This window comes from Entelurus aequoreus, linkage group LG01 (genome assembly GCF_033978785.1).
Source record: "Entelurus aequoreus isolate RoL-2023_Sb linkage group LG01, RoL_Eaeq_v1.1, whole genome shotgun sequence".
Taxonomy (NCBI): domain Eukaryota; kingdom Metazoa; phylum Chordata; class Actinopteri; order Syngnathiformes; family Syngnathidae; genus Entelurus; species Entelurus aequoreus.
This window is the reverse complement of record NC_084731.1, coordinates 68,930,759-69,002,847: the sequence shown is the minus strand read 5'-3', so window position 1 is coordinate 69,002,847 and position 72,089 is coordinate 68,930,759. Positions and strand designations below refer to the sequence as shown.

At 37.9% G+C, this 72,089-nt stretch overlaps 2 protein-coding genes across 6 annotated transcripts in view; one reads left to right on the top strand and one right to left on the bottom strand.

The window, feature by feature from the left end:
* LOC133656241 (polyamine-transporting ATPase 13A2-like) overlaps positions 1-16,385 on the top strand; it is a 56,398-nt gene extending 40,013 nt beyond the window's left edge. For 3 of the 4 annotated variants that reach the window (XM_062057204.1, XM_062057187.1, XM_062057195.1), the window contains exons 22-28: positions 1,397-1,489; positions 1,565-1,644; positions 3,625-3,777; positions 3,839-4,159; positions 8,881-9,032; positions 11,968-12,140; positions 15,992-16,385. In XM_062057204.1, the coding sequence (XP_061913188.1) occupies positions 1,397-1,489; positions 1,565-1,644; positions 3,625-3,777; positions 3,839-4,159; positions 8,881-9,032; positions 11,968-12,140; positions 15,992-16,165 (1,146 nt within the window). In that variant the 3' untranslated portion in view covers positions 16,166-16,385. The remainder of the gene's footprint in view (positions 1-1,396; positions 1,490-1,564; positions 1,645-3,624; positions 3,778-3,838; positions 4,160-8,880; positions 9,033-11,967; positions 12,141-15,991) is intronic. The other variant, XM_062057214.1, reaches the window with a different exon arrangement.
* Positions 16,386-31,957: 15,572 nt separating this feature from the next.
* Positions 31,958-57,963, bottom strand: LOC133638276 (SUZ domain-containing protein 1-like). Of its 2 annotated transcripts, none has more exons than XM_062030760.1 (4): positions 57,828-57,963; positions 54,568-54,617; positions 48,822-49,094; positions 31,958-32,689 (listed from the first exon to the last, which is right to left on the bottom strand). In XM_062030760.1, the coding sequence occupies exons 1-4, from the start codon at positions 57,873-57,875 to the stop codon at positions 32,530-32,532; spliced, it is 531 nt and encodes a 176-aa protein (XP_061886744.1). In that variant the 5' UTR covers positions 57,876-57,963; the 3' UTR covers positions 31,958-32,529. The 2 variants fall into 2 exon arrangements, with proteins under 2 accessions (XP_061886744.1, XP_061886833.1); XM_062030849.1 differs by having other exon boundaries at positions 57,762-57,868.
* Positions 57,964-72,089: the final 14,126 nt, after the last annotated feature.

Below are 72,089 nucleotides of genomic sequence, written 5' to 3'. Positions count from 1 at the left end.
AGCATTGTAACCACATTTTCAAACAACTTTTCTCTTTATAGAATTTTCTTTCAATAAAGAAATAAAGTGCAAAAATGTCAAAGCATCATAACAAACAGTTATGTCAAATAGCAGCAGAAGTGCACTTTTTGGAGAGCTGTATTATTTTCAGTTTTGTGCCCAAGGGACTGATTTTATTTCATGCTCTCATTCGTAAAAAGTTACTTCCTGCTTTGAACTTGTTGCTCCAAAGTAGCGTGTCACCTTACATCATATTTAAGTTTCATGTTAAAATGAGTACGTGAAGTGTTAATAAGTGGGTGAAAACTGTGTGGAGGACTTAAAAATTATTTAATAACAATATAATAATATTCTTAAAAATCATAAAATAGTGTCCCTACTTTGCATAAATTCACTTACACGCGGATAATCGAGGAAAACTCTATTATTATTATTATTATTATTATTATTATTATTAATAGTAGTAGTATTGTTATGTTATTTACCATATTTTCCGGACTATAGAGCACACCGGTATATAAGCCACACCCACTAAATTTTAGAAGGAAAAAATATTTTCCCTATTTTTGCCGCACTGGACTATAAGCCGCAGATATATATATATACCTTGTGAAATGAGTTATTTACACATAAATGTTTATTTACATACCTCAATTGTTTCCAAGCGGTGTCTGTAACATGGCAGTGAAATGGCTGATCAAACAAAACAGAAGTCATCGTCATGGACCCACTGGCTGCTCTCCAATCAGCTAAACAGACTCAATAACTCCACAGTGAACTGAAACAATACACAAAGATTGCTATTGTAAGTTAATAATACTAACACAGACACTTGTAAAGGTGTTAGCATGTTAGCTAATGCTAACGACGCTAGCTTGATTACATTACGATAGCACAAACAAATGTGCATATAAACACTCCTACAGACATCACACATTGGACGGTTTAGTAAGTAAGAATTGTTTTAGTTGTATTGTAAAACTTACAAACGTCGCTTGGAGTGATGAATGAAGAATCCATACGAGTAGAAACGCTGTGGACGGTTTTACTTTCGGTTTAAGGCAAAACAGGATGGCGCCATAGCACAAACAGTAAAACACCTTTTCAGTCCGAGCTTGGGAGGGTTTAATGAAAACTATTGAACACAAAACATGGCAAGAAGCGAAAATAAATCCACAAATTAGCCGTGACGTTTTATAAGCCGCAGGGTTCAAAATGTTGGAAAAAAGTAGCGGCTTATTGTTGGGAGTTTACAGTAGCTAGTTTGTCCTCCTCGAGACAAGTGTCATGTCGGGAGTTTACAGTAGCTAGTTTGTCCTCCTCGAGACAAGTGTCATTTTATTTTCCTTAAATTCACTACCAACTTGATCTATATGCCATGCCCTTCACCTCTCAGGGCGCCTACCAAGGAGACGTGGTCTACCACTTGGCTCTCGGCGGCACTTCCTTCGACATCCTCAGCGACCACTTCCCCGAACACCTGGCCAAGGTGACAACCACGGTTCACTGCACCAGAACTCTCTCCCCCGATCCTCACACAAGCGCCGCTATCACCTCATTGCAGGTTTTGATGCGAGCCACAGTCTTTGCACGCATGGCACCTGACCAGAAAACACGGCTGGTGAAAGAACTGCAGAAGCTGAAGTGAGTTTAGGTGCACAAATATATAAAAAAAAGAACACTGACGTCAACTTAAAGTTGTATTAACAATGTTTTAAGGCAAGGGTGTCCAAACTACGGCCCACGGGCCTTATGACTTCAATTAGGCCCGCAAAACGTCACGAGTTTAAAAAGGAGATTGCATTCCCTAATATTCTAATATTGATCCTCAAATCAAAATATTGATACTTTATAGTTCAGAGGTGTCCAAACTCTTTCCACCAACTGAAAAATCTTAAGTATGCAGGGGCCATGTACATTGTCAGCTTTATTATTGGTGATTGTTTATTATTAATAGTTCAAACATTTCAGCTTTTTCTCATTACAAACCCTTTTTTTTTTCCTTCTTAAATTTTTACTATTGTTTTTTCCCATATAAGAATAGAATAATAATAATAATATTAATATGATTGTGTAACTGCATAACTTAGTAGTCAAACATTTTGCCTGTATGAAAATATTAATGTTCAGTTGCACATTCAACAGTGTTTTTAATGGTTGTTGTAATTTTTCACATTAATTACTTCATAAGTTAGTACTGTTCAATTTTTATAATTAACTAACTAAACTTTGTTTATATTTTAAGTGTTTTATTTTTATTTTGAGAGCTTTCAATAGTTTAGATCAGTCTTTAAATGTTTTTATTAAATTTTTTTTTGCAAAAAACATATGTTTAGTAAAGACAAAGACAAAACATGAAGTAAAGGGGGCTAAGTTTATAAAAAAAAATATTACATTCAGATTATTTTCTCTTTTTTCTTATATTTTTACTGTTGTTTTTTTAAGATAGATATGCTATTTGAAAACACACAACTTTTTCAATTTCAGCAGGCACATTAGGTATATTTGCACAAAGTATCGGATCAGTATTGCCAAAACGAGCTTGAATATTACAGAGATATCTATAAAACAATCTTGCCTTTTTAATATAAAGTAGCGTGTGGTTCAAACGTATATCTGTCAGTAGACTCGCCATGGAAGCGCTAAAAACTACAGCAGTGGTTGTCAAACTTTTTTCACCAAGTACCACCTCAGAAAACATTTGGCTCTCCAAGTACCACCATAATGACCAAATATTAAAATATTGTAGCGTTATTCATAGAAATAATCTGTACATATGTTTTTACGTACCTTAATTGTTTCCAAACAGTGTCTGTAACACGGCAGTAAAACGGCTGATTAAACAAAACAGAAGTCCTCGTCATGGACCCACTAGCTGCGCAAGCTAGCTCTCCAATCAGCTAAACAGACTCAATAACTCCTCAGTGACGTTTTGGTGAATTTACGGAACTGAAACAATACAGAAGTAATGCCATTGTAAGTTACTAACACAGACACTCATAAACATGTTAGCATATTAGCTACTGCTAACACATTACAAAACAACTTTCTGACGGCCCATCATCCCAAAAGGCTTACGGTTTCAAATTTACAAAACTGAGACAATACAAAAAGAATGCTATTGTAAGCTAATAATACTAACACAGACACTCGTAAACATGTTAGCATATTAGCTAGTGCTAACGACGCTAGCTTGATTACATTAGATAGCACGTACAAATATGCATGAAAACCAGCAGTGGGCGAACTCGTCCTGAAAGATGGCGCCATAGCACAAACAATGACACACCTTTTCAGTGTATTTGCTTTTTTTTTAAAACTATTTGTACTCTGGCGGTCATCGAAGAAAAATCTATGAATTAGCCGCACTGTTTTATAAGCCACATGGTTCAAAGTGTAGGAAAAAAGCAGCGGTTGTCCGTAATTTGCGGTATTTATTGCTCATTTTTTGGGGTTTTCCGGTGCTTTACTTTTGTAGTTGTATGTAGAAATGGTGCCGCTGGTCGCATCAGCCTTGTGCTTTTGTGATGTTTTAAATTTTCTGTGATGTCTTCACCTTAGTTTTTTGTGGACTTTTTGTATCGGCACTGCCACCACATCCCCATTTCTCTGTGTCTGCCACAGCTACCGGGTGGGCATGTGCGGCGACGGCGCCAACGACTGCGGCGCCCTGAGAGCGGCCGACATCGGGGTGTCTCTGTCTGAAGCTGAGGCCTCCATCGCGTCGCCGTTCACCTCCAAGACGGGGAACGTCGGCTGCGTGCCGCTGCTCATCAGGCAAGAGTGTGATGTATAGTGGGAGGAGGGACCGTAAGACAACTTGTCCTGGCCCCTGCAGGGAAGGCCGATGCTCGCTGGTCACCTCCTTCAGCCTCTTCCGATACATGGCCGCCTACAGCATCATCCAGTTCACCTCAGTGCTGGTCCTCTACACCGTGGGCACCAACATGGCCGACCTGCAGTTCCTGTTCACCGACCTGGTCCTGGTGACCCTGCTGGCCGTGGTGATGGGTAGAGGAGGCCCCAGCGAGGAGCTCCACCCCCGCAGGCCGCCTGCCAACCTGCTGACCCTCCCTGTCTTCGGCAGCCTACTGGTCCACTTCTCCCTAGTGATCCTGGGCCAGCTGGCGGCGCTCTTCCTCACCGTCTCTCAGGACTGGTCAGTGCAAAGTCTGTGAAGGACCAGGGCGTCCCGACTCAGGGAGGAGAAATCTGAACAAAAATCCATAAAAATGGTCAAAAATAAGTCAAATATATACTATATCTCAAATATAATAAGAATAAAATAATACAAACTTTTAATCGAGGGATAGCTCTGAAGTTAAACTAGAGACTTAAGCGTTGAAAGTAGAAAAAGAAAACAAAAGACTTATTTTGTATATTTCTAACACTTTTATGAGTGCATCCCAAATAAATTTTGTGGGATTTTGTTTTCTTGAACTGTCATTGTTAAAAACAATAATAATTAATTAAAATCAATGTTGTTATGAAATATTTACATATTTACTTCACATCAAATACTATAAAAAAACAAAACAAAGTGAAATAAAAGAGCAAACAGGTGAAATTTAACAAGAAAAAGTTGCAGTGTGACTAATTACACAAAGCTGCCATGCTTGCTGGTTTTTTTTACTTTAAAACTGACATTGCTCAAAAAATAATCATGAATCAAAATCAATGTTGTTATGAATTATTGACATACACTATATTGTCAAAAGTATTAGGCCACCCATCCAAATGATGAGAATCAGTTGCCCTAATCACTTGGCCCGGCCACAGGTGTATAAAATCAAGCACTTAGGCATGGAGACTGTTTCTACAAACATTTGTGAAAGAATGCGCCGCTCTCAGTGATTTCCAGCGTGGAACTGTCATAGGATGCCACCTGTGCAATAAATCCAGTCATGAAATTTCCTCACATCTAAATATTCCAAAGTCAACTGTCGGCTTTATTAGAAGAAAATGTAAGAGTTTGGGAACAACAGCAACTCAGCCACGAAGTGGTAGGCCATGTAAACTGACAGACGGGTCAGCGGATGCTGAAGCGCATAGTGCAAAGACTTTCTGCACAGTCAGTTGCTACAGAGCTCCAAACTTCATGTGACCTTCCAATTAGCCCACGTACAGTACGCAGAGAGCTTCATGGAATGGGTTTCCATGGCCGAGCAGCTGCATCTAATTCTAAGCCATACATCACCAAGTCCAAGGCAAAGCGGGGGATGCAGTGGTGTAAAGCACGTTGCCACTGGACTCTAGAGCAGTGGAGACGCCTTCTCTGGAGTGATGAATCACGCTTTTCCATCTGGCAATCTGATGGACGAGTCTGGGTTTGGAGGTTGCCAGGAGAACGTTACATTTCGTGTGAAATTTGGTGGAGGAGGAATTATGGTGTGGGGTTGTTTTTCAGGAGTTGGGCTTGGCCCCTTAGTTACAGTGAAAGGAACTTTGAATGCTCCAGAATACCAAAACATTTTGGACAAGTCCATGCTCCCAACTTTGTGGGAACAGTTTGGAGCGGGCCCCTTCCTCTTCCAACATGACTGTGCACCAGTGCACAAAGCAAGGTCCATAAAGACATGGATGACAGAGTCTTATGTGGATGAGCTTGACTGGCCTGCACAGAGTCCTGGCCTGAACCCGATAGAACCCCTTTGGGATGAATTAGAACGGAGACTGAGAGCCAGGCCTTCTCCACCAACATCAGTGTGTGACCTCACCAATGCGCTTTTGGAAGAATGGTGGAAAATTCCTATTAACACACTCTGCAACCTTGTGGACAGCCTTCCCAGAAGAGTTGAAGCTGTAATAGCTGCAAAAGGTGGACCCACATCATATTGAACCCTATGGGTTAGGAATGGGATGGCACTTCAAGTTCATATGTGAGTCAAGGCAGGTGGCCAAATACTTTTGGCAATATAGTGTATTTAAGGCTCCAATTACAATAATAATGAATTAAAATCAATGTTATGAATTATTGACATATTTACTTCACATAAAATATTACACTTTAAAATATTTTTTTAGGGAAATTTTGCATATTTTTTGTTTGCCATATAAGAAAAAGTTTTCTTTAACAAAAAGGGCATGAATCAAACAAGAAAAAATTATATTATATATTATAATCGAGGGATAGATCTGAAGTTAAACTAGAGACTTAAGCATTGAAAGTAAAAAAAGAAAAGAAAAAGTCTTATTTTTTATATTTCTATAAAAAAAAAGAAAATAAAAAGTTGTATTTTTTATATTTCTAACACTTTCATGAGTGCATCTCAAAAAAATGTTGTCTGATTGTTTTTCTTAAACTGTCAGTTAAAACAATAATAATGAATTAAAATCAATGTTATGAATTATTGACATATTTACTTCACATAAAATATTACACTTTGAAATATTTTTTGAGGGAAATTTTGCATATTTTTTGTTTGCCGTATAAGAAAAAAGTTTTCTTTGACAAAAAGGGCATGAATCAAACAAGAAAAAATAATAAAAATGTTTAATCGAGGGATAGATCTGAAGTTAAACTAGAGACTTAAGCGTTGAAAGTAAAAAAAAATTTTTAAAGTCTCATTTTCACTTTTATGAGCGCATCCCAAATAATTTCTTGAACTGTCATGCTTTAAAAAAATAATAATGAATCCATGTTGTTTTGAATTATTGACATTTTTAGTTCTCATTAATTATTTCACTTAAAAATATTTTTTGGGGAAAATTTTGCATATTTAGTGTTTGCCGTATTATAAAAAAGGTGGCTCTGACAAAAAGGTCATAAATCAAATGAAAAAAACAATAAAAAAATAATTTAAAAAAATGTTTTTTATTCAACGCTCCTATCTCTAGATCAACTTCAGATCCATCTGTTGATTTAAAGTTGAACTTTTTTTGATGTTTTATGCCCTTTTTGTCAAAACCCTGTTTTTTATGGCAAAAACACAAAATATGCAATATTTTCCCCCAAATTATTTTTAATGTGGAATATTTAATGTGGACTAACTGGAGCCTTAAGTAAATAAATAATTTGTTACAACATTTATTTAATGCATTATTATTTTTTGAGCAATGGCAGTTTGTTTTTTCTTCTAAAATTTTTGAGGACCCAAGCGTGTGACCAGGGTCACAAACCTGACCTAAAAAAATCGATAGCTGCAGCAAAAATTTAATAAATTCACTTTTGTCCTCAAAATTCTACACACATTACCCCATAATGACATTGTCAAAATGTTTCTTTTTTTTCCAATTCAGCAAAAATGTTTACAAAATTTAAAAAAAATAAAAAATGACACGTATATAAATATTCACAGCCTTTGCTCAATACTTTGTAGATGGACTTATTAAAAAAAACAAACAACTTTCACATTGTCATGATGGGGTATTGTGTGTACAATTTTGAGGAGAAAAATGAATATTGCATTTTGGAATGAGGCTGTAACATAACATGTGGAGAAAGTAAACACTTTGTGGATTCTATCAGGTGCTGTGAATGAATCACATGTAAATGTGGTGGGAGGAAAGCCATTAGAGTAAATTCTTGCAACAAACAACATTGATTACAACAATCTCAGTCATCAAAATGTCAATGAAATGTTCAGAATTGGAATTTATCCTTTTTGGTCTTGGACAGATTAAAACTCCTAATCCATCAAAGATGGACATGATGCTAATTTAACAACTCATTAATAGGATTGATATGTTTATGTCAAGTAAATGTGTATTATCACAATAATAATAATAATAATAGTGTGATGTTTCCCCTCAGGTTTATTTTTATGTCAAGTAATGTGCATTATCATAAAGATAATAATAATAGTGTGATGTTTCCCCTCAGGTTTATTTTTATGTCAAGTAAATGTCCATCCATCCATCCATCTTCTTCCGCTTATCAGAGGTCGGGTCGCGGTTTATTTTTATGTCAAGTAAATGTGCATTATCATAATAATAATAATAGTGTGATGTTTCCCCTCAGGTTTATTTTTATGTCAAGTAAATGTCCATCCATCCATCCATCTTCTTCCGCTTATCAGAGGTCGGGTCGCGGTTTATTTTTATGTCAAGTAAATGTGCATTATCATAATAATAATAATAATAATAGTGTGATGTTTCCCCTCAGGTTTATTTTTATGTCAAGTAAATGTGCATTATCATAATAATAATAATAATAGTGTGATGTTTCCCCTCAGGTTTATTTTTATGTCAAGTAAATGTGCATTATCATAATAATAATAATAATAGTGTGATGTTTCCTCTCAAGTTTATTTTTATGTCAAGTAAATCTGAATAGTTGAGTTGAGTTTGAGTTTATTTCGAACATGCAAGCATACAACATGATACATCACAATTTCCAGTTTCTTTTTTCAACGTGTTCGAAAAGGAGTAGGAAGAAGCAGAGTTTATTTAATCCTACCCCTTTTCTTTTACATAACAGTTGCTAAAACTTTTGTTCACTTCCTGTTCTCAATTTATTCACAATATACTCCATAAGTAATCACAATAAAAATAAATAATAATTGGTGAAGTAAGTTATATTTCATATGATGAGATGAGTAAGATTATTTTGAGAATGAATGAATGTACTTTGTACTTTGTATACACTTTAAGTTTGAAGATTTTCTTAAAGTGGATCATATTAGTACATTGTTTGATTGCTTTGCTTAATCCATTGTATAATTTAACTCCACATACATTATTAGAGGAATAATCATAAAAATAATAATAATAGTGTGATGTTTCCCCTCAGGTTTATTTTTATGTCAAGTAAATGTGCATTATCATAATAATAATAATAATAGTGTGATGTTTCCCTTCAGGTTTATTTGTATGTCAAGTGAATGTGCATTATTAGAGGAATAATCATAAAAATAATAATAGTGTGATGTTTCCCCTCAGGTATATTCCAGTCAATTCTACAGTGTTTGGCTCAGCAAACCTTCCCAACATGGCCGACACCTCAGTCTTCTCAGTGTCAGGCTTCCAGTACATATTCATGGCCGTGGTGCTCACCAAGGGCTTCCCTCACAAGAAACCTCTCTATCACAACGGTAATATTTCATACACTTTAATCATAACTAATCATATTTTATACACTTATCATAACTGTTAACATATTTTCACACACTTATCATATTTCATGCAGTTTTAGCATAACACTAATCATCATCACATTTAACACAGATTCTTCTTCATGCTAATCATATTTCATACAACTTTACCACTACTGTAATAATATTTAATGCATATTTACCAATTTACCATAACTTCAATAATCATATTTCATACATCTTTACCATAACAGTAATATTTCATACAGTTTTACTACAACGCTAATCATAATCATGTTTCATGCAGTTTTACCACAAGGCTAATAATATTTCATATGTCTTCACCATTACTGTAATAATAATATCTAATACATATTTACCATAACTTTAATAATCATATTTCATACATCTTTACCATGATGATAATATTTCATATAGCTTTACAATAACACTAATTATAATCATATTTCATGCAATTTTACCATAAGGCCAATAATATTTCATGTCTTCACCATTACTGTAGTAATAATATATAATACATACAGTCGTGGTCAAAAGTTTACATACACTTGTAAAGAACATAATGTCATGGCTGTCTTGAGTTTCCAATCATTTCTTTAAGTTTTATTTTTTTGTGATAGAGTGATTGGAGCACATACTTGTTGGTCACAAAATACATTCATGAAGTTTGGTTCTTTTATGAATTTATTATGGGTCTACTGAAAATGTGAGCAAATCTGCTGGGTCAAAAGTATACATACAGAAATGTTAATATTTGGTTACATGACCACAGAACTTTCTTCCAGAAGGTCTTATCTTTGTCCATGTGGTGTCAGATGAAACAAAAAATTAGCTGTTTGGCCACAATACCCAGCTATATGTTTGGAAGAGAAAAGGTGAGTCCTTTAATCCCAGGAACACCAGACCTACCGTCAAGCATGGTGGTGGTAGTATTATGCTCTGTGCCTGTTTTGCTTCCAATGGGACTGGTGCATTACAGAGAGTAAATGGGACAATGAAAAAGGAGGATTACCTCCAAATTCTTCAGGACAACCTAAAATCATCAGCCCTGAGGTTGGGTCTTGGGCGCAGTTGGGTGTTTCAACAGGACAATGACCCCAAGCACACATCAAAAGTGGTACAGGAATGGCTAAATCAGGCTAGAATTAATGTTTTAGAATGGCCTTCCCAAAGTCCTGACTTAAACGTGTGGACAATGCTGAAGAAACAAGTCCATGTCAGAAAACCAACACATTTAGCTGAACTGCACCAATTTTGTCAAGAAGAGTGGTCAAAAATTCAAGCAGAAGCTTGCCAGAAGCTTGTGGATGGCTACCAAAAGCACCTTATTGCAGTGAAACTTGCCAAGGGACATGTAAGCAAATATTAACATTGCTGTATGTACACTTTTGACACAGCAGATTTGCTCACATTTTCAGTAGACCCATAATAAATTCATAAAAGAACCAAACTTCATGAATGTTTTTGTGACCAACAAGTATGTGCTCCAATCACTCTATCACAAAAAAATAAGAATTGTAGAAATTTTTGGAAACTCAAGACAGCCATGACATTATGTTCTTTACAAGTGTATGTAAACTTTTGACCACGACTGTATTTACCGTAATACTGTTATTATTTCATACATCTTTACGTTAATGCTAATAATAATATTTCATACATCTTTACCATGACATTAATAATATTATTTATTACAAATGATCTATGACACTAATATTTTTTATCATACATTTACCATAATGGTCAAAATATTTCATACATCTTAACTACAAGCTACTTAACCAACAGGAACCTAACCTACAGCGCTAATTATATCTTGTGGTGTACCCCAGGGATCAACACTGGGACCACCATTGTTTACTTTTTTATTGTTATATTATATTTTTACCATAACGCTAATAATATACCTCTTTACCATAACGCTAATACTAATATTTCATACTTCTTTACCGTAACAGTAAATAATATTTCATACATAAATAGGATTTTCCTCGTGATATCACGTAACTGTAATAATATTTCATACATCTTTACCATAACGCTAATAATATTTCATAACTCTTTACCTTAACGGAAATAATAACGTTTCATACATCTTTACCATAACGCTAATAATATTTCATGTTGGATATAGAGAACATACAAACATTTTATTTATTGAGTCAAAAATATTAAAGTTTGATGATTTGGTAAAATTGCAAACAGCTGAAATGATGTACAAAGCAAACTATAACCTGCTACCAAAGAATGTACAACAATTATTCTCTACTAAAGAGGAGAAATATAACCTTAGAGGAAATTTTAATTTAAAACATTTGTATGCTCGTACAACACTTAGAACCTTTAGCATATCAGTATGTGGAATTAAATTATGGAATGGATTAAGTAACGAAGTTAAACATTGTACTGATATGATCCAGTTTAAGAGGTTGTTCAAATTAATAGTGCTTACAAAGAAGAAGAATTATGAAAAATACTTTCAACCTTATTGAAAATAAGATATTCTTCATCTCAGTATGTTAATAATGACTGACTTAATTATATATTACAAAACTGTTGTATTACTCATTCACTGATGTCATTTTACTATAAAAAAAAGTCAGTAAATGAATGTATATATTTAAACGCTCTGAAGTGGGAAAGTGCTAGCATTAAATAAGCTTTGCTTCTTCCTACTCCTTTTCGGACATGATGTAAAGTGAAATAATATGAAATTGTGTGATGTATTATGCTGTAAGTGTGTTCATGTTCGAAATAAACTAAAGAAAGAAAGAAAGAATTTGTAAAGTTTCTTGCAGAATGACTGGACATTCCTCTATTAAGGCAAGGACTGCCCCCTGGTGGATTATAGGTGTAATGCATGCATCTGGTCTGATATGTGCAGAAAACCGAATGTTTGTGTTCATGTGCGCAGTGATCTTCTTGTGTCTGCTGCTGCTCCTGTTTGCCGCCATGGCCTACTTGGTGTTGGCTCCTTCACGGACGTTGATGGCGGCACTGCGACTTGACCACCTTTCAGATGTCAACTTCAAGATGCTGATCGTGGCCTTGGCCGCGCTCAACTTCCTGCTTTGTTTCGTGGCGGAGGTGAGAGACTCGCGCCGCTTTTGTTAATGTTCCAACATGCTGTTATACAAACCAGGGGTGTCCAAACCGCGGCCCGTCAGCGTTTTCAGTTGAGTTGAAGGAGGAATCTGGCCCGCCGGGGTTTTCAAGTTGATGATAAATATCTAACGATGCTATCACTCGGGCAGCGTGAAAAAATTAGGTCAAGGACGATTAATGTTGCTTCGAAATGTCCAACAGCACAGCATTTACTTATATGACCCGGTCCAAGTCTGTCATGGCTCAAAAAAGAAATGCAAGCAACTCAGTCAACACACATGCTCACTCAACTTTGTGGATGTTAAACAAAATGTCCAAACACAACACATAATTCAAAATTACACCCAGTGCAATGCATGATAGGAAACATTTTAAATACTCCACACTTATCCATGTTTGGAACATTTTATCTGCCTGATATTTCTGATTACAAATCTTTAAAGAGGTTGTCACTGAAGTAAACAAGGTAGGAGTCCAACTTTCACATACTCTTAATATACAATTATATTAATTATTAACTATATATCCTTTATATTAATATATGAACACACACGTATAGGATATATATATATATTTTTTTAAAATATATATTTTATATATATATATGTGTGTATATATATATGTACGGTTAGGTCCATAAATATTTGGACATTGACACAATTTTCAGTATTCCAGCTCTGTACAACACCACAATGGATTTGAAATGAAACAATCAAGATGTGCTTTAATTGCAGACTTTGAGCTTTAATTTGAGGGTATTTACATCCAAGTCAGGTGAACGGTGTAGGAATTACAACACATTTAATATGTGCCTTCCACTTTTCAAGGGACCAAAAGTAATTGGACAATTGGCTACTCAGCTGTTCCATGGCCAGGTGTGTGTTATTCCCTTGTTTTTTTCATTTATTTCATTTACAAAGAGCAGATAAAAGGCCTAGATGTCATTTCAAGTGTGGTATATTCATTTGGAATCTGGGGAGGTCATCTCTCAATATGAAGTCCAAAGAGCTGTCACTATCAGTGAAGCAAGCCATCATTAGGCTGAAAAATCAAAACAAAGCCATCAGAGAGACAGCAAAAACATGAGGTGTGGCCAAATCAACTGTTTGGTACATTCTTAAAAAGAGAGAACGCACTGCTAAGCTCAGCAATACCAAAAGACCTGGAAGACCACGGAAAACAAGTGGTGGATGACGGACAAATACCTTCCCTTGTCAAGAAAAAGCCCTTCACAACAGTTGGCCAGAGGAAGAAAACTCTCCAGGGGGTACAGTTGGTGTATCTGTGTCCAAATCAACATTTAGGAGAAGACTTCACCAGAGGAAATACAAAAGTTTAATCACAAGGTGTAAACCATTGGTGAGCCTCAAAAACAGGAAGGCCAGATTAGAGTTTGCCAAGAAACATGTAAAAGAGCTTGTGCAGTTCTGGAACAACATCTTATGGACAGATGAGACAAAGATCAACTTGTAGCAGAATGATGGAAAGAGAAGAGTATGGAGAAGGCAAGGAACTGCTCAAGAGCCAAAGCATAGCACCTCATCAGTGAAGCATGTTAGTGGTAGTGGCATGCATGGCTGCCAGTGGAACTGGATCTCTTATGTTTATTGATGATGTGACAGCTGACAAAAACAGCAGAATGAATTGTGAAGTGTTTGGGGCAATATTATCTGCTCATATTCAGCCAAATGCTTCAAAACTCATTGGACGGCGCTTCACAATGCAGATAGACAATGACCCCAAGCATACTGCGAAAGCAACCAAAGAGTTTTTTAAGGCAAAGAAGTGGAATGTTGTGCAATGGCCAAGTCAATCACCTGACCTGAATCCCATTGAGCATACATTTCACTTGCTGAAGACAAAACTGAAGGGAAAATGCCCAAAGAACAAGCAGGAAGTGAAGACAAAGACCCGGCAGAGCATCACCAGGGACCAAACCCAGCGTCTGGTGATGTCTATGGGTTCCACACTTCAGGCTGTCATTGACTGCAAAGGATTTACAACAAAGTATTAAAAAGTGACAATTTGATTTATGATTATATTAGTTTGTCCAATTAATTTTGGGCCCTTGAAAAATGGAAGGCACATATACAATGTGTTGTAGTTCCCACACCGTTCACCTGATTTGGATGTAAATACCCTCGAATTAAAGCTCAAAGTCTGCACTTAAAGCACATCTTGTTTGTTTAATTTCAAATCCATTGTGGTGTTGTACAGAGCTGGAATACTGACGATTGTGTCAATGTCCAAATATTTATGGACCTAACTGTATGTATATATACTGTGTATACATGTATTATGTATGTATATACATATGTGTATATATATAATTATATATGTGTATATATATATATATATATATATATATATATATATATATATATATATATATATATATATATATATATATATAATTATATATATATAATTATATATATATAATTATATATATGTATATGTATCCCCTGACGAGCAGGGAAACCTGCGAAACAGGCTTGTAGGGATGATATAGCCTCTGTTTTTCCTGACCTCCTGTATATTCCTGACCTCCTGTATATTCCGCTGTACTTCGGTATTGAGCACTGTATATAGGATAAATCACAGAAACCTTGACTATATATGTATATATATAATGTATGTATATATATGTGTGTATATATACACGTATACATATATGTATATACATATATGTATGTATATATATGTGTACATATATATACATATGTGTGTATATATATATATATATATATATACATACATATATGTATGCATATATATATATGTGTATATATATGTATACATATATATACATATGTGTGTATATATATATATACATGCATATATGTATGCGTGTATATACATATGTATATACATATATGTATATATATATGTATATACATATACATATGTATATACATATATGTATATATATGTATATACATATATGTATATATATATGTATATGCATATATGTATATATATATATACATGTATACATATACACATATATGTGTATATATATATATATATGTATATACATATATGTATATATATATATATACATGTATACATATACATGTGTATATATATATACATGTATATATACATATATGTATTTATACATATATGTATATATATACGTATATGTATATATACATATATATACATATATGTATTTATACATATATGTATATATATACGTATATGTATATATACATATATGTATATGATACATATGTGTATATATACATATACGTATATATATAATCTATGTATATATTTACATATACATATATATACATGTATATATATATACACATATATATATGCATATGTGTATATATATACATATATGTGTATATATATACATATATGTGTATATATATATACATATACGTGTGTGTGTATATATATACATATATGTATATATATACATATATGTGTATATATATATACATATACGTGTGTGTGTGTATATATATATATATATATATATATATATACATACGTGTGTGTATATATATATATATACATACGTGTGTGTATATATATATATATATGTATATATATATATATATATATGCATGCATGTATATATATATATATACATGCATGCATGTATATATGTATATATATATATATATAATATATATATATATATAATATATATATGTATATATATATATATATATATATATATATATATATATATATGCATGCATGCATGTATAAACTGCATTTGTAAAAATGGTGGTACTAATAAACACAGTAGTCTTTGGGGTTGTATTTAGTTCTGAAAGGTGAACATTCACAAAGGTGTGCTTGTCGCTCAGATGTTGATCGACGTTGGCGTCCTCAACTGCCTTCGCTGGATGTGTCCCAGACGCTCCTCCAAGAAAAAGTACAAACGTCTCCACTCGCTCCTGAGCAGCACTCATACGCCAACATGGCCGCCGCTCAACCAAACACTGCAGCCCTCAGAGCACACGGTCGCCAGCCTCAGGTGACGTCTCCCTTGCGCCACACCTTGCAATATGTTGTTCACTTTATGGCCGCTAGGTGTCGCCACTGTGCATTTTTGGATTCATCAATGTTTGCTCCACATGCAAAACATGACTTTGTACACAAAATGTATGTACCTGAAATTTGAACTAATAAAATCTAAACACAAAATATACATTTTAAATTTTACTTCACACATCACAAATATATGCTTCAAGAGGCAAACATATGCATCAACACAATTTCACTAATGAAAAAAGAAACACAATTGCTTAAAACATATTAAATATATTAAATACATTTGAAAAAATAGTATGTGTGTATATGTAACATATATACATATAGATATGAAAGTGTGTGTGTATATATATATATATTGTGTATGTGTTCACATATATATATAGATATACAGTATAATCATACATATACTGTATGTATATAAACATATGTTTATGCATATACTGTATGTATGTACATATATGTAGGTATATCTATAGGTTTAGATGTGTATATATACATAAACAATTCTACATTTACACTGAAATGTCGAATGGCGTCTTGTCCAGGGTGTTCCCCGCCTTTGCCTTCCGCCCGAATGTCGCTGGGATAGGCTCCAGCACCCCCGCACGGGACAATCGGTAGAAAATGGATGGATGGATGTCAGTGAAAATAGTGTGTAAACACCTCATTTGCATGTATGCACATACACACCCATTTAAAAGCAACTTGTGAGAACTTTTAATTACATGAATTTAGTAACTGTTTTTTTGTACCTGAGGTCAAAGCTACAGTCTTCCCTCGTTCACCACGGTAAACAGATTTCCACAAAGTAGGATCATTATCAATGTGTAATATTTACACAGAGCATAGAAAACTATACAGATGTGTTATAGATGAGGCAGGAGTTGAAGATCAAGTGCATCAAAAAGTTGCTCAGTCGCTGTGTTAGCATTGCTCACCTTGCGCCACAACGTCATAAAGAAATAGGACAGATGCTGCTCTGTAATACGGCCAAGACGCGAAGAAGACTGAATTCACACTTGTGGAACATGCTTTCAGCGTTTTTTTTTTTCCAACCGCTGTGCCGTGGGAAAATATGCAATTTTACCTAATTGACCTAAAAAAAATGTTTTTGCAAACCCATAATTAGAATCCGCAATCCAGCACCCCCCACGACCCCAAAACGGACAAGCGGTAGAAAATGGATGGCTGGAAGAAATGTGCCGTTGTTGAATGAATGCTCTGTGGTGATCTGCAGTGACCATGTAATATTCCTCCTTGTCAGTAGGTGGCAGCAGGTAGCTAATTGCTACTTTGAGAATTAGTGGTTATGGTTTCAATTCATATGGAACAATGGTTTAGGCTTTGAGTTTATTTCCAACATGAATACAATTAAAACATGATACATCAGAATGTCCAGTTTCTTTTTTCAACATGTTCGAAAAGGAGTAGGATGAAGCAAAGGTTATTTAATCCTACCCCTTTTCCTTTACATAGCAGTTGCTAACACTTTTGTTCACTTTCTGTTCTCATTTATTCACAATATACTCCATAAATAATACCATTGCATCATATGTTGTCATATTTGGTCACACACACAAAATACAGGTACAGACAGACAATACACACACACACACAAGACAGGTACACACAGACAGACAAGTGCAGACACAGACAGACAGGTACACACACACAAGACAGGAACAGACAGACACACAAGACAGGGAGGGACGGACGCACGCACGCACACTGACTGGTATACACACTATAAATACTGACTGGTATACACACACACACACACAATACCTACTGACTGGCATACACACACAATACATACTGACTGGTATACACACACAATAAAAACTTACTGGTATACACACAATACATACTGACTGACTCTCACAAACACACACACAATACATACTGACTGGTATACACAACACACACAAGACAGGTACACAGACTGGTATACACAACACACACACATAAGACAGGTACAGACAGACACACAAGACAGGGAGGGACGGACGGACGGATGCACGCACACTGACTGGTATACACACACAATACATACTGACTGACATACACACACAATACATACTGACTGACTCACACACACAATAAATACTGACACACAATACATACTGACTGGTATACACACACAATACATACTGACTGGTATACACACCATGAATTACAAAGGAGTGGCTGCGGACCAACTCTGCGGCCATTCTTGACTGGCCCGGCCAGAGCCCTGACCTGAACCCAATTGAGCATCTCTTGAGAGACCTTAAAGTGACTGTTCACCATCCAACCTGACAGAACTAGAGAGGACCTGCAAGGATCCCCAAATCCAGGAAAAAAATTGTTGCATCATTCCCAAGAAGACTCGTGGCTGTACTCGCTCAAAAGGTGCAAATACTCAATACTGAGCAGAGGCTCTGAATACTTAGGACCGTGTCATAGTTCACTTTTTATTAACACTTTCCATACCTTATAATAACGATTACAAACTACAAGCATGCTAAAAAAAATTCCTGCGGAAATGTTGATGGGCCTGCTAACAGATGGCGCCAAGTTTCCAAATCTGTGATTTTTTAGGTGAATATATACAATTAACTAAAAAGCTAGCATAAAACATTAACATGCTAATACAAGAGATGTTAGCACACTTCAAAGAGGGCGCAAAGTATGAAAATATCTATGATTTTTAGGTTTAAACATATACATTTAACTAAAAAGCTGGCATCAAATGTTAGCATGCTAATTTTAGCATGATGACATTCTTCTAAGATGATGCCGAGTATTACAATGCAAACTTCATCAGATATAAACATACCAATTAGTTAAAAAGCTAGCATAAAACATTATCATGTGTATAATTTGAAACGTTAGCATGCTAACAAGTGACCAGATAAGAGGAATAGCAAAAAATCACTATTTGTAGGCGTAAACATACAAAATTAGCTAAAACATTACCATGCTAATAAAAGAGACGTTAGCATACTTCTAAGATTGCGCTGTCACGCCAAATTTCTTCCCCCTACAACACCCCCCCCCCCCCCCCCCCCATTTACTTCCGGGGTCATTTCCTCTTACGTCATTGACAGCGATCGATAGCACTTCGGCTTTGACTGCCCGTCGCTGGAAGGATTCTTGTTTTTTTTGTTTTTTTTATAATATAGCGTTAACAAAACGTCTGTATTAATCAGACAAATTAACTTGAGGATATTCCTGACTGCACATTTGACTCGTGGACATATGCGGAAATGAATAACAGTGTACAATAAGTTATTTCATTATCAATCAACATTATCAAACTTTATTAAAACTACATTAATTCGTTAAATTCAGTTTTATTTAAAGTACAGACATTCAACAGTATTATATGTTAATTAATATTTTTTGCACGTTACCACGAAGACAGAAGTTCCTAGCAGCGGCCCTACACTCCGCCTGAAATTTTCCCTAACACTCCGCCTGGAATTTTTCGAAGCCTGCTGGTGTTTGACATAAGTCCCCTGGGAAAGATAAAGACAAATGTCATTCAGTGACACCACCATTTTCAGGAGAAAAGGAAATGACGTAAGTAAGAGGAAATGACGCAAGAGGAAATGACCCCGGAAGTAAATGGGGGGGGGGTTGTAGGGGGAAGAAATTTGGCGTGACAGCGCCAAGCATTAAAATATTATTCTTAGGTATAAACATACAAAATTAGCTAAAAAGCTAGCATAAAAAATTAGCATGCTAGCACATGACCAGGTGAGAGGAAATATTGTAGTGTAGTATTTGTAGGTGTAAACATACAAAATTAGCTAAAACGCTAACATAAAACATAAGCATGCTAATATAAGAGACATTAGCACACTTCTAAGATGGCGCAAAGTAGGGCTACAATTACTAATCGATTAAATCGATTATAAAAATAGTTGGCGATTAATTTAGTCATCGATTCGTTGGATCTATGCTATGCGCATGCGCAGAGGCTACTTTTATTTATTTATTTTTATAAACCTTTATTTATAAACTGCAACATTTACAAACAGCTGAGAAACAATAATCAAAATAAGTATGGTGCCAGTATGCTGTTTTTTTCAATGAAATACTGGAAAGGATAGAAATGTAGTTAGTCTCTTTTATCCGATTATTAATCGATTAATCGAAGTAATAATCGACAGATTAATCGATTATCAAATTAGTTGTTAGTTGCAGCCCTAGCGCAAAGTATCAAAATCTGATTTTTAATAAATTAATACATTTTTTTGCGTAAAACATTATCATGCTAACATTAACATATAATAGACGTTAGCATACTACCTACAGTAGATGGCGCCAAGTATCAAAAAACATAATTTTAATTTTTTTACAGAAATAATTTTGCTAAAACGCAGACATCAAACGTAATCATGCTAGCACGTGACCAGATAAGAACAAATACCAAAATTCACTTTTTGTAGGTGTGAACATACAAAATGAACTAAATCGTTAGCATACTTCTAAAAGGGCGCAAAGTATCAAAATCTATGATTTTTTTAGGTATAAACATACAAAATGAGCTAAAAAGCAGACTGAAAACGTTAACATGCTAGCACGTGACCAGATAAGAGGAAATACCAAAATTCACTATTTGTAGGTGTAAACATGTAAAATTAGCTCAATAATTAGCATACTAATATACAGGACGTTAATATACTTCTAAGAGGGCGCCAAGTATCAAAGGCTATGATTTGTAGGTGTAAACATAATTAAACGCTAGCATAAAACATTAGCATGCTAATGAATATAAGAGACGTTAGCATACTTCTAAGAGGGCGCCAAGTATCAAAATCTGATTTTTTAGGTATAAACATACCAAATGATCTAAAAAGCTGGCATAGACTCCGGGAGCGCTGCTGAGCAGTGAAGGAGTCAGGCATGTTTATTATGGTCGTCTTTTTTGCTCAACTTGTTTGTCTCTTACCTGAAGGTCTGCCATGTTGAACAGAGGAAAGCCTGACTTCGCTAAACCAGGCCACAGACCATGGGCCTTGCTAGAACTTGACTCTCCCGGTAAGTCGGTTGCTGATTCTTCTCTGCTGCTGGGCATACGAGGTCCGTGGTCTTGGGCAAGGTGAGAGGAGAGATAGCAGCTGCTTTGGAAGCACTCAATGGCAAACTTTCGTCCTACAACGAGGGGCGGTTGCTAGCATGGCGCACGCTGCTAACAATATTTGTGTGGTGGGTCTTCCTGAGGGCTCTGAAGGCCCTCGTCCCACTGAGATTACGTCCCATCTCCTGCAGGATTTGCTTAAACCCGACGACAGGCCCCTTTTGGACTTTGGGAGCGGGGCCGAAAGATGGCAGGCCTCCGTGGCCACTTGTTGTTCGGGTGTATTTATTCCAAACTCGTAACCAGATTCTACGCCGGGCTGGCGAAGCTTCCCCACTCTCCTACATGGGCGCCAGGACCTCAATCTCTTCAGACTTTCACCTCGATCTCTTCCAACTTTACTCCGACCGTAGCTTGGAAACGGGGTCACCCAGACCCACAGGTGCGATGAGCCAACAAAGGCATCTCGGACAAATAATAGTTGCCCCAGATTCCATGGAGGAGGCATGCTAGCATGCTAGCTGGCGACCGCCAAATGGAGGAGAGTAGCTATCTTGCTACATAAATATGTTCCTTTAGTACATTGGAATGGTATTTCTGATTTGTAATTGTCACTGGCCAGATGTGAAACACCCCAGGAGCTCTTGAAATGTTTATGCTCCCAATTTTGACAATGACACCTTTTTCAAACATCTTTTTCTGAACCTCCCTGACTTGTCAATGTACTATTTAATACTAGGAGGAGACTTTAACTGTCGGCTCGATCCCCAGGTTGGTCGCCCAACACCCAAAACTTGCTCACCATCAAAATCCTCTAAATTAATCCAGTAATCCAGAAGAATTTTCTTTTTTAGATGTCTGGTATTTTTTAAATCTCTCCAAATGTCCATACTCCTTCTCCAACATTCATCACACTTCCACCTAAATTGACTACATTCTAGTTGATAACAAGTTACTCTCATCTATACCTTTATGCAAATATGTTGCAATTGTTATCGCCGACCATGCTCAAATTCCAATGGATTTACTCTTTAAAAACCTGATCCAGGCGTCTAAATACACAATTACTACTATTTGTTTCATTCAAGATCCCAGTTCAACGAACATGGCAATAGAGCTGATAATAGTTTATTAGCTCATCAACTAGGCCAGATATCAGCATCCCATTAAATTTTGCAGATTCAATCCGATTAGTTGCGGATGATCTTTAGATTAATCATGTATTTAAGAATTTGTACGCGTCCCTCTACTCATCTGCTCAATGTTCTACTCCTAGAGTAGAGTAACTCCCCTCTTTAAAAAAGGAAGCAAATTGGAACCTGGCAACTACCGACCTGTTTCTATTCTCGGCTCCATTTCGAAAGTAATGGAGAAAATAGTTTATGAACAGGTCGATAGTTACCTTGCCACTAATAAACTCATGTACAAATTCCAATCCGGCTTCAGAACTAACCACTCCACTGACACATGCCTTCTCTATCTGACCGACCACATCAAACATGAGGTGGACGCGGGCAAATACTGCGGCATGGTCATGCTGGATCTTCAGAAGGCCTTTGACACCGTTAACCACGCTATACTGTTGGATAAGCTCAGAGCAATCGGATTTAACAAAACCTCTTGGAGCTGGATGCAGTCTTACTTGGAGGGGAGGGAGCAGGTGGTAGAGGTGAACGGCACCGTGTCCCCCCCCCTCTCGGTGAGCTGTGGAGTCCCCCAAGGCAGTATATTGGGACCTTTACTGTTCCTAATATACATAAACGACATGTCATCGGCATGTGACTGTGAATTGTTTTTGTTTGCGGATGACTCGGCCCTGCTGGTATCAGACAAGGACAAGTCACAGGTGGAGAAAATCCTCAGTGCTGAGCTCTGTAGAACCTGCACCTGGCTCGCTGACAACAAGCTATCCATCCACTTGGGTAAAACAGAATCCATCCTGTTTGGGTCCCACATCAAACTTAAGAGAGTCAATCACTTCACCATAAAAGTAGGTGACAGTGTAATCACCAGGAAAGATGAGGTCACCTACCTAGGTTCCATTCTAGAGGCTAACCTTTCCTGTGATAAAATGGCAACCAAGGTAATCAAAAAGGTTAACCAACGAACGAGATTTCTCTACAGAATTTCCTCTCTGGTCAACAAAAGCACCTTGAGGATTCTGGCGGGAACTCTCGTTCAACCCTTTTTCGATTACGCATGCACCTCCTGGTACCCTAGCACCTCCAAAACCCTCAAATCTAAACTCCAAACATCTCAGAACAAGCTAGTCAGGTTACTTCTAGACCTCCACCCCAGATCCCACCTCACTCCTACCCACTTCTCTAAAGTGGGCTGGCTCAAGGTGGAGGACAGAGTTAAACAACTTGCACTGAGCCTAGTCTATAAAATCCGCTACACCTCCCTGATACCGAAGTACATGTCAAACTACTTCCTTAACGTAAATGACCGCCATAACCACAACACCAGGGGGTGCTCCACTAACCACGTTAAACCCAGATTCCGAACTAACAAAGGTCTTAACTCATTCTCTTTCTATGCCACATCAATGTGGAATGCGCTCCCAACAGGTATAAAAGAAAGGGCATCTCTATCCTCCTTCAAAACCGCTATAAAAGTTCACCTCCAGGCAGCTACAACCCTAAACTAACACCCTCCCCGGATTGCTAATAATCAAATGTAAACAATCAAATGCAGATTCTTTTTCTTATGCCTTCTGATCTCTCTCTCTCTCTCTCTCTCTCTCTCTCTCTCTCTCTCTCTCTCTCTCTCTCTCTCTATGTCCACTACTTGATGTCCATATCCCCCCACCCCACCCCCCCTCCACACTCCTGATTGTAAATAATGTAAATAATTCAATGTGATTATCTTGTGTGATGACTGTATTATGATGATAGTATATATGATAGTATATATCTGTATCATGAATCAATTTAAGTGGACCCCGACTTAAACAAGTTGAAAAACTTATTCGGGTGTTACCATTTAGTGGTCAATTGTACGGAATATGTACTTCACTGTGCAACCTACTAATAAAAGTCTCAATCAATCAATCAATCCTGAGCTTGATAGCTTTTTTGCCAAATTGGACATCTCCACGGTTGATCAGTCCCTGCAGTAATGTTAGAGAGACCAATTACTTTTGTGGAATTGAATGTTGCAGCGTTATCACTACAAAATGGTAAATCCCTGGGAAAAGATGGTTATCCTTTCGAATTTTTCAGAAGATTTTGGCATAATCTCGCCCTCTTTCTATTGGACAGGTACAATGAATTAATTGAATTGGGCCGCCTCCCGCAAACGCTCAACCAAGCTTCAATTTCAAGTCCTAATAGCCTGTTAAATGTGGACTTTATCCAAACTGCTGGCTTTACATCTGGATTCTATTTTCCCTTCTATTATTAATGCGAATCAAACGGGGTTCATTCGGAATAGGCACTCCTTTTCTAATCTTGGACTTCTTTGCAATATATTGTACAAAGTGCCTTCTCTTAACACTGAAGAAGCAGTCATATCTATGGATGCTGAGAAGGCATTTGACAGAGTGTAGTGGAATTATGTATTTATGCCCTGGAGAGATTGGGCTTTTGTAACAGATTTATCTCATGGATTAGGTTCCTATAGTCATCTCCCAAGGCCTCGGTCAGAAGAAATAATATTCAATCCCAATACTTTCACCTCTACCTTTCCACGTGGCAGGGCTGCCACCTGAGCTCATTGCTTTTTGCTCTGGCCACGGAGCCTATGTAGACACAATGTGCAAGTGAAAGTCTCTCTCTATGCAGATGACCTTCTATATATGTCAGACATCTCCATCTCAGTCCCAGCTGTCTTAAGTACTCTCCAAGCTTTTGGACATGTATCCGGTTACAAATTGAAAGGAGCTTACACCAACTTGCTCAGACGCGTCCAAAACATCCATGCTACCATATAGCGTACAAAACGGAGATATTATGCCACTATCTCAGAAGGTCGCCAAGCGGAGGCCACACATACGTCTGCAGGACTTTATGCAGCCAACTTTGCTCCATTGTTGTCCAGAATCCAGGGAGATTTTGATCGCTGGTCCATATTTAATTAATCTACAGTGGCTCTTGTGAACTTTGTTAAAATGAATGTACTTTTGCGATTTTCCCATCTGTTTCAGTGCATAGCACTTTTTCCTCTATCAGTCCTTCTTTTGTAAATTAGATACAGATTTTAGACCTCATTTGGAATAAAAAGGCCCACAGACCCAAGTCGTTGGAAGGATTAGCACTACCAAACTTTAGGTTTCACTACTGGGTCACCAACATTAGAATTCTTAAATATTGGCTGCAATATGAAGCATTTGATCTTCCTCTGTTATGGCTGGTTATGGAGGCAAACGCAACTAAACCAGTATCACCAAGGGCTCTAGTTCACTCTCACATTCACTCTTGTACATCTGCTTTTATGAAAAATCCAATTGATAAGACCTCATTTAGGATTTGGGTTCAGTTCAAGCGCTGTTTTTGTCTACAGACTATTTCTAGTCTTGAACCCATCACTGCTAACCATGCCTTCCCTCCCTCACTTGTCGGCAGTGCCTTTTTAAAGTGGTCAAGTCTAGTGATCAATAACATTAAAGATTTATACATTGACAACACATTCAGCAACTTGGTAATAAATTGACATGCCCTAAACAACACTTCTTTTTTTTAATAGATATGTACAGATCCAGTTTTGTTTTGTAATCCCCTCCCTAGGTTTCCAGATTTATCGACTGATGTGCAGATGTATTTTTGACACCACTTCCAACTTTAAAAGAATCGATTATTCATTACAATTGTTTTCTTTTACGCCCTGAATCTCTGAGTTTAAGTAATTTTGAGGAGGGGGGATTGGGTAGGAGTCTGTCTGAGGATAGCTGGAGAGAGATCTTAAGTAGAGTTCACAAATCATCCATTTTTGCCAGACAGCTTATTCAATGCAAGCCAATACATCATACTTATTACGCCAAGCTCCGATTGGCGAAGATGTATGATGGCATATCTGTGTTGTGATCGGTGTCAACAGGCTCCAGCTTTTTTGGTACATCTGTTTTGGCTCTGCCCATCCCTGAACAGCTATTGGACAGAAATGTGTCTCTGTTCACTGGCAAAAAGACTGAAGCAAATTCTTTAAGTGAAGTATTTGGGGTAGCTACCTAACCTAAACAAATTCAAAAAGTATCAACAATAATGATTTTTAGGTTTAAACATACAAAATTAGTTAAAAAGACAGCCTAAAGCTTTAACATGCTAGCATTGTAGCACGTGACCAGATAAAAGGCATTACCAAAATGCAGTTTGTAGGTGTAACCATAGACATCTTATAAGTAGACGCAGCATTGGCTGCTGTGACGCGAGAAATTGGGCCGCCATCTTGAAGTGGTGATGAGGAGCCGGCGAGCAGCCTAAACTGACAGTTGACAGGTAAAAAACAACGATGCCGGGCTGGTGTTCAACGTTTTCTTGCTCAAATGAGCGGACTGTTGAAAATAGGAATCGGGGGAATACTTTTCACAAGTAAGATTTAACATTAACGTACTATTGGTTGTATTTTGTGAAAATAATATTACCACAGAGTTGAGAAGGAGCAAAGATCTTCAATAGTACTGAAATTGTAGCCGCTAGCAAATAAGAGTATGACCATAATAGAATTGCTTGTCAATTAAATTAAATAAAGGCAAAGTATAAGGCAATACTTTCTTAACAGTATAATTGTAACCAAGAATAAGTCTTCAAGTAATAATATTCAAATACTAACATTGTTGGGTAACACAGAATTTGGTTTTATTCTGAATCCAGTGAAACAGATTGGTGGTTTTAGCTGATATAAAGACTTTCAGGTGTTTATATATGTTTATGTTTAAGTATTTGGCAGACGCTTTTATCCAAAGCGACATACATAAAAAATACATATAAAACATCTCAGTGGCCTAGTGGTTAGAGTGTCCGCCCTGAGATCGGTAGGTTGGAGTTCAAATCCCAGCCGAGTCATACCAAAGACTATAAAAATGGGACCCATTACCTCCCTTTGCACTCAGCATCAAGGGTTGGAGTTGGGGGTTAAATCACCAAAATGATTCCCGGGCGCGGCGCCGCTGCTGCCCACTGCTCCCCAAGGGGATGGGTCAAATGCAGAGGACAAATTTCACCACAGCTAGTGTGTGTGTGACAATCATTGGTACTTTAATCTTTAAACTTTAGTCACTGTAAACATGATCATTTAAGGGAAGAATGTAATACAAAATATCAATACAAAGTGACAGAGTAAACTCTCTGCTGCAGCAGCAGAGATACAGTCTATAAGTCCCTAAGATATATAGATATCTAATGTATTCATACATTGTTTATGTAGGATATACGCATGTATATATAACCTAATCATATTGTTTCTTGAACTTAAAAATAGCTGACCGTTTATTCCCCCTTCTCTGGGATTATATTCCCAGTTTTGATCTCGGACGTCTGGTAATTTATAGCATATAAGAATATTCTATTACTGTTAAGCAAACTATGAATAATAAAACACGCCAAAACATGTGTCCTTTATCATAGCTACACGTATGACAAAAAAACGTGTGAAAATCAGTGGTATTCAGTGAGGTAAAATGAATTAAATGAGCTGACAGTTCAATGCTCCTGCCAAATGAATTGCACTGACTGGAGCGGATCACCACTCCAAGATGGCGGCCCCGCGTCTCGTCAGCGCCAGTAGGCAGTAGCGCTCGATGCTGCGTACCCTTATAAGATGTCTATGGGTGTAACCATACAAATGTAGCTAAAAAGCTAGCATAACATGTTAGCATGCTTCCAAAATGGTGCCAAGTATCAAAAATCATGATTTTTAGGTTTAAACACACAAAATTAGCTTAAAGCTAGCATAAAATGTTAGAAACGTGCTAGGCAAGTGTTGCTAACAATCAGTAGGATGTGACCATTACATTTGATTGAAGTTGCATTAAAAAGCATTCAATTAGATTTGCTGATACCTGCAGAAACCCTTGTAGTACAAGAGGTTAGTTCCAAAATATAACGGAATTGTGCATTTTGTGATAAAAGCATGACATTTGGTACACTTATAGCCAAAGGCATTCTCAAAAGATTTGGATGTGGAGCCATCATGAATTTTCAACATGGCACCCATGGCAGCCATTTTTCAAAATGTCCGCCAGCAACAACTGTTTTCTTATGAATGATGGATTTAATATGATATTTCAGACTTATTTACCATTCATACTTCTTGCTAAATGTCTCTTGGATAGTGGAACATTTTCATTGAAAATTCTAAATGGCCGCTGAACTGGTTAGATATGGATGATCTCTATGTTTAATTATACATTTATCTTGATGCAGAATTTGAATTGGGAACTTTGGAATTTTTAAGAATCGTCTTTCTATCTCAAAATACTCATGTTAAGCAAGGGAAACCTAGGGTCTATCACAGGGAAGACTAGTCACACTCGCCTTCACAGACACAAAGGGCTATGCACTGTAAGTGGGATTTTTTGCACTTACACTGCCCAACACAACCCTTATTGCATTTGCATGAGACAAGTTCATAACTTGACTGGCCTGCATCTGGTAGGCATGTCCAGAAGGGTTCATAGTACCCCTCAGGTGACTTTGACCAGCCCCATTCGCACGGTGAAGGTAGTTCTGGTGTTGACACCAGGACTGTACACCACACGTGCCCTCCTTGGTATACAGCTCTCTTAACATGCTCTTCTTGGGCAGCCTTGGTAGGGGGGATTGTTTGCACATTGTGCCTCTTTGCAAATAACTTCCTCCTTGCCGTATTGATTTCTGTACATGTGCTGGTTCGGTCATAGACTAAGATAACAAACCTCTCAATTGTGGTCATTACCTCCTGTGGTATGTCATCTGGGGCTGAAAACACTTTCAACAGGGCATGTGTCAGTTCTGGAAGCACAGACCATACAACCCATGCAGTCTTTTTCCCATGGCCAACAAAGCTTGACACAGTGTCACAAACCGTCAATGCATGGAACACTGGTAGTGCACATGCTTTCTCGGGCCCGAGCCCTGCTGCAATTTCATGGGCTGCCAAATATCGAAAATTCTTACCAGTACCGAAAGCAAACCAAAGCTCATCCTCTGGTTGTAGAGTCTGAGCCACTGCCACAGCCAGCACCACAACATCAGTATCAACTGTTTGAATCATAATTCTAGCTGTTCCATCTGTGACTTGTAGAGCTGGGCAAGTTCAGCTAGTTTAAATATAGGTGCCGACCCATCTTGCTGTCTGGTTTCTTCTATATAAAGCACCAACTGGGCAAACACAACACTAGAAGTTGACGCTGCATGTCCCTGGCCATAACCTTGAAGACCTTCTAAGTTTGCCCCTCTGGCACGATTATAGAGACCTATTATGCATCTGGTATGATACTTGGCTTCTATAGCCACCAGGTCCCCAGCACTAAGTCGTCCAAGCAATTATGTGTCTTGGAGTAGGGTTGCAGCAGCGCGCACCAGATTGTCCAATTTGAAAGTTGCAGCCTCATGAAGGCCTTCATTGCCAGCAGGCTGCTTACAAAAAAACCAGATGTCTTCCTGTCTCATTTCAGGAGTCCGGCTCGGTTGGGACGTTCTAAGTTTCGATTCTGACTGTTGATCAGGACATTCACCCGAAGCTCGCTTTTTTTCTCTTTGCAACTTGGTTTCGTTGTACTTCAGCCTGCATGTGTGATGGTATTGTGCTTTGTTTGCAATCATGGCAGCTTCAATACCATGGCCCTCATCCAGTCTTCCAATTGATGACAACGTTGAAGGGAGCTGACCAAGTTCATTAAACTGGATAAACTGCTCCGCAAGTGAAGTGTATCCACTCCCCTTGTCTGCTCGCATGGACTGCAAAGGACATCTCAATGCCTCTGCCGTGTGCTCTTGGCATATAATGCAGAGATTCCAGTCAGTCTTGGCTGTGCAAGATGTTGATGGTCCTTGACCATGAAAATTCCCAAGCTGGAACTTCTTCGACATTTTGTCAGGTAAGAAAAACAATGTCTGCAGTAAAGGCCGAGGGGTTATCCTTTTACCACCTTTTACTACAGGGAAACACATTCAAGTATGGGATACAACTAGGTTTGGATAACATTACCCTACACCTAGCCCGATCGTTCATCCAGTACCATTTAATTCCTGTGCGATCTGTACACCATCCGGGTAACTATATGAAAATCATATAAAGCCCCGTTACCCTTGGCTCCGCTCTCCCGCGCTGGCACATCCTGTCAATTCAGGTGCGGCTATCTAACTACATCTAACTCTGTAAGCTAAGCAGATGTGGGGCTAGAATTAGATAGCATTTAGGAAACTAAACTACACTATCACTTAACTTACATCACAACTAGCACATTAAATACAGAAAAGCGCAATGGATGGGTTTCCCAAAGGAAAAAAGCACGTTCTTAGCCTACGCACGTGCTTTGTGCCCATTGTGATGCATGGGCACGTGCGTAGGCTAAGTACATGCTTTTTTCCTTTGGGAAACCCATAAGAGGAGTGTGTTTAGCTGGCAGTGAACCCCATGTTGAGTTTCACAGCAGTGGTGTCACCAGTGTGCCCTGGTTGTGCTTCAACATCCACTCTATTACTTTTTCTTTTTTTTCCATTGGGTAACATTTCAATTACAATAAAATAGATGATAGTGTACTTGAAATTATAGATTTAATTTCATGGCTGCCATCTTGTTGTAGGTGACCAGTGGTCACCAAGTGTGACTATTGTGGTCACCATTTCTGAGTTAGAAGGAAGCTTCTGGCCAATTGTAAAGTTCTAAATTTGAATTCTGCACAAAGAAAAGGAAATAAAAAATAATACTGGTTTGACACCGAGATCACCCATATCAGACAGACATATCATAAAACTGATGGCTGCAATCTTGAAGATGTCAGCCATCTTGAATATTTAATGACACATTTAGATTATCCAAAAGACATTTACCAAGTACTATGTATGGTAAATAAGTCTGAAACATCATGTTATATCCATCATTCATAAGCGAACAGTTGTTACTGACAGCCATTTTGAAAGATGGCTGCCATGGGCGCCATTTTGAAAATTTATGGTGGCTCCATATTCAAATCTTCTGAGAATGCCTTTGGCTATGAGTGTACCAAATTTCATGCTTTTATCACAAAATGCACGATCGTTCTGGTTACCAGCTGCACTATTGGAAAGTCTATACTCTTTTATAAAACAAATTGACCAATAAGATTTTGTATACCTTAAATTTAGGAAAATAAAAGAATAGTGAATTGGAGCAAAGATATAAATATACACCATATTTTTTCTGCAAACATTTTATTATATCTTGTATTGAGTTGTCTGCTGCAAAGTCACTAGAATTCTTGCAAGCTATATTTTATGTTGGAATTTTATTTCTGCATCTTGTTATTTCTCTTTTTATGGCTTGCTTTCTCTAAAAGGTACACCCAGAAAAAGGTGGGATGGTAAAAAAAAACAAAAAAAACATCCACAATAATCCTTAAACCACTTCACTTCTTGTCCTTTCCTGGTTCCGGCAGCGGACAATTGCACGAAAAGTCACGTAAACATTTTCAGACAGCGGCGGCCATGTTGGCTCAGAGTTCATCCTAGGTCGCTGCGATGGCGTTTAGGAGATGAGAAGAAGAAAATCACTTTTTCGTGTGGAGAGCTAAAAGCGTTGCATACAAACAGACAATCAATCAAGTTTTAATGGGTAGACTTTTTGTTGTTTGGTTAAAAAATAATGCTGACATTGTCTTGTGTGTCGAAAAGCTGCTAAAAAGTGACCGTCGGTGACAGTGAAAATAAAACTAATGTAATAGTAACTTGGCTAAAGATAAAAATGCATGTTTTACGTATTAAAGTGGAGGGAGTGCTATTCCTGCGTCCAATCACGTCTTTGTTGTGTCCGATAGGTCAGTGGGAAACGCTGCCCCTAGTGTCTCGGAAGAGAACTGAAGCATGAAGCGGATTTAAGAGTGGTTCGTTCTGTTGGTTTATGAGTCGCTGTCAGGAGTTCATCTCAATAAAAATAACAGCATTCCTCGTAAAAGTCCCAAAAAGATTAAAAAGCACAAATAAAAAATAAAATAAAAAAAGTGATGTCTTGATTATTATTGCTGGGGGAGGTGTGGTTTTTTTATGGCCCCCCACTCCTCCTATTTGCTAGTCTTTGGTGGGCGGGGCGAAGAGGCGGAGTGAGGCGTTTCCTGTTAAAGGGTTGGCGGTCACAGTGAGTCAGGTTATTTCCTGCACTTTGCACTTATCTGTGCTGCCTGAAGCCTCGTGTGCCATCGGGACTGCTAGGTGGTCTCACGGTGTGCTTGTTGGCGCGCACGTCCTCGTCTGAAGTCGACATTGTGCTGCTGCTGCTGCTGCTGCTGCTGTTGTTGTTGTTGCTGTTGTTGTTGCTGCGAGCGGATCTGGAAGAAGAAAAGACCAGCGTATTTTTAACACTTGGAAGTTGTGGTTGCCGATACAATTCCGTGACAATGTTACTGTACTTTCCGGACTATAGAGCGCACCGGTATATAAGCTGCACATGCTAAATTTCAGAAGAAAAATATTTTTTTCCCAAGATAGTAGCAGCACCTGACTATAAACCGCAGATACAGTCGTGGTGAAAAGTTTACATACACTTGTGAAGGACATAATGTCATGGCTGTCTTGAGTTTCCAATCATTTGTATAACTCATTTTTTTGTGATAGGGTGATTGGAGCACATACTTGTTCGTCACAAAAAACATTCATGAAGTTTCTTTCTTTTATGAATTTATTATGGGTCTACTGAAAATCTGACCAAGTCTTTTGGGTCAAAAGTATACCTACAGCAATATTAATATTTGCTTACATGTCCCTTGGCAAGTTTCACTGCAATAAGGCGCTTTTGGTAGCCATCCACAAGCTTCTGGTTGGATTTTTGACCACTCCTCTTGACAAAATTGGTGCAGTTCAGCTAAATGTGTTGGTTTTCTGACATGGACTTGTTTCTTCAGCATTGTCCACACGTTTAAGTCAACAATTCTTGGCGATCATACACCAGCAGAGACTCGAACTGTGTAGTGCAGTAGGACAAAATCAATAAAAACTGAAACCAGACAGAGCGGTAGACGGCCAGCCACACACGACGGCGCCATCTTGGAAAAAATAAAATTGCTTTGAGGTCAGTAAGCATTTTTATAACTATTATAGTTTTTAAGTTAACGCTTTATGGTTTTAATGTTATTAACATGTAATTAAGAAGTTGTTACATATGTTTATATGTAACAATTTTAATAACATTTTGATTTTGACTTAGACTTTTCAAAGTCTAAGTCAAAATCTCCCCAAACTAGTCCCAATCGTTTGCGCTGGTTTAAGCAGTTAAAATGGCTGTTTGTGCTGCTTTTCGGTCAATCAAAGGTCACCCACCCCCTCGTTCTCCAAATTAAGCCAAAATACTGTAATTTGTTTGTGCTGCATTTGTGCGGCAAAAACTTTTGGTCTAACTATTATAGTTTTTAAGTTAACGTTGTTGTTGTTGTTGCAATATGTTATTAACATGTAATTCAGTTGTTGTTACATATAAACAAGTCCTTCTCCCCAAGCCAGTTCCAATCGTTTGTGCTGCGTTTGTGCAGTTGAAATGGTTGTTTGTGCTGCTTTCCATCCATCCATTTTCTACCGCTTGTCCCTTTCGGGGTCGAGCCTATCTCGGCTGCATTTGGGTGGTAGGCGGGGTACACCCTGCACAAGTCGCCACCTCATCGCAGGGCCAACACAGATAGACAACATTCACACTCACATTCACACACTAGGGCCAATTTAGTGTTGCCAATCAACCTATCCCCAGGTGCATGTCTTTGAGTTATCAAAGATTATTTTATAGGCCAATCAAAGTTTTGCAATGGGTGGGGGGCCAACTTCACACAGGTCCTTGCAAATGCAGAGGGATCTTGTGAAGCTTCTTTTATCAATAAAAAGGCCACAACTGTTCTCTGTGATGCGTCGCAACCAACAATATTTCTCATTTCACCAATAAAAAAAAGTTTCTAGGTAGCATGGCCACAGATAACTGCCATGCCATTGCTCCGATAAAGGCAGTCGTACTGAAGAATCACTCTGACAGATACCATGGGGAGTTTATATATTGTTATTTAAAGATAAACACTGACATTTATTATTGATATATTGTTATTTACAGATAAACACTGACATTTATTATTGATATATTATTTACAGATAAACACTGACATTCTTTATATTTTGTTATTTACAGATAAACACTGACATTTATTATTTATATAGTTATTTACAGATAAACACTGACATTTATTATTTACACATTGTTATTTACAGATAAACACTGACATTTATTATTGATATATTATTTACAGATAAACACTGACTTTTATCATTTATTCACAGATAAACACTGACATTCGTTTACATATAGTTATTTACAGATAGACATTTATTGTTTATATATAGTTATTTACAGATAAACACTGACATTTATTATTTGCATATTGTTATTTACAGATAAACACTGCCATTGATTTTTGATATACTATTTACAGATAAACAGACACTTATTATTTATATATAGTTATTTACAGAAACACTGACATTTATTGTTTATATATTGTTATATATAATTGTTTACAGATAAACACTGACATTTATTATAAGACGCACTGCCGATGAAGAAGCTTATCCGTCGGCGCGGACGCGGGCAATTTTTTTCCAGGATTTACGCCGATCCCAAATACAGATCAGCAGGTACCAGAACGTATGAAAAGTTGATTTTGCATAATTTTGCAAAACAAAACACCAGATATGTCTGACCTTATACACACACCATAATAATACTTGTATGTTTAATGCGCCGGCAATCCTTCAAGCGGTGCGGGTTCATAGCTTACCAAAGTCGTACTAAAACATTTTGATAAGATTTTTGAGCGCCGTGTGTAATGTTGTATATTTTCAATGGAACATTTAAAATGTTGGTGTTTACTTGAGACCCATCATAGTAGAGGCTACACTTATCTCTTATGTTTGACTGCCATCTACTGGTCACACTTATTACACCATGTACCAAATAAAATAGCTTCGAGGTGGGTGAGCTCAACCAAACTTATTCCTTACATTAGGCGCAGTTTTGAGAAAAAAAAAGATCTTCAGTGCGCCTTATAGTCCGGAAAATACAGTAGTTATTCACAGATAAACACTGACATTTTTTATTTATATATTGTTATTTACAGATAAACAATGACATTTATTGTTTATATAAAGTTATTTGCAGATAAACACTGACATTTATTATTTATATATAGTTATTTACAGATAAACACTGACATTATTTATACACTACCGTTCAAAAGTTTGGGGTCACATTGAAATGTCCTTATTTTTGAAGGAAAAGCACTGTACTTTTCAATGAAGATAACTTTAAACTAGTCTTAACTTTAAAGAAATACACTCTATACATTGCTAATGTGGTAAATGACTATTCTAGCTGCAAATGTCTGGTTTTTGTTGCAATATCTACATAGGTGTATAGAGGCCCATTTCCAGCAACTATCACTCCAGTGTTCTAATGGTACAATGTGTTTGCTCATTGGCTCAGAAGGTTAATTGATGATTAGAAAACCCTTGTGCAATCATGTTCACACATCTGAAAACAGTTTAGCTCGTTACAGAAGCTACAAAACTGACCTTCCTTTGAGCAGATTGAGTTTCTGGAGCATCACATTTGTGGGGTCAATTAAACGCTCAAAATGGCCAGAAAAAGAGAACTTTCATCTGAAACTCGACAGTCTATTCTTGTTCTTAGAAAAGAAGGCTATTCCACAAAATTGTTTGGGTGACCCCAAACTTTTGAACGGTAGTGTATATAGTTATTTACAGATAAACACTGACATTTATTATTTGCATATTGTTATTTACAGATAATCAGACATTTATCATTTATATATTGGTATTTACAGATAAACACTGACATTTATTATTGATATATTGTTATATACAGATAAACACTGACATGTATTATTTATATACAGTTATTTACAGATAAACACTGACATTATTATTTAGACAGTAATTTACAGATAAACACTGACATTTGTTATTTATATATTGTTCTTTATAGATAATGACATTTATTATTTATTAGAGATGTCCGATAAAATCGGCCTGCCGATATCGGCCGATAAATGCTTTAAAACAGGGGTGGGCAATTAATTTTTACCGGGGGCCGCATGAGCAACCCGAGCACTGCTGGAGGGCCACACTGACAATATTTCAATTAAATTTTGCTCAAATTATTTTTGATATACCGTAAGATAGATAATAATAATAATAATATTTTCATTTAACCTAACTTATCTTTATACAAAAGCAGATGGCTTTTGATGGTTTTATTTTTAACACTTTCTTACACAACACTTCCTGATGTATATTACAATACAAAAATTTCAATTTCTGTCACTTTATCCTGCATCCTCTTTGTTGTAAAACCTTTATTTAACCAGATAAGAAAACGTTGTGAACGTAGCACGCCTGTAAGGTGATTGGCGAAGAAGGAGGAAGCGTTGCTGTTGCGGAAATGAGGAGTGAGGATTGGTTTTCCTTTTGGAAAGAACGAGATAAATTGAGCTGTGTTAGTATAGCTTGCTCAATAAAAGTTTAAAAAGTGCATCAGACTTGGTGTGCACTTCTTCTGGACGCTACAATTGATGTCAGAAGTGGGATGAAATGCCTCCCAGTTCGCCTTGCCATCAAACCTGGGAGTCTTCATTGAGGGCGGAATTCCCCCCGTGGCAAGCAGCGTGGCTGCACCTGTAAACGCTCTCTCTCTCTCTCTCTCTCTCTCTGTCTCTCTCTCTCTTTGCGGCGAGCGCCTCACGTGGCACGTACCTCCCGATGACGTAGCACACAAACAGTGCAGTATGCGCAAAGTTTTACTTCTGCCACCAATTGTAGCGTCCAGAAGAAGTGCACATCAAGTCTGACGCTCTTTTTAAACTTTTATTGAGCAAGCTATACTAACACAGCTCAACATATCTCGTTCCTTCCACACGCATGTCTCCTCACTCCTCATTTACGCAACTCAAGAAGACAACATCTACTTCAGCAGGTCGTTACACTATATTCTTTAAACACAGCAACGTGTGTACCACAAATAAGCACACAGCTTTACCTTTACTTGTCTTGTTGAAAACACGCCATTCGTCATCAACTTTTCTCTTTTTAGCGGGCATCACTTGTCGCTGTGCGCCTTCCCTCACAGGACATACGCACATATAACACTTTTCAAAATAAAAGCAGCACAGTTGTATTGCACGCACGACAAAGATGTTTTTTTAAATTTATTTTGTAATTTGAGATTGCCGCTGCGCGCACGAGCATACGTCCACACGGAAGTAATACAAATAACGCTTTTCAAAACAAAAGCAGCACCGTTGTATTGCACACTCGAAATAGATGCTTTTTAAAATTTATTTTGTAATTTATAATTGGCCTCACGCGGGCCGGACAGGGACGTACAAAGGGCCGGATGCGGCCCGCGGGCCGCACAATGCCCAGGTCTGCTTTAAAATGTAATATCGGAAATTATCGGTATCGGTTTCAAAAAGTAAAATTAATTAATTTTAAAAACGTCGCTGTACGGTAAAACACGGACGTAGGGAGAAGTACAGAGCAGTTGCGTCTCCCAGTCAGCAGCCCCTCTCCCCTCTCCCACACACAACACAGGAGTTGACGACTGCAGCATGAGAGGTTTACTGGCGACGCTTGATGACCTCATCAAACCGCCGCGAGCAGAGCATAACAACAACAAGAGTGTGTTTTTACCGGTGCTGTAGCCGTGGCTAACAAGCGAGCTCGCTCGATGACTGACTAACGACACCATGTCTATGGTTTAGGATTATTTTAAAGTGTCTCTGACGGATAAAAAACTGGCATTTTGCAATGACTGCAAAAAGTTGGTTATGCGAGGAGGAACCAAGACGTCTTCCTTTAGTACGAGCAATTTGATCCCTCTCCTCTTCAAGAATCATAAGGAGATACACGATGAATACATGCGGAAGATGGATGAAAAGCAAACACCGGGAAAAAGTAGTACCACACAGTTGTCGCTTAAAGACTCCGCCGAGAAAAAACAAAAATACAACAAAAAACACCCCAGGGCGAAAGCCCACGTTGTGGTCAGGGACAACGCATGCAGTTTGGCAAAAGCTACGGTGGAGTTTGGTGTGTCTAGTCTGCCCTGCATGGCGCACACTTTGCAGCTTGCAGTGAGCGGAGCTGCCCTGTCTCAACGCAGCATTTCAGAAGCTCTGACTGACTGCTAGACCACTTCAAGCACTCACCACTAGCTTGCAGCACATTTTTGTTACTCATACAAATACGTTAGAGCAGGGCAGATTGAGCCCAGTTTATAATTTCCTGTTATATAGTATACCAGGCAGTCTTGCACCAAAGGAGGACTATGTTATTGTTTACTTTATTACTCTAGTATACTCTGGACCAGGGGTCACCAACCTTTTTGAAACCAAGGGCTACTTCTTGGGTACTGATTAATGCGAAGGGCTACCAGTTAGATACACACTTAAATAAATTGCCAGAAATAGCCAATTTGCTCAATTTAGCTTTAACTCTGTTATTATTAATAATTAATGATATTTATCTTTGTGGAAACACTGATCATCTTAATGATTTCTCACAATAAATATATATAGAAACAGATAAATATCAATATGCAACACTTTATTTTTATATTTTCTCTAAGTGCACATTTTTCAAATTGAACATTTTCAAATGATCACTTCTAAGACAGTCTTGTGAAATCACAATATCCCATTTTAACTAGCTAGCCACTAACATTTTTTAACAAATCATGAATTACTTTGCACCATGTTTGTACAAATAATAACTCATGTAAAATACAAAAGTAAACTCTCAAATTTTTAAATCATGTCACACTTTGAACTGGACACCAAATCTGTTATCTGTTTCTTTGTCAGTGGGAAGCCTGGCATTGCATGCTGTTAACTGGTGTGTTGTACTCTGGTGTGTAACTTGACACTGCAACTCTGAGTGAGTCTTGCAAATGTGCATCAGTGAGGCGTGTTCTGTGTTTGTTCTTGATGAAGTTCATGTCAGAAAAGGCTGATTCACAAAGATAAGATTTTTCCTCATTGTTTGCGGAACCTTCTTAATCTTTTGGACATATTTTCACAGCAATCTGGCCTAAAGCTTAATTATGATAAATGTAAAATGTTAAGGATCGGAAATCTAAAGGGAACGTCCTTTCGAATGGAATGCAAAGTGCCTGTTTTGTGGACAGATGGACCAGTTAACATACTTGGTGTTGTTGTCCCAGAAAATCTGGAAGATCTAGGCTCAGTAAATTATGATAATCGACTAAGAAAGCTGGACAAAATTATGCAATTATGGAAAGGGAAATCCCTAACCTTGTATGGTAAAATGTCTATTGCCAACTCGTTAATTATTCCTCAATTTATTTATTTGTTTTTGTCATTACCAGCTCCATCAAAAAACTTTTTTAAGATTTATGAGCGGACGGTCTTCGATTTTGTCTGGAACGGCAAACCAGAAAAGATTAAAAGAAAGGTTTTTTACAAAGAGTATGAATATGGGGGCCTGAAACTTCTCAACCTTGAAGCTATGTGTCTGTCTTTAAAAGCATCAATTGTTCCAAAGATGTATTTAAACATTGAGTGGTACACAAATGTCCTGTTGGACAAAAAACATGTACTGTATCAAAATAAATTGTATCCTTTTTTACAAGTGATCCCCTCCCAGAGAGTCTGCTGGGAAACATGGCGGGGTTCATAAAGGAAACAATCCACTCATAGTGGTGTTTTCAATTTTATGTGCCAGAAAAAAGAGACGATATTTTGCAGCAGTTAATATGGATGAACTCTAATATTGTAATAGATGGAAAGCCTTTCTTTTGGAAAAATATGTTTGAAAGAGGAATCATTTTTGTCAATGATATTATCAATGAGAATGGTAAAATTATGAAGTATGATGAATTTAGAGCTATGTATGGTGATGCTTGCTCAAGCTTTTCATTTTATCAACTAACTGGAGTAATTGGGAAAAGATGGAAACAAATAATTAATTATGGAACTACTAAATTATTAGTTTGTAAACCTCTAATAAGAAATTCTAGTTGGCAAAAAGGAACTAAAATAAATAGAAAAATATATAATTTTTATTTAATAAAGAAATCTTTGAAGGCTGCCTCATACAACACAAATGGAAAATGGGAGGACTTTTTTGACTGCCCGTTGCCATGGGATGCCATATTCAAACTAATCTATAAAACTACTATCGATGTGCAAAATCGTTATTTTCAAATTAAAATTATTTATAACTTCTTACCCACAGGGAAAATGTTAAAATTATGGAATATGACAGAGTCAGATGATTGCCGATTTTGTTGTCAGGAGCCTGAATCACCCTGCATTTGTTTTGGTATTGTCATATTGTGTCTTTGTTTTGGGTGGAAGTTGAAAAAATGTGTTTAAGGATTGGTTTGTTTATGAAGCTTAATGTGGTTTCTGTTATTTTAGGAGAGTTCATTGACAATCATGATTTAGTCAATTTAATTATAGTACTCGGTAAAATGTTTATTTTTAAGGCCAAAAACAGATATTCACTTAGTATTACTTTCTTTAAAACATTTATTTAAAGTTACATGGTTGAAAACGATAATGATGCCAAAAAACATTTTAAAAAAGATGAGAAGTCCTCAAAGACTTATTTTGAAAGTATAATTATGTTTATAGATTATATGATATCTGTTGTTGTGTTCCCTAATTTGAGTGACCTGGACATAATCTGGACTGTACATAAATGCTTATTTTGAAAATGTAATTTTGTTTATAAATTATATGCAATCTGTTGTGTTCCCTAATTTTTTTCTGTGTACATGAATGAAGGTGTGTGTTGCTGAGTCCGACTTGGACTTTATCTGGACTCTTGGATAAAAAAGAAAGTAAAACAATATAAAAATAATTACATAAAAAATAGTAATTAATGAAAATGTTAGTGGACCAGCAGCCTATACAATCATGTGTGCTTCAGGGACTGTGTCCCTTGCAGATGTGTTGTCTATGTTGTGGGAACCAGAATATTGGTAGCAGAAAGAAATAACCTCTTTTGTGTGAGTGGGTGTGGATGAGTGTGCATGGGGGAGGTTGTTTGGGTTGATGCACTAATTGAAAGTGTATCTTGTGTTTTTTCTATGTAGATTTAATTTTAAAAAATTAAAAAAAACAGGCCCGCGGGCGACTCATCTGGTCCTTACGGGCGACCTGGTGCCCGCGGGCGACCTGGTGCCCGCGGGCACCGCGTTGGTGACCCCTGCTCTGGACTGAAGCTGTGTGCCTTCATTGTTTTTGTAGCTGTTGTTTTGAGGCATGTTTAAAAAATTTAAAAAATAATGCACTTTGTGAAAGTCAAAGTATAGTATTTCCCATAGTTGTAGTGAGTATCAGGATTATCTCAGGGAGAGCATGTCCCAAATTCCAAGCTGCTGTTTTGAGGCATGTTAAAAAAAATAATGTACTTTGTGACTTCAATAATCCATAACTTGAGTTGAAGTTGTTCTCTTATTTTGGAAAACATTGTTACATTGTTTAATGCATCCAGCGGGGCATCACAACAAAATTAGGCATAATAATGTGTTAATTCCATGACCGTATATATCGGTATCAGTTGATATCGGAATCTGTAATTAAGAGTTGGACAATATCAGAACATCGGATATCGGCAAAAAAAGCCATTATCGGACATCTCTATTATTTATATATTGTTATTTACATATACTGATATTTATTATTTATATATTGTTATTTACAACTGAAATGGACCAAAAGGAACGGCCTGATCGTCATGAATTCATTATTTGAGGAGAGGACGACTTTCTGACTGTTGGACATTGCGGACAAAAGCCTGACTTTTTATAAACAATTAGGTACACTTTATTTTATAAATCATATTTCGTTTTGTATATTATTGCTTTGTATTTCAATTATACTTTTTAGTAAATGAACTGTGACCTTAGAGCAGGGGTGGGCAATTAATTTTTACCGGGGGCCGCATGAGCAACCCGAGCACTGCTGGAGGGCCACACCGACAATATTTCAATTAAATTTTGCTCAAATTATTTTTGATATACCGTAAGATAGATAATAATAATATTTTCATTTAACCTAACTTATCTTTATACAAAAGCAGATGGCTTTTGATGGTTTTATTTTTAACACTTTCTTACACAACACTTCCTGATGTATATTACAATACAAAAATTTCAATTTCTGTCACTTCATCCTGCATCCTCTTTGTTGTGAACGTAGCACGCCTGTAAGGTGATTGGCGAAGAAGGAAGAAGCGTTGCTGTTGCGGAAATGAGGAGTGAGGATTGGTTTTCCTTTTGGAAAGAACAAGATAAGTTGAGCTGTGTTAGTATAGGTTGCTCAATAAAAGTTTAAAAAGAGCGTCAGACTTGGTGTGCACTTCTTCTGGACGCTACAATTGATGTCACAAGTGGGATGAAATGCCTCCCAGTTCGCCTTGCCATCAAACCTGGGAGTCTTCATTGAGGACGGAATTCCCCCCGTGGCAAGCAGCGTGGCTGCACCTGTAAACGCTCTCTCTCTCTCTCTGTCTCTCTCTCTGTCTCTCTCTCTTTGCGGCGAGCTCCTCACGTGGCACGTACCTCCCGATGACGTAGCACACAAACAGTGCAGTATGCGCAAAGTTTTACTTCTGACACCAATTGTAGCGTCCAGAAGAAGTGCACACGAAGTCTGACGCTCTTTTTAAACTTTTATTGAGCAAGCTATACTAACACAGCTCAACATATCTCGTTCCTTCCACACGCACGTCTCCTCACTTCTCATTTACGCAACTCAAGAAGACAACATCTACTTCAGCAGGTCGTTACACTATATTCTTTAAAGACAGCAACGTGTGTACCACAAATAAGCACTTGGCAGTCTATGTCTTTTTTAAAACACGCCATTCGTCATCAACTTTTCTCTTTTTAGCGTCTCGGGGATAACCGGGCATCACTTGTCGCTGTGCGCCTTCCCTCACAGGACATACGCACATATAACACTTTTCAAAATAAAAGCAGCACAGTTGTATTGCACGCACGACAAATATGTTTTTTTTTTATTTATTTTGTATTTGTGATTGCCGCTGCGCGCACGAGCATACGTCCGCACGGAAGTAATACAAATAACGCTTTTCAAAACAAAAGCAGCACCGTTGTATTGCACACTCGAAATAGATACTTTTTAAAATGTATTTTGTAATTTATAATTGGCCTCACGCGGGCCGGACAGGGACGTACAAAGGGCCGGATGCGGCCCGCGGGCCGCAGAATGCCCAGGTCTGCCTTAGAGTGTCTATTTACATGCTATCAGTGTAGAAATATAGTAAACCACTCCTCCATACGTCATCAGCCTGATTTGTATAAAAGACCTGAACTGTGAAATGTGGTGTAAACACAAACGACACACTGCTATAGGAACCTCTAGTTCCAGGAACCAAAGGCTCCAGGAACCAGAGGTACGGGGACGGCGTGGCGAAGTTGGTAGAGTGGCCGTGCCAGCAATCGGAGGGTTGCTGGTTACTGGGGTTCAATCCCCACCTTCTACCATCCTAGTCACGTCCGTTGTGTCCTTAGGCAAGACACTTCACCCTTGCTCCTGATGGGTGCTGGTTAGCGCCTTGCATGGCAGCTCCCGCCATCAGTGTGTGAATGTGTGTGTGAATGGGTGAATGTGGAAATACTGTCAAAGCGCTTTGAGTACCTTGAAGGTAGAAAAGCGCTATACAAGTATAACCCATTTATATTATAATTTATTTACCTGAACTTTTGGTGGAAAAGGGCCTATTGGTTTATCAGTCTGCTTGTCCTCTCAAGTGGTAGAGAGACAATGCAGGGCGATTATCTATTCTGTCCTCATTAACTAAGATCTACTGTACCTGTGTATACCCGCTACCTTTCTGCCCAGTGAAATGGTATTTTTAACAGCAGGGGGTATTGAAAAAATGCCTAGAGGTCTCTTCTTCTTCCATGCAATGCAGATATTTTCTATCTCGCTAAAGAAAATCTTGAACATAAGCTAAAGGATAGGTCAGTGTTTTTCAAAAGGCTTTTTGCCTGACTATTTTATTTAAATTTAAGGTATGTTACTAGATACCGTATGTTACCAAATAAAGTCCCTTGTGCAAATAACCGCCCATGTCCTAATAGCTGCCCGGGGTCTGACCCCATTTTGTGAATTAACCGCCTCTTCCTAATAACCGCCCATGTCCAAATAGCCGTCCATGGGCTGTTATTTGCATAATTTAGATTAAAATAAAATTGATTTCATTAAACCCAATTTATAAGCTAAAAGGAAAAGCAAAGGTGCAGTAATTACGGTAACAGCAGACGTTACGTGGGGATTCTGGGTAATCAACATATTGCAATGGGTCACCGCATATAGCGTAACACACACTCAACGACAAAAACAAACCCACGAGGAAAAGTTTCAACATGGCAAGCAACAGTAGCAGTGAGTTGAATGAACAGGATATCGGTATACCACAACTGATGGACGGGAATACTTTAAGGGGGAAGAAGAAAATAAAGTTTGACTTAAAGTTCAAGCTAGCGGTTGTGAAGTATGCGGAGCAGAATTCTGGTTTGACAGCGGCCAGGCAGTTTAACGTTGACCCAAAATGTGTACGAGAATGGAAACAGAAAAAGGGAGAACTACTATCTCAGTCGGCAATCGATGGAAAATGGGCTCGCTTATCTGGTGGAGCTAGGAAGAAATTGAGCGACAAGCATGATGCTAATTTGTGTCAGTGGATACATCACGTATGCTGCTTTATTTAAAACTTGAAGTACTGTAGCCTTTATTTTATTTAAGTGACAGTATTATTGTTCAGTTTTGATGGTGGGTTTTATACTTGAGTACTTGGTAACATCATTTTATTTTTCCCGGTAGGCTGCTTTATTTAAAAAGTTTATTTCTTTTTAGTATTGGTATTCTATTTGACAATTGTTGCACTACTGCCATGTTGAGGCCTTGTTGATCTCTTGTCTTTTGATAGCCTACTTCATGTTGATCTCTTGTTTTTTTGTTTGTATGTTTACAATAGCTTTTACATTTAAAGTTTTTTTACGAAAAAAAAATACTGGACAGTAACCATTGTAACCAAATAATGGCCTGGTGCAAAAATAAATCAAAGCCTTGTGCAAATAACCGCTGACCCCATTTTGTGAAATAAACGCCCGGGCTACTATTTGGTAATATACGGTACTCGTTTCAAAAGGCTGCTTTTATTTTCCTAGCACATTTAAACCGACTTACCTTGATCTTTGTTTGCACTTTAAAAGGATTCCCTATTGTTACAATTGTGCTTGTTCCTTCTTAACTTGATCAGTGTTTTGTGTTGTCATGATTCGTAAATGTAACAATAAATTACCTGGTAAATGTCAGTATTTTCTCGCTATTATTATCACAAACACTATACCGTGAGCCTTTTCACAATATCGTAATAAATATCGTAGTGTGAGATCAATATCGAAATCCTACCGTATCCTGAGATTTTGATATTTTTACATCCCTAGTAATCAGAGGTGGGTAGTAACGCGCTACATTTACTCCGTTACATCTACTTGAGTAACTTTTGGGATAAATTGTACTTCTAAGAGTAGTTTTAATGCAACATACTTTTACTTGAGTATATTTATAGAGAAGAAATGCTACTTTTACTCCACTCCATTTATCTACATTCAGCTCGCTACTGATTTTTATCGATCTGTTAATGCACACTTTGTTTTGGTTTGGTTTGTCAGACAGACCATCAAAGTAGGATCTATGCATGCCTGCATTTCACCAATCAGATGCAGTCACTGGTGACGTTTGACTCCGTTTCACCAATCAGATGCAGTCACTGGTGACGTAGGACCAATCAAACAGAGCCAGGTGGTCACATGACCGTCACACGTGGACCCCGACTTAAACAAGTGGAAAAACTTATTCGGGTGTTACCATTTAGTGGTCAATTGTATGGACTATGTACTGTACTGTGCAATCTACTAATAAAAGTTTCAATCAATCAATCAAAAGTGTGAAGGAAAAAATACACTTTTTTATTTCAACCGTACCTCTCTCAAAAGCCTAAAGACTGACCGCATAGTTCCTGTCTTCACAATAAAAGTGCCGCTCCATCGCGCCTGCGCTAACAAAATAAGAGTCTCCGAAAGCCAGCGCAAACAAGCTAGCAAGCTACGGAGTTTGCCGCCAATGTATTTCTTGTAAAGTGTATAAAAACGAATATGGAAGCTGGACAAATAAGATGCCAAAAACCAACCACTTTCATGTGGTATTAGACAGAAAGGAGGAACTTTTTTTATCCTCCATTTGAAAACGTGGACGTTATCAGCACTACTGTCTGATTCCAATCAATGCAAGTCATCAGAATCAGGTAATACACCAACTTATATTCTTGTCTTCATGAAAGAAAGGAATCTATATGTTAAACATGCATGTATATTCATTAAAACACCTTTAACATGTGAACAAAAACGGCAAAATAAATAAATAAAAATTATATACTGTATATATAAATGTATGTATATATACACACACACACATATATATATATATATATATATATATATATATATATATATATATATATATATATATATATATATATATATATATATATATATATATATATATATATATATATACACACACTACCGTTCAAAAGTTTGGGGTCACATTGAAATGTCATTATTTTTTAAGGAAAAGCACTGTACTTTTCAATGAAGATAACTTTAAACTAGTCTTAACTTTAAAGAAATACACTCTATACATTGCTAATGTGGTAAATGACTATTCTAGCTGCAAATGTCTGGTTTTTGGTGCAATATCTACATAGGTGTATAGAGGCCCATTTCCAGGAACTATCACTCCAGTGTTCTAATGGTACAATGTGTTTCCTCATTGGCTCAGAAGGCTAATTGATGATTAGAAAACCCTTGTGCAATCATGTTCACACATCTGAAAACAGTTTAGCTCGTTACAGAAGCTACAAAACTGACCTTCGTTTGAGCAGATTGAGTTTCTGGAGCATCACATTTGTGGGGTCAATTAAACGCTCAAAATGGCCAGAAAAAGAGAACTTTCATCTGAAACTCGACAGTTATGTGACCCCAAACTTTTGAACGGTAGTGTATGTATGTATGTATGTATGTATGTATATATATATATATATATATATATATATATATATATATATATATATATATATATATATATATATATATATATATATATATATATATATATATATATATATATATATGTGATGTGTGTGTGTATGTATATGTATATATGAGGTAGATCACCTCGACTTGGTCATTTATTAAGTAATTGATTAACGTTGAAAAACTTATTGGGGTGCTACCATTTATTGGTCAATTGTACGGAATATGTACTGTACTGTGCAATCTACTAATACAAGTTTCAATCAATCAATCAATGAATGCCTACTGAGCCTCTGGGGCTGTTAAGTTATTGTGGCTCAATTTGCCTTAATTTTTTTTTATTTTAATGTATTATTATTTAATATATATTATTGTTTTAGTTGCTTAAGAGATATTCCTTGATCTGAATTTGCTCATTGCTATTTTTATGTTTTTGTGCATTATTTGTTGCCGTCATCATTAAACGAACAGGTTACTCAGTACTTGAGTAGTTTTTTCACCACATACTTTTTACTTTTACTCAAGTAAATATTTGGGTGACTACTCCTTACTTTTACTTGAGTAATAAATCTCTAAAGTAACAGTACTCTTACTTGAGTACAATTTCTGGCTACTCTACCCACCTCTGCTAGGAATCAAGCGAGCGTCGTTAGCATGAGCTAATATGCTAACATGTTTACGAGTGTCTGTGTTAGTATTAACTTAGAACGGCATTTTTTTGTATTGTTTCAGTTTCACAATTTCCTCAGTGAATTCACCAAAACGTCACCGTGGAGTTATTGAGTCTGTTTAGCTGATTGGAGAGCTAGTGGGTCCATGACGATGATTTCTGCTTTGTTTGATAGACCGTTTTACTACCGTGTTACAGACACCTTTTGGAAACAATTAAAGTATGTGAATAAACATTTACAGAATATTTCTGTGTAAATAACTCATTTCACAACATATATATCTGCGGTTTATAGTCCGGTGCGGCTAATCTATGGACATATTTTTTTACTTCTAAAATTTTGTAGGTGTATCTTATATACCAGTGCGCTCTACAGTCTGGAAAATACGGTACATTCAATGATAGCTAACAGTCACTAAGCTTTGATAAATCGCTATTAGCTAACAACACACAAAGCTAGTGTGTGTATAAAAGAACACTTGCAACACTTAAATTTTGCAAAGTCTCATTCATAAATCCTGTATGGCGACAGGTTGACCCTGGAACAGATCATTGGTGTCTCCAGGTGTAAAGAGAGCACCTTTACCTGTCTGTGCTGTTCTTGTCCTGAGCGGTTTCTTCCGGGCAGGCGCTCCCTAAAATCCTCTTCCTGGCCTCTGCGTACTCAGCCTCCCGCTGAGCCAAGGACTTGACCTGCGGCGTGGGTCGGTTGTGACTCAGAGACGAGGCCAGCGAGCCGTTGTTGGTCGGCCGTTTCAAGATGCGGATCTGAGGCGGCGGCGCTGAGGGCAGAGCATCGTCCTGGATGACCATGGCCATGCTCAGTGGGGAGCGGGGACAAAGATGGTTACTGGACTCTCTGAAAACCGCACAGTCGCAAAAGTTATGTACTGAACAACTAGTGATGTTTATTATCTCTCCTCTGCCTGCAGGCCACCACAATGTAACCCACTGGGCGTCTTTTGTGTCATGTTTTTTCTAGAAGCGAGCGAGTGTAACTCAGCAGTTTATTCAAGCCTTCGACAAACAATATTTTTAGTTTTTTCCAAATTGAGGCTACAATATTTCTCTGTAATTTTATTATTATACAAAATTAATCATACATGTGTTATGCACACAAATATATTATCAAATAATGAATATGCTGGAAAAAGAACATTTCAAAACACAAAATAGCACCACATTACAGTGGTGCAGTTTTTCCATAGATTTAGTTTTAGCTGAAAATATGTTTTGGTTTTCATAAATTGTCTTGTTTTTAATGCAAATAAACATATAGATGATTCAATCCCTACTTTGTATTATATATATATATATATATATATATATATATATATATATATATATATATATATATATATATATATATATATATTTCCCATATACATATATGGGGAAAAAAACGTGAGCATGCTTCTAAGATGGTTTCAAGTATCAAAATTCATGATATTTAGGTTTAAACAAAAACAATTAGCTAAAATACAAGCATTAAACGTTATCATGATGACATACAGTGCATCCGGAAAGTGTTCACAGCGCTTCACTTTTTCCACATTTTGTTATGTTACAGCCTTTTTCTGAACTGGAATACATTCATTTTTGTCCTCAACATTCTACACACAATACCCCATAATGAAAATGTGAAAAGTTGTTTTGTATTACTTTATCAAATTTATTAAAACACGTGTTTTGCCCCTAAGAGGCAGTTCTATATTAGTACACCATGTCTGGTATATATTTGTATTTTTATACAGGTAAAATAGCTAAAATATCAAAATGCAAATAGTTCCCATGCTGGCACCCAGTAAGATAGCCTGTCCTGAATGTACTGATATAAATAGGATGATAATATAGTAAAATGTTTTGCTAATAAGAGCAACAAATGCTGTGATTTGTGACTGAGACTTAAGTCTGCAGAGTAGTGTTGTCCTGATACCAATATTTTGGTACCAGTACCAAAATGTATTTCGATACTTTTCTAAATAAAGGGGACCACAAACAATTGCATTAATGGCTTTATTTTAACAAAAAATATTTCGGTACATTAAACATATGTTTATTATTGCAATTTTGTCCTTAAATAAAATGGTGAACATACAAGACAACTTGTCTTTTAGTAGTAAGTAAACAAACAAAGACTCCTAATTAGTCTGCTGACGTATGCAGTAACATACTGTGTCATTTATCTACCTATTATTTTGTCAAAATTATTAAGGACAAGTGGTAGAAACTGAATTATTAATCTACTTGTTCATTTACTGTTAATATCTACTTACTTTATCTTTTAACATGTTCTATTTACACTTCTGTTAACATGTAATAATCACTGATTTTTCAGTTGTTTGGATGCTTCACATTAGTCTTGGATGATACCAAAAATGTAGGTATCAAGCTGATACCAAGGAGTTACAGGATCATATATTGGTCATATTTCAAGTCCTCATGTGTCCAGGGACGTATTTCCTGAGTTTATAAACATAATATAAATTTAAAAAAACCCTGAATCATAGTAGTATCGACTAGATACGCTCCTGTACTTGGTATCATTAAAGTGGACGTCAGGTGTAGATCCACCAATGGCGTTTGTTTACATTCAGAAACGGCATCATTAGTGGTCACGCCGGTGAGCTACGGTGTGTAGTGAAGCATGTTTAGCTATTCCTCATCCTGCAGGGATGATACTTGTAAGTAACTTGCTTTATTTGTCGCCATGGAGGCCAGGATTAGTGATTTAGAAGTAGCTAAAACACTGCCAACTGCGGCTGGACTATAGCCGCTAACTAACCATGTCTTAAAGCACCTCTTCCTGAGGGATTTTCAGTGTTATAGCTTCACCTTTATCGTTAGTTTTTAAGCCAAAATGCATCCGTTCTCCCTTTTCTGTCTACACGCAGTCTGCTTGTAAGTACTCTGTGATTGTGCGCCGGCGAACACGCTCCTCTGCTCGTAAACCAGCAATGTCACGACGTGATGACGACGGAGGGGCGGGGGTTTGGGGGACCGGTACTTTTTAGAGGCGGTATAGTACTGAATATGATTCATTAGTATCGCGGTACTATACCAATACCAGTATACCGTACAACCCTACTGCAGAGTCGTGACGTGTTGTGCCCCAAAGATTACCAGCACATGTCTGGGATTGCATCAGTCGTCATGTGAGCATGCAAACCTTGCAGGTGCCAGAACTTTGATAAATGAGGTTGGAAATATGGAGGTTAATTTGTGTCTTTATTACAAAAGCTTTTTTTAAACACTGTATTGTATTGCGTTTGAATTTTGGATTTTTTTTTTAGCATGAAATACTAAAATTACATTGAAAAAAATGTGTTAACAAAATGCGTGTTTCAAAATTTAGTGTACTAAAATTTAGAATATGAAAAAATCAGTGTCAAAAAATTCAGTGTATAAAAATTCATTGATCAAAAATTCAGTGTAGAAAAATTTGCTGCTTCAAAAAGCAAGACTCACTTCCGGTAAATTAAGACTAAAGCAATCAATCCCGTCTCAGAACCAGCCATTAAGGTGTCAAGTTTGAAGCCACGTGACAAGGGTCTTGCAAAACAGCCTAAAAAAGGCAGTTAACTGGGTTACCTGGGCATAACACAACATAAACATTTCAATGCGGCCCCCTGAATATTTTTAAACCATAGAAATTATTCCAATGGTTAGAATCTGCACTTTCAAGTGACATACGGGTTACTACGGTAACCGTAGGAAGCTCTGCTTTACGCAGAGTCTGCGAGGCTTGTTTTGACAGCAACAAGCCTGATAGCGAGTGTCAGACAGGCAGATTTCTACAACAAAGAGCGAGTGTCAGACAGGCAGATTTCTACAACAAAGTTCTGCCGAACAGTGTATTATATCCAATATGTGGATGTTTTTTTACCCTTTGCGTTTATGTTTTGCCGTGTTCGTTGCATCTTTGTTGTTCTAGCTCGACTATAAAAGATGCCGATCAAGGAGGTGGTCTGGGACGTAGAAACCGCCACTGTTTAACGTGTTCATAAAAAGGGGTCAAAGCACGTACAGCAGATTACATGGCCTGGAGCATGTAGTGCTGCGTTGCCTGCCTCTTCGTAACACCCGTGTCACGTGACTTCAAACTTGACACCTCATTGGCTGCCTCTGAGACAGGATCGATTGCTTCAGTCTTAAGTTACCGGAAGTGGGTGTTGGGTAACAATTTTTTTTTCAAGGAAATTGTCAGCATAATTCGATGAATAAAAATTCAGTTCACAAAAATCAAATGTAAAAAATTTACCTCACATAAATTGTGTAAGGAAAAAAGAAGAAGAAGCTTTTGTTAAAAAAAGACAAATTAACCTCCATAAACGACTGAATTCAAGAAAAGTATGCAGATCTGTAAATAACACTAATCCTTGACCTTGAAGGCCTGAGGGAGAAATTTGTACCAAAATTACAAGATTTCAAACCAACACAAATCTATAAAAAATCTTGGTGTGATTTTTTTAATCAAAGATGACTTTTATTTCACATATTAAAAATACTACAAAAATAGTTTTTTTAATCTTTTTTTTTTGTTAACGTTACCTCTCTATCTGGCTGTTAACTATCGCCACCCTGGGCCCTATTTGGACTTCATTAGCAAATGTTCAGTTTGTTGCTGATCTAGTGACGCACGCAGATAATATAATTATAATGGAGGATTTTAAAATCCATATGAATACCCCGTCAGACCCTATGTGCGTGGCGCTCTAGACTATAATGATCATGAAGAAATAATATATTTATTTATATACATTTTGCATTGTTATGTGCGTGTAAAACTACTATTATTCTGTAAAAAGTGTTAACAGTTTTAAGTGTCCATGACGATTACTTCTGTTTTGTTAGATCGACCATTTTACTGTCGTGTTATAGACACCGTTTGGAAACAATAAAAGGTATGTAAATAAACATTTACATAATCTTTTTGTGTAAATAACTCATTTCACAATGTATACAACTGCGGGTTAGAGTCCGGTGCAACTAATATGTTGAAAAATACTTGAGCCTAGGGCTGGGCGATATATCGAATATACTTGATATATCGAGGGTTTGTCTCTGTGCGATATAGAAAATGACTATATCGTGATCTCACGCAGTTGCTTTTAGCTGCGGGCATTACACTACAGGCTCTTCTCACTCTTTCCTGTCTCTCCTTCTCACAGAGACGTAAAACAAGCGCACCTTCTTACATACGTCACATACGCGTATGTGACGTATGTTATGATATGTGTATCATATGTTATGATACGCATAAGCGCATGCAACGTCATACGCTCTCGCGTAGCAGAGAGGTAGCGACATGGTAACGCTAGCTGTGATGCTAGCGGAGAGGTGTGAGTGGTAATACGAGGGAAAGAAAGTGCGAATCTGGTAACAAATGAAGGAAGAAGAATTAATTCCCAAGAAAAACAGCAGGGGGTCCATCGTCTGGCGGTGGCTTGGCTTCAAACGGGAATGTTAAACAGACAACTGTAATATGTCAAGTATGCGGCAAAAGCGTTGCTACAAAAAGTATCAGCTCTACTAATGTAGCATAATTTCAAAAGTCACCCGCTAGAGAATGAAGAGTGCTTCAAACTCTGCATGTCAACATCTCCGGCCGGTGCCACACCAACAAAATGCCCAAGCAACCATTTCCAGATCAACACCGTATGAAACAAATAGTCTAAAACAGAAGGAGATAACGTCCGCAGTAACCTACCACATAGCGAAGAACATACACTATTTGATTTCCTATTATGCAGCTCATTTTTATTTGACAGGTATGGAAATATCTTGTGTGTCATCATGCACAAAAGTGCACTTTATTTGTTTTAAAATATTGTAGTGGCGTTCTGTACAAAAAGTGCACTTTAATTTAGTGTTGTTTTGATATGTCATCTTAGTGACATCATGCACAAAAGTGCACTAATAGCTTGTTTTAAAATGTCTCTGACAATCTTGCACTTTCTGTTTTGAAATGACCTGAATGTTTGTGCCACTGCTTAATAACTGTTTAATAAATACAGTTTTGGTAAATTGACTTAGTTGTGATTTCCCTCTCTGCATGAAAGTTTAAAATGAGCATATATTAATGAAGTATGAACAAGCATGTTTTAATGTAGACTCATAGAATCATCATACAGGTGTGATTATATGCATCAAGTGTTAATTCAAGGCTAAGGCAAAATATCGAGATATATATCGTGTATCGTGATGTGGCCTAAAAATATTGAGATATTAATAAAAGGCCATATCGCCCAGCCCTAGCGCAGCATTTGAAAGTACACTTTTCAAAATACAGCATTTTACTTTCAGACCTTTAATAAACCAAAAGTCCTTACTTTTCTCTCTGGCTGATCCTTAGCTTCTCCGCTAACCGCTTTTCCATTTCCTGGCGAGGGAGAGAGAAGTGCAAACATGAATGAATGTAAACGAATGATTTAATGGGGAGAAAGAATTAAAAGTTGTCCAGACGTAATGAGCAAGTCTTGCAGCGGATGGAAAGCAGGGTTGAGTTACGTGCTATTTTTAAACGCTTACATGGTGAGAGCAGCTGTCAAGTCACCACAAGTCTTTGCTATCTAACGTCCGTCACGCTACATAAAAAAATCAACCTGAAACAAACAAATTACATGTAACATCAGTGGGTTCCACAGACATCTTATAAGTAGACGCAGCATCGACCGCTACTGCCTACTGGCGTTGACGCTGCCATCTTGGAGTGGTGATCCGTTCCACTTAGTGCAATTCATTTGGCAGGAGCATTGAACTGTCAGCGCATTTAATTCATTTTACCTCACTGAATACCACTCATTTTCACGCGTTTTTTTGTCATACGTGTAGCTATGATAAAGGACACATGTTTTGGCATGTTTTATTATTCATAGTTTGTAATAGAATATTCTTATATGCTATAAATGACCAGACGTCCGAGATCAAAACTGGGAATATAATCCCAGAGAAGGGGGAAAAACGGTCAGCTATTTTTAAGTTCAAGAAACAATATGATTAGGTTATATATACATTCGTATATCCTACATAAACAATGTATGAATACATTAGATATCTACATATCTTAGGGACCTATAGACTGTATCTCTGTTGCTGCAGCAGCAGAGAGTTTACTCTGTCTTGACACTTTGTATTGATATTTTGTATTACATTCTTCCCTTAAATGATAATGTTTACAGTGATTGTTTAATATGTATTTTTTATGTATGTCGCTTTGGATAAAAGCGTCTGCCAAATACTTAAACATAAACATATATAAACACCTGAAAGTCTTTATATCAGCTGAAACCACCAATCTGTTTCACTGGATTCAGAATAAAACCAAAGTCTGTCTTACCCAACAATGTTAGTATTTTAATATTGTTATTGAAGACTTATTCCTGGTTACATTTATACTGTTAAGAAAGTATTGTCTTATACTTTGCCTAAAATGAGAATGCATCATAATCAGTGGCAACTGGTGAATTTTGTTTTAGGTGGGGCTGAAAGTTTGCAAACCAAACCCCTGTAGGGGGGTGTCACGCCAATTTTCTTCCCATTTCAAAAACCTTCCTATCCCCCATTTACTTCCGGGGTCATTTCCTCTTACGTCATTTCCTCTTACGTCATTGACAGCAATCGATAGAATCCAAATCTCCTGAAAATGGTGGTGTCACTGAGATAGAATCCAAATCTCCTGAAAATGGTGGTGTCACTGAATGATATTTGTCTTTATCTTTCCCAGGGGACTTATGTCAAACACCAGCAGGCTTCGAAACATTTCAAGCGGAGTGTTAGGGCCGCTGCTGGGAACTTCTGTCTTCGTGGTAACGTGCAAAAAATATTAATTAAAATATAATACTGTTAAATGTCTGTACTTTAAATCAACATTATTGTTCAAACCATTTCACTAATATTAATTAATATATAATAATGTTAAATGTCATCTAACTTCACTGAGGTACATATGTGCACATAAATGTCATTTTAATTTAGTTCACTTACACAAAGAACTAAAAACAACTGAAACTGAAAAACGAATAAATTTAGTTTTAATAAAGTTTGATAATGTTGATTGATAATGAATTAACTTATTGTACACTGTTATTCATTTCCACATATGTCCATGAGTCAAATGTGCAGTCAGGAATATCCTCAAGTTAATTTGTCCGATAAATACAGACGTTTTGTTAACGCTATATTATAAAAAATAAAAAAAACCCAGCGACGGGCAGTCAAAGCCGAAGTGCTATCGATCGCTGTCAATGACGTAAGAGGAAATGACGTAAGTAAGAGAAAATGACGTAAGAGGAAATGACCCCGGAAGTAAATAGGGGATAGGAAGGTTTTTGTAATGGGAAGAAAATTGGCGTGACAGGGGTCATCCTCCCCCAGAAGATTTCTTTGTGATTTTCACATACAAATGAAACATTCTGGTGCATTTGACAACATAATGAAGACAAAATATAACATTTCATAGGTTTGCAGAGAACTATATACAGTATGCACATTGAAGGCATGATGCCACCATAGGTTTCAACTTTATGTTATTCAAGTATGACATTTTTAAATGTAATTAATTTCATTGACAAGTAATTCTATTATGGTCACACTCTTGTTTGCTAGCGGCTACGATTTCAGTACTATTGAAGATCTTTGCTCCTTCTCAACTCAGTGGTAATATTATTTTCACAAAATACAACCAATAGTACGTTAATGTTAAATCTTACTTGCGAAAAGTAATCCCGATTCCTATTTTCAACAGTCGGCTCATTTGAGCAGGAAAACGCTGAACACCATCTTCGTTTTCTACCTGTCAACTGTCAGTTTAGGCTGCTCATCACCACTTCAAGATGGCGGCCCAATTTCTCGCGTCACAGCAGCCAATGCTGCGTCTACTTATAAGACGTCTATGGTGGGTTCTACTGCTACTTCCGGCTTTTAACAGGGTCGCGTCGATGACGTCATCAACTAGCACGCAGCTGTAGCCTTAAAACTCTATTGAATGGGGAGAAAGTGTCGTTAAATAGACATTTCTGCAACTCAGGGGTGTGATAAGGCTGTTCCCCGACACTGTTCAACAAGACAGACGCTCATTCATTGACTTGAAGAAAAGTTGGAATAAAAAATGAGCTAAACGGCCAACTACAGATTCGGAGTAAAAGTTGTGTTCGTGTGCTTTATCGCGATGAATTAAACAAAGAGGATATTTAGACACGCCTTGCCAAATAGCGAGCCGATGTTTAGAAGCCTTTTGCCAAATAGTGAGCCGGCGTTTGTCCCGTTCTGTCGCGTTAGCTTTAGCAACATTAGCTTAAGCGAAGCTAAAAAAAACTTTGTGGCCACCTATGTAGCTTCACGTCATAAATGCCGGCGCGGTTACCACTCGGCGATAAGTTTGACTTAAGCGAGTGTGGGGAGTTACAAATAGCTGGCACGCGGCTTGTCGTCGAGTTCACTCTCCGTCTGACGTTAGCATTAGCATGTTAGCATGAGCCGCATTGTTGCCCAACAGGACTTGGGAGCACAATTAAGTATTTCTTACTCGAGCGTGTTAGCAAACTGACGAAGACAATGATGTTGAGGCGTAGTGTTTAGGGTAGTTTTTTACCCCGTTTTCAGCAGCTTCCTCCCAACTTTCCGCCACCTCCTCATCCATGTTTCATGTTTCTGGAGACACGCTGCTGTTCTCTTGACTCCGCCCACCGCCTCACAGTGACGTCATTGTGACGGCTTCCCCCAAGGCGTGAGACGCCCCCACGAACACGCGCACACACACACACACACACACACACACACACACACTCTTGTATTTGTGACCTTCTTGAGACCTCACACGCACACACACTTTTATTTGTGACCTTCTTGAGAACTCACACGCACGCACGCACACACTCACACACACACACTCTTGTATTTGTGACCTTCTTGAGACCTCACATGCACACGCGCACACACACACTCTTGTATTTGTGACATTCCTGAGACCTGCGAAAAATGCCTCCCTCTTTAGGACCACCCTTTCTAGATATATAAAGATGGGTATTTACAACATTAAAGATAGGCTCCAGCGACCCCCGCAATCCTAAAAAGGGACAAGCAGTAGAAAATGGATGGATGGATAATATATACATACTATGCAAATATAAAAAAGATAAGCTTTTATTTATTTTTTGGTTTGTAATTGGTTTTTAATCTTCATTATTTACTTTGTTATTACAGTATGTCTCTATATACATATTTATTTATTTTTTTAAATTAATTTTGGTCAAAGGGGGCACATTTCAATTTCTTACACACACTTGTTATTTCATATGTTGACCAGAGGGGGAGCACTTTTGAAACCGACACACAGTCAATTTGATAAATCCCTCCTTTTTGGGACCACCCTTATTTTGATAGATTTCACCACCAGGGGTGCAAATGAGACAATCTCTATTAGATGCAATGGTTTTGCGTAATGGGACCAAGATTTATGTCCTAACTTGTTCACACCTCCTCATATGGAAGCTACTTTTCCATGTTGATGTCTTAAGAAGGGTAGAGATACAAGAACACACACACACACGCACACACTCTTGTATTTATGTCCTTCTTGAGACCTGCGAAAAATGCCTCCCTCTTTAGGACCACCCTTTCTAGATATATAAAGAGTTGTATTTACAACATTAATAATATATACATACTATGCAAATATAAAAAAGGTAAGCTTTTATTTATTTATTTATTTATTTTTGGTTTGTAATTGGTTTTTAATCTTCATTATTTACTTCAGAATAGAAGAATGGGATGGACTTTATTGTCATTATATTTGCATATAACGAGATTAAGGATTCCAATTTAAGGTGCAATAGTGGAAACAAATATGGAATAAAAATAAATCACATAAGTAATAAAGATAAAAAATAAGAATTGAAATAAACAGATTACTATCCAATAAAAACAATAAACAATCCTGTACAATATACAAAACAATATACAAAAAAATGTACAATGTACAGAACAAAACAAGAGTACCGGAGTAATAAAGTAATGACAATCAGTGTCGGACGTATTGCACTCAAAGGGTAATATTGCACAGTAGGGTATTGGGGTAGGATATTGTATAGGGGCGAATAATTTATTATAAGTTTGAGTTCAATATGGTGACAGCTCTGGGAAAGCTGAGCTGTCACCATTTCAAGTTATTACAGTATGTCTCTATATACTATATACTCTATCAACTTCCTTCCCGCACTGTGCGATTCAAGAACTCCTTCATTCCACACTCCATCCAGCTGTATAATCACTCGCCATACAGCAATAGATGACATCTGCCTATTACCTGACACCTGACATGTTAGCTACTTCTCTTTGTTTATAATGTCTATTTTCTATTTCCTGCTGGACCTACTCTCCATTTTATGCTGCTGCTGTCATATAGACTGTATATACTGTAATATTGTACATGGTGATTGGTTTATATTGTATATATGTTATAGACATAATATAATATACCTGTATATAAATTACTCTGTACACATATTATGTATATATTCGTATATATGTTAGATTTTTTATAGCTATATTAGTCTATTTATACCTGCATTGTCCTTTCCATCATTGTAACTGAGCTACTGTGTTGAACAATTTCCCTTGTGGATCACTAAAGTTTGTCTAAGTCTAAGTCTAAGTCTATACATATATACTTATTTATTTTTAATTAATTTTGACCAAAGGGGGGCACATTTCAATTTCTTACACACACTTGTTATTTCATATGTTGGCCAAAGGGGGAGCACTTTTAAAACCGACACACAGAAAACAGCCTCCTTTTTGGGACCACCCTAATTTTGATAGATTTCACCAGCAGGGGTGCAAATGAGACATTCTCTATTAGATGCAATGTTATTGGGACCATGACTTATGTCATCACTTGTTCACACCTCCTCATATGGAAGATACTTTTCCTTGTTGATGTCTCAAGAAAGGTAGAGATACAAGAACACATACACACACATGCACACACACACACGTTCTTGTATTTGTTACATTATTGAGACCTCCGAAAAATGCCTCCCTCTTTAGGACCACCCTTTCTAGATATATAGATTTGAGAAACACCTTGCGGTGCAGCTTGAACACATCATCAGTAAAGAACCGAGGTTCATTGGGTGTTTTGGGTCTTTGATCTCTATACACCAGAGGTGGGACCAAGTCATTCCTTTGCAAGTCACAAGTAAGTCTCAAGTCTTTGCCCTCAAGTCTCGAGTCAAGTCCCGAGTCAAGACAGGCAAGTCCCGAGTCAAGTCCAAAGTCAAGACTGGAAAGTCTCAAGTCAAGTCCCAAGTCCTGCATTTTGAGTTTCGAGTCCTTTCAAGTCCTTTTAACCACAGACCAATATATTTACACATATTGTGTATGCTTTTAAAACGCTGTATTTATTTATTAAAACAAGTGCATTTGAAATTGCAGGAAAAAAATATTGCTGACATTGCACTTCATAATAGCACTATTAACCAGTCATTTTAAACATTTAACTCATTCCTTTACAGAATAAACACATTTGAAAAAACAAGTGCAACTGTACTTATTTGTACAAAAGTGTTAACATTGTATTTCCATGGCATATTGTATTGTAACTAGTTCCACAGCAGTTTCTATCCTGTTCTTACCTTATCTCATTGATCTCATCTCATACTGTATGTGTGTTTATGTGTGCGTACACATGAAAAACATAACAAATACATGAACAAAACAATGAACAGAGTTGTACTTTTTAGATGTCAGGGCCCTATGCAATATGTACACATATTCTTAATATAGTATACATTTTAACTGACCTTTATTTGACTATGTTTGTCTTTTTGTAGGTGGCTAAAATACGCGGTGCTGCTGACCGCTGTCTAACGTTAAGTTACTGTGTGTGATACATTGACTAACGTAACGTTATTAATAGGTACCTCATGCAACCCTGCTTAAAACAAATCACTTGACAAAAAGTATGAATGAGGTAGCAAACTGCAGTGGACGCAACAGATTGCCGTGTTTGCAATGACGTTATAACCATAGACATCTTATAAGTAGACGCAGCATTGGCTGCTGTGATGCGAGAAATTCGTCTGCCATCTTGAAGTGGTGATGAGGAGCCGGCGAGCAGCCTAAACTAACAGTTGACAGGTAGGAAACAAAGATGCCGAGCTGGTGTTCAGCGTTTTTCTACTCAAATGAGCGGACTGTTGAAAATAGGAATCGGGGGATTACTTTTCACAAGTAAGATTTAACATTAACGTACTATTGGTTGTATTTTATGAAAAGAATATTACCACAGAGTTGAGAAGGAGCAAAGATCTTCAATATTTGTATGTGAAAATCACAAATAAATCTTCTGGGGGAGGATGACCCCCCTACAGGGGTTTGGTTTACAAACTTTCAGCCCCACCTAAAACTAAATTCACCAGCCACCACTGATGATGATGCATTCTCATTTTAGGCAAAATATAAGACAATACTTTCTTAACAGTATAATTGTAACCAGGAATAAGTCTTCAAGTAACAATATTCAAATACTAACATTGCTGGGTAAAACAGAATTTGGTTTTATTCTGAATCCAATGAAACAGATTGGTGGTTTTAGCTGATATAAAGACTTTCAGGTGTTTATATACCGGTATGTCTATGTTTAAGTATTTGGCAGACGCTTTTATCCAAAGCGACATACATAAAAAATACATATATAACAATCACTGTAAACATGATAATTTAAGGGAAGAATGTAATACAAAATATCAATACAAAGTGTCAAGACAGAATAAACTCTCTGCTGCTGCAGCAACAGAGATACAGTCTATAAGATATATAGATATCTAATGTATTCATACATTGTTTATGTAGCATGTATATATAACCTAATCATATTGTTTCTTCAACTTAAAAATAGCTGACCGTTTTTTTCACCTTCTCTGGGATTATATTTCCAGTTTTGATCTCGGACGTCTGGTCACTTATAGCATATAAGAATATTCTATTAATGTTAAGCAAACTATGAATAATAAAACACGCCAAAACATGTGTCCGTTATCATAGCTACACGTATGACAAAAAAGCATGTGAAAATCAGTGGTATTCAGTGAGGTAAAATGAATTAAATGCGCTGACAGTTCATTGCTCCTGCCAAATGAATTGCACTGAGTGGAGCGAATCACCACTCCAAGATGGCGGCCCCGCGTAGGCAGTAGCCCTCGATGCTGCGTCTACTTATAAGATGTCTATGGTTATAACGTTAGCAGTGAGTTTACAGCCTCACTGATTTAACTACACAGCAAATAAAAGTCATGTTACTTAGCCAATAAACATTATCTTACATTCAAAACTTACCCTTCTTTGTGCAACTTCAAATGTCGAACGAAGTTGGAAGTTGTTGCATCTCCGTCTGTAATATTCCACCTGCGTGATTTGCATACGGCAATTCGTTTTTTGTTGACCAAGTCGTAGTTTTTATACCCGAAGGAAAACCAACTTTGGCATAATTGTTTCTCACTGCTGCGTTGTTTGACAACTCTTCTTCATTGGTTGTCCTGCAATTTGATTGGATGAATGCTGTGTGATGAAAACAACGTAGATCTAATCTGATTGGCTGTTGTACTGAGAGCACACACGCTGACAGGCAGCACACACGCTGATAGATAGACAGACACGTACAAAATGAAAGCTACGGAGCGCTCCCAAATAACTTTTTAAGCTTTGGGTTTTGGGGAAAGTAGCAAGTCATGTCAAGTCAAAAGGCTCAAGTCCAAGTGAAGTCACAAGTCATTGATGTTAAAGTCTAAGTCGAGTTGCAAGTCTCTTTACATTTTGTCAAGTCGAGTCTAAAGTCATCAAATTCATGACTCGAGTCTGACTCGAGTCCAAGTCATGTGACTCGAGTCCACACCTCTGCTATACACCCTCGCCTGGGCGACCCAACCGGGGATGATCAGACCCCGGCTTGTGTCCAAGCAGCAAACTACTCCATCCGTCTCCCCTCTGGATCCACAACCACCTTGAGGCTTTCTCAGCAGCCTCACTGATATTTCTGGTGGCTTTTCTCTCCAGCAACCCTCTGATTCCAAGAAGTCTGAATGCTTGATGCACCGATTGCCCTAGAAAGCCCCTGCAGCCCACTTCTATAGGCTCACAGCGGGCCCTCCAGCCGCTCTCTCTGCATGTCTTGACCAGTACAAGGTATTTGGCCTTCTTTCGCTCATGGGCCTCCTCCATCCGGTCTTCCCAGGGGACTGTAAGTTCCAGCAGCACAACATGCCTCGTTGAGTCAGAAGGTTAGACAAGGTCTGGCCTCAACGATGTCCTTGCTATGCGCTCTGGAAACTTCAGCTGTCTGCCGAGATCCACCCGAACTGCCAGTCACGGGCTGTGGCTAGCAGTCCGGTTGGGGCCTTACGTCCAGCCTGTGGTTTGTCCCCTGCCTTGACGAAGGAGATGTTATGCCTGACTGGGAGCTGGTGTTTGCTCTGCTGGATTCCAGTGCCAATGGTGTCTGCTACTGACTTCAGCACCTGGTCGTGGCGCCATGTGTACCTCCCCTCTCCCAGGGCTTTAGGGCAGCAGCTCAGGATGTGCCTTGCAGAGTGGACATTCAGGTGTTTCTACTAGCCCCCAGCAATGAAGATTAGATGGACTTGGGAGGACATCATACACTGACTGGATCAGGAACTTGAGTCTTGCTGGTTCTGACTTCCAAAGTTCTGTCCAGGTGATCTTCCGGGTAGATGCGTGGTCCCAATTTGTCCAGGCTCCTTGCTGGCGCATGACCACTGTCTTGCGTTCCTCCTCAACCTCTGCACGGATCTCTCCCTGCACCATCAGCCGTCTCTCTCGACCCTGGGCTTTGTCGTAGCGTGGTACTTTGTATTTACAACATTAAAGGCCTACTGAAATGAATTTGTTTTATTTAAACGGGGAAAGCAGATCCATTCTATGTGTCATACTTGATCATTTCGCGATATTGCCATATTTTTGCTGAAAGGATTTAGTATAGAACAACGACGATAAAGTTCGCAACTTTTGGTCTCTGATAAAAAAAAGCCTCGCCCCTACCGGAAGTAGCGTGACGACACCGGAGGAAGGACTGCTCATATTTTCCTATTGTTTACACCAGCAGCGAGAGAGATTCTGACCGAGAAAGCGACGATTACCCCATTAATTTGAGCGAGGATGAAAGATTCGTGGATGAGGAACGTTAGAGTGAAGGACTAGAATGCAGTGCAAGACATATCTTTTTTCGCTCTGACTGTAACTTAGGTACAAGCTGGCTCATTGGATTCCACACTCTCTCCTTTTTCTATTGTGGATCACGGATTTGTATTTTAAACCACCTCCGATACTATATCCTCTTGAAAATGAGAGTCGAGAACGGGAAATGGACATTCACAGTCACTTTTATCTCCACGACAATACATCGACGAAACACTTTAGCTACGGAGCTAACGTGATAGCATCGTGCTTAACTGCATATAGAAACTAAATAAATAAATCCCTGACTGGAAGGATAGACAGAAGATCAACAATACTATTAAACCAGGGACATGTAAACACACGGTTAATGCTTTCCAGCTTGGCAAAGCTTAAAAATGCTGTTGCTAACGACGCCATTGAAGCTAACTTAGTAACGGGACCTCACAGAGCTATGATAAAAACATTAGCGCTCCACCTACGCCAGCCAGCCCTCATCTGCTCATCAACACCCGTGCTCACCTGCGTTCCAGCGATTGATGGAAGGACGAAGGACTTCACCACGATCATCCGTGCGGTCGGTGGCTAGCGTCGGCTAGCGTCGGCTAGCGCGTCTGCTATCCGAGTCAAAGTCTTCCTGGTTGTGTTGCTGTAGTCCGCCGCTAATACACCGATCCCACCTACAACTTTCTTCTTTGCAGTCTTCATTGTTCATTAAACAAATTGCAAAAGATTCACCAACACAGATGTCCAGAATACTGTGGAATTATGAGATGAAAACAGAGCTATTTTGTATTGTATTCAATGGGGTACCGATACTTCTGTTTCACTGGTTACGTCACGTGCATACGTCATCATCCAAAGACGTTTTCAACCGGAAGTTTAGTGGGAAATTTAAAATTGTACTTTATAAGTTAACCCGGCCGTATTGGCATGTGTTGCAATGTTAAGATTTCATCATTGATATATAAACTATCAGACTGCGTGGTCGGTAGTAGTGGGTTTCAGTACGCCTTTAATAATATATACATACTATGTAAATATAAAAAAAGCTTGTTGTGAAAAAAGATTTGGAATTTCACAAGAAAAAGGTCACAATCTCACAAGAAAAACTTGGAATTTTGGCAGTACTATAATAAAAGTCGTAATTTTACTCAACGGCAGTCAGAATTTTACAAGAAAAACTGAACATATGATGATACAAGTTGGAATTGTACTCGATAACAGTCGCAATTTTACAAGAAAAGCTTAAAATGTTGGCAATTTTATTAAAAAAGTCCTAATTTTACCCGACAAAAGTCACAATTTTATAAGAAAACTTAAAAATTTTTTGGGTAATATTATAATAATAATAATCGGAATTTTACTTGGCAAAATAGTGACAAGAGTCATAATTTCAATCAAAAAATGTCACTATTTTACAAGAACAACAAAACAGTTGGCAATAATGGGATAAAAGTCAAAATTTTATATGACAAATGTCACCATTTTGCATTAAAAAGTAATCATTTTACATAAAAAAGTAATAATTATGCGAGAAAATATTGCAGTATTACAGAAACAGAACGAATATGAGAAATTGTTCCCAATTTTATAAGAAAACTTTAAAATTTTGGCAATATTATAATAATAATCGGAATTTTACTTGGCAAAATTAAGGCCAAAGTCATAAATGTCACTATTTTACAAGAACAACAAAAACGTTGTCAATATGGTGACAAAAGTCAGAATTTTATGACAAATGTCACCATTTTGCATTAAAAAGTAATAACTGCCCCTGGCCCCAGTGGTATACCCTATAACAGACCTGGGCATTTTGCGGTCCGGCCCCGTTAGGCCAATCATAAATTACAAAATAAATTTAAAAAAGTATCTATGTCAAGTGTACAAAACAACGGTGGTGCTTTTGTTTTGAAAAGCGTTATTTGTATTACTTCAGTGTGGACGTATGCCCGTGCGTGATTGTGAGTGAATGTGAACAGTGGCAATCACAAATTACAAAATCAATTTTAAAAAACATCTATGTCGTGCGTGCAATACAACTGTGCTGCTTTTATTTTGAAAAGTGTGTGTAACCTGTGAGTGAAGGTGCACAGCGACAAGTGATGTCCGGTTACCCCCGAGACGCTAAAAAAAGAAAAGTTGATGACATGGCGCACTACAAGACATGGACTGCCAAGTATTTCTTTACAGAAATTAAAGGTAAAGCTGTGTGCTTAATTTGTGGTACACTGTGTTTAAAGAATATAATTTGAATCGCCACTTCACGACGAAGCACGAGGAAAAATACCGGAATCTGTCTGATGAGGAGCGTGCAAGGGAGGCTGATGCGTTGATGGTAAAACTGCAAACCCAACTAGGACTTTTTGCCAAATTTCACACCCCCAGAGATGCAGCCGTCAGGACAAGTTTCGTAATTTCTCACAAAATCGCCAGAAAAAGTAAGGCGTTTTCTGACGGACAGTTTATTAAGGAGTGCTTATTTGACTCTGTTGCGCTGATATGCCCGGAGAAGAGGGGCGCATTTGACAACGTGTCACTCTCCCAACGCACTGTAACGAGGCGGGTTGACACCATCGCTGGAAACTTGGAGCTTCAGCTGAAGAACAGAACGGCCGACTTTGACTGTTTTTAGCTGGCTTTGGATGAGAGCTGCAATGTACGTGACACCGCCCAGCTGCTCATCTTTTTCCATGGGATAACTGCAGACTTTCAAATAACGGAGGAGCTGGCAGCCATGCAGTCAATTAAAGGGACAACCACACTTGTTCGCAGAGGTAAATGCATGTTAGGACATGTTAGGACTGAAATGGGACAAGCTGGCAGATAAGACAACAGATGGTTGTCCAAATCTGACGGGGAAAAATGTTGGACTTTTGTTCGTTGTATTGCAGTATTTCTATAAACTTGTTAAGTTGTTTGTTGTTTTTCCTTGTTTGTAGAATAAAGTTAAAGTGTGAACGAGTTAAAAATAAATTGCAGTGATTCAATGATTGTTTTTGTTTTCTTATTTAAATTTTACATATCCTAATATAAATATTTAAGGATTAAGAGTTTAAATAAAACCATCAAAGCAATCTGCTTTTCTATAAAGTTAAGTTAGGTTAAATGAAATTATTATTATTATTATTATTATTATTATTATTTTTTTTATTTTTTTATTCTTATGGTATATAAAAAATAATATTGAGCAAAATTTAATTGAAATATTGTTGATGTGGCCCTCCAGCAGTGCTCGGGTTGCTCATGCGATCCCCGGTAAAAAATTAATTGCCCACCCCTGCCCTATAAGGTGTATAAAAAATGCCCAATGCTCCTTCGGAGGCTGTGGATGCTGTTCCGGATGATCTAGAAAAAGGGCACCATTCCATCATGCTGGAAGAAGGCAGAAGGCTGTTTTGTGCCAAAGGAAGATAACTCCTCAACCATAAATAAATTCCGTACAATATCACTTCTAAACGTATAAGGCAAAATCCTCTTTTCTGTACTGGCAAAAAGGATGACCTTATACATGACGGACAACGGATATGTTGACACCTCTATCCAGAAAGGTGGAATTTCAAGCTTCTCTGGATGCCTGGAACACACCGGAGTTCTCAGTCAGATGATCCGGTAGGCCAAAGCAAGCAAAGGCAACCTGACTGTTGTCTGGCTCGATCTGGCTAATGCCTACGGAGCAATCCCTCACGTCCTCATTCACACTGCACTAGACCATTATCACATTCCTCTGCACATCAAGGGAATGATAACCAGCTACTTTGGAGGCATCCAGATACGGTTAAAAACAGCCAATTTCACAACTCAGTGGCAAATCCTGGAAAAGGGAATCGTAACTGGATGCACAATCTCCCCCATCCTCTTCATCATGGGTATGAACCTCTTCATAACAGCTGCTGGGAAAGAAGCCAGAGGACCAGCAAGGGAATCACACATTCGACAACCCCCAATAAGAGGTTACATGGACAATCTCACCGTGACGACCACAACCCATGTGGAGGCGAGATGGGTGCTAACAGTTTTGGACCACATGGCAACATGGTCCAGAATGAAGTTTAAGCCTAAAAAATCTAGGAGCATGGTGATCCGGAAAGGTAAACTGACGAACAGGTTCAAGCTGCAAGTGCAAGGAGAAGTGATTCCATCGATTGAGGAGAACCCTATGAAGTGCCTTGGAAAGTTGCTTGACAGCTCACTTACTGACAGGAACAATATCACCAGTACAGAGAAGCAGACATAGGAGTGGCTGAGGAGGATTTAAAAATCAGGACTCCCTGTTAAATTTAAAACATGGCTCTACCAACATGGACTGTTACCAAGACTCATGTGGCTGTTGACGGTGTATGAAGTCCCTATGACATGTGTAGAAGGAGTGGAGAGAAAGATCAATAAGTACCTCAGAAAATGGCTGGGAATCCCTCCAAGCTTCACATCAGTAGGCCTCTACATAAGATCAGGACAGCTACAGCTTCCCTTGTCATCCGTGGTGGAGGAATTCAAGGTAGAAAAGTGCAGAGTCTTATTGACATACAGAGACTCCCAGGATGAACAAGTCAGACACGCAGGCGTCACTACGAGATCAGGACGCAAGTGGGCAGCTGACACATCTGTTGCACAAGCTGAGAGCATGTTGAGGCTACGTGACATCATAGGAACGCCACAGGAAGACAGGGTCTTGAAACTTCCCATGTCCAACAGTGGAGTAAGGCAGAACCCAGCGAAAGAAGAGCTATGATCCAGGAGGAAGTATGAAACCTGGAAGAGGAAGGTCGAAAATCAAGAGCAGTGGAACTAGCATCCCAGAGAGCCTGGACCAAATGGGACCTCCCTAAGAGAAAGATCACGTGGGCGGATCTATGGAAGCTGGAACCATTCCGCATCTCTTTCTTGCTGAGATCAGTGTATGACACACTCCCGACTCCAAAAAAACTTGCACAGGTAGGGCATGAGAGAGGATCCACTGTGCGAGCTTTGCGGGCAGAAGGGTACCATTGCGCACATCCTGTCAGGGTGTAAAACAGCACTCACCCAAGGGAGATACCGATGACGTCATGACAAGGTGCTCATGACACTGGCTAACACCCTGGAGCAGCAGAGATGCAAGAAACGGCAACCACAAGGAAGAACAAGATCAATCCAGTTTGTGAGGGAGGGAGAAAAGCCACCAACCACAGCAACATCAAGGAAGAGCCTATTGCAAATGGTCCGTTCTTGGGACATGAAGGTAGACCTGGGAGGAAGGCTGCAGTTCCCCCAGGTTGTCCAGACAACCCTGAGGCCGGATGTGGTGCTGTGGTCTGAAGAGGCAAAGAAGATTATTCTCATAGAACTCATAGTCCCATGGGAAGAAGGGTGCGACCAAGCCTTTGAAAGGAAAAGTGCGAAATACCAGGACCTTTTGAATGACTGCAGGGGAAAAGGATGGCAGACGTGGCTGTTCCCGGTCGAGGTCGGCTTCAGGGGATTCCCTTCCCGGGCGGTAGGGAGAATGCTCACAGCCTTGGGAATAACAGGGAAGGAGAGAAAGACAGCAGCTCGCAGGATAGGGGAGGCAGCAGAGAGAGCCTCCTGCTGGTTATGGAGCAGGAGAGACGAGATGAGCTGGAAGCCAGGAGGAGGAGATAGGCAGTGACTTGGCCACCACTGCCGGCCCACCAGCGGTAGGGTGTTGCGGTTCAGGGTCGAAACACCCAGTGACCGCTGGATACCATCTGATGATATCAAGTCCTCCTGGCCAAGGCTCCATTCACCTAAGGTGAATGGAGAGGAAAGCATCTCCGGATGTCATACAATCAATATTACAGAAACAGAAAGAATATGAGAAATTGCTCCCAATTGTATGAAAAAAAAGTCGACACATTGTGAGAAAAAGACTGCTTTTAGTTCTTTTTTCTTTTTCTTTTTTTGTGTGTAATTGGTTGTTAATCTTCATTATTTACTTCAAGTTATTACAGTATGTCTCTATATACAGATTTATTTTATTTTTTAAATACATTTTGGCCGAAAGGGGCGCATTTCAATTTTTTACGCACTCTTGTTATTACATATGTTGACTAGAGTGGAGCACTACAAATTTTTACACACAATAATATTTCATATGTTGACCAGAGGGGAAGGACTTTTAAAAGCGATACACAGTCAATTTGAAAAATCCCTCCTTTTTGGGACCACCCTCATTTTGATGGATTTTACCAGCAGGGGTGCAAATGAGACATTCTCTATTAGATGCAATGTTATTGGGACCATGATTTATGTCATCACTTGTTCACACCTCCTCATATGGAAGCTACTTTTCCATGTTGATGTCTCAAGAAGGGTAAAAGTACAAGAACACGCACAAAACACACGCACACACACACACACACACACACACACACACACACACACACACACACACACACACACACACACACACACACACACACACACACACACACACACACACACACACACACACACACACACACACACACGTACACAAACGCAGACACATCCTAATACAATAAATACAATAAAAAAAGTGAAAGAAAAAAAAAGTGTCCGCCATTAAAAAAATACCTCACTGGTAAATCCAAATTGTGAGAAATTAGATATTGAGAATGAGATTGAATGAGATATTCTACACAACAGTCACAGCAACAGCTCTTTGGCATGAAATCTCCTGTTCACACATGGTCTGCTCGTTCACATTCTATCTCATCATTTTAAACTTAGACTTAGACTTAGACTTGTTTTTTATTGTCGTTCAAATTTGAACTTTACAGTACAGATAAGAACAACATTTTGTTGCATTAGCTCATGGTAGTGCAGGATAAAAAATCAATAAGGTGCAGATATAAATAAATAGATTACTGTACAGATAAATATATTGCACTTTTGCATATGCATCCACGTTTATGGATGTATGTTATATTGTCTTTATATTCCAGCGAGTTATTATTCAAATGCGTAGCAAAAATAATAAATATGCACACCAAATCATTATTATAATTTTAAATATGTAAATTTACTATCGATGTTCAGATGTGTCAGTTTTAATTGACGTGGTTTTTAATCCAACTTTTTTTATTGGCATTTTCAAATACAGAAAAAAGTGCAAGTCGAAACAGTACAATTTTAAAGTCAGACAATTCTTCACACCCTTTCCCTTAAAACCCAAATCCCCCACCCGCCCTCCCACCCCACTCAGGTCACACCAACAAGGGACATATGGCACAATCATATAACAAGTAAGACGACAAAGACAGGCATTCTCACACACACACACACACACACACATACGAGGCCGGAGACAGACAAACAGGCTGAAAGGAGAGAAAGGGAAAAAATAAAATTAAAATTAAATTAAATTAAAATAAAATAATAATAATAAATAAAAGGGAGATTATTCCTCATCTGCATCTGGGGATAAATCAAGAGAGTTGACATACAGCAAGAAAGGACTCCATGAGCTTTCAAACGCTTGAGCCGAGCCTTTTAGCGAAAACCTAAGTTTTTCCAGTTTTAGATTGTAGAGAACCTCTCTAATCCAACGGCCGTGTGATGGGGGGCGAGCCAGCTTCCAATTAAACAAGATCAATCGCCTGACCAGCAAGGTCGTAAAAGCAACAGCGCGTTTTAGTGATACCGGGCACATGTTATCGGGGCATACGCCAAAAATGGCTGA

Excerpts from the sequence above, each read along its gene's own strand:
- LOC133638276 (XM_062030760.1), bottom strand. The coding sequence starts at position 57,875 with ATGGATGAGGAGGTGGCGGAAAGTTGGGAGGAAGCTGCTGAAAACGGG. Across the intron at positions 49,095-54,567 it reads AGGATCAGCCAGAGAGAAAA|AGAGTCCAGTAACCATCTTT; the intron begins GTAAGGACTTTT and ends TGCGGTTTTCAG. Across the intron at positions 32,690-48,821 it reads GACAAGAACAGCACAGACAG|ATCCGCTCGCAGCAACAACA; the intron begins GTAAAGGTGCTC and ends TTCTTCTTCCAG.